This window comes from Arachis ipaensis, chromosome B7, assembly GCF_059453495.1.
Source record: "Arachis ipaensis isolate K30076 ecotype BB chromosome B7, ASM5945349v1, whole genome shotgun sequence".
NCBI lineage: Eukaryota > Viridiplantae > Streptophyta > Magnoliopsida > Fabales > Fabaceae > Arachis > Arachis ipaensis.
In genome coordinates, this window is record NC_142442.1 from 11,857,927 (window position 1) to 11,930,015 (window position 72,089).

Genomic DNA, 72,089 nt, shown 5'->3' on the forward strand with positions numbered 1-72,089 from the left:
AAAATATTGACGAGATGAATGTCCATATTTCTTGTAAGTTTGATAATAATTTTTTTTGCTGGTTTTTCAAAATGATTTAAGGTTTGAAATCTTTTCTTTTTGGAAGTTGAGGCTTCATTTTTAAAACTTGATTTTTGAAAAATATATTTATGTTTATCAACATATCTCAACCCAAATTTTTCAAATAAAGGGTTTTGACTAGCTAGCAATTTATCCAAATTTTCAGAACTTTAAACAAATTTAGCTATGTCTTGATTTAAATCTTTAATCACATTATGCAACCTCTCGTTTTCTTCAATTTGGTCCCATAAATCAATAACCGAAAGCTTTCTTTTAAGTTTTTCATTTTTAGTTTTGAGCCATTTATTTTCTTCAAGTAAATCAACAACATTTTTGGCTTCATTTATTTTTCTTTGAGGTATGCATTTTCAGCTTTTAAAGAATCAGTTTTAGCTTCAAGTTCATGAGATCTATCCAAACCATTTTTAATGTGTCGAGTTAACTCATCAATCATTTGACATATTTCATCATTAGTTAGGATAAGATGGTCTACCTCATCAGTTGGTTCTTGGTTAGCCATAAAGCATGCATGAGTTTCATGTTCAGATTCTTCTTCATCGTTTGAATCATTTTTGAAGTCTTCTCAAGAGGCTATTAGCACATTTTTCTTGTCTTTTCTCATCTTGTCTTTTTTCTTGAGCTTGGGACAGTCATACTTATAGTGGCCAACCTCCTTACAGTGATGATACATTATTTTACTGAGGTCTTTTTTTTATCTTTTGAATTTAATCATTTGCTCATTCCCTTGCTTCTCATGAGCCTCCTTAGCCTTCTAACAAAAAATAAAATTTTGTCATATGATAAATTATCATTGGAATTATTTTTCAATGACTCAACAGTAGATTTCAAGGCCACTTCTTTCTTTTTAGCATCACGGTTCAGGTGGATGGTTTCATATGCAAGGAGTTTTTCTCTCAACTCATCATAAGATATTTGTTTTAGGTTACCACTTTCAGCAATGACTATACCTTTAGTTTCCTACTCTTTGGTAAGACTTCTCAATATTTTTCTTACTAGCATATAGCATCCAAGCTATTGAGGATAGTCATGAATCTCTCGAACATTTCATCAATATTTCTCCTTTCTTCATAGCAAATATCTCTTATTCTTTTCTCATCATATCGATCCTTATTTCCTTCACTTGTTCTGTGCCCTCATGAGTGACTTGAAATTTATTCCAAATCTTTTTTACTGTTTTGCACCTTGATATCTTCCAATACTCCTCAAAACTAATTGAGAAGTGCATCATGTTGATTGCTTTGACATTTAGCTCCACCTTTTTCTTGTCTTTATCATTCCATTCAACTTCTTCTTTAGGTGTCACAACTTCTTCTACACTTGTTTTTGTTAGAATCTGTGAACCGTTCATGATGATCTTCCAGATATTATAGTCAACAGATTGGACAAATATCTGCATTCTTTTCTTTCAGTAGTTATAATTCTTACCGTTGAAGAAGGGAGGTCTGTTGTTGGACTAACCTTCAGTGAGTGTGTAAACTACAATATTAGAACCCATGTTATTGGCCATTTGAATCTTTTTTTCAAGCTGTGAAGCTCTGATACCAATTGAAGATTTGAGAATGACCTAGAAAAGGGGGGTTAAATCTATGACCTCCTTTTTTAACTCCTTTTGCTTCTGACTGGAATAGAAACTTGATTGATGATGCGTTTGTTAAGTTAAAATTTATGAGACAATTTTATTTTGTCTCTTCACGATGCATTCAGGAATAGAACAACTCTTTACTTTTAAATAGCTGTGATATCTGAGAAATATACAATGTAGGAGACACTTTTATTTTGTCTCTTAACAAAATAAATCAGAAGAAGAGTAGATTAGAGAAAATCACACAGCCATGTATTCTGGTTCAGCCAGCATGTGCAATGTGACTTACATCCAGTCTCCTCCACAACAATGGAGAAATTTTCACTATCTTTCACAAAGATTACCAATACCAATTTTTTTAGGATTCAACCCAATCCTATCTGGGACAAACCCAACTTCTACCCAAGCTAGATTTGGCTAGGTTCATTTCCTAGACTTGCAACCACTAAGTGCTCACTCAACTTAGAAAGGAAACTCCCTTGGGATCATGTGTACAAAATAGAAAAACATACAAAAGAATTTTGACATAATTTTTGACTTTTTTTATATCCCTCTTTGTCTTTTCTCTCAATGACTTTTACTGATACTTCACTAAAAGATGAACTCTAAAGAACAAAAATTTAATGTAAAATTCTAAAAGAAAAGAAGGGTAACTTGTAAGTTATGAGAACCCAAACTATGTGCTCACTCTTTGAATCAATCTCTGGTTGTTTATCCCTTTAAAAGAGGAGTAAAACTTTCAAAGTTTAAAACTTGGTTTGAGCAGTTGGCTTTCTTCTTTTTCAAATATCACAGCAGCAGCAGCAGCAGTGCGAAAAATAACAGTAGTGATTAAATCTAACATACAAAAAAATTTTGCTACTTCTCTTTCGTCTTTTTTTATTTTTCTTCAAGAATTTGAGCAATTTATCAATACTTTGCCTTTAAATTTGATTCTTGACCCTTGATTTGTAGCAGAGTTTTATAGCCTCCACTTTCTTCAAATTTTTAATTTGGTGCTTGAGGGAGGATAGCATCTTCAACAAGTTACTTAATAAAGCACAAAAAAAGAAATTATTTTCTGAATCACCTTAAATTGATCGTTGTTTTTTGTTGTCCTAGCCTCTGACTTTCTTCTTCTTTCTCTTTAATTTTTTTATTTTGGTAATCAATTTTTTTTTCTTAATTTGAGTTCTAATCAGAACTACTTTTTTCTAGCTTACTCTTGAAAGTAGTCACGTGAGTAGAGAAGAGAGAAAAGGAAGAATTTATTCAGTTACATTGGCTTGGTTCATATGAAAATGTATTGTTTAGAGATTAGCAACTATTTTCTTGGGCCAAGATTGATTTGAATGAATATTTATGGGCCTGAACCATTTTAGGACTTTGTTAGCTTGTTTTTGGGTGTGATTTGATTTCAATAATCTCCTACATAATAAACAAATTAATCACACACATAATTGAGCTTTTAACTCAATAATAATGTTTAGTCATCTTCACTTAATTTGTTATTATTTCTTTAAATTCAATAAGGTTTGGAGTAAAATGAGAATCAAATAAATTAAATTATAATTAGTTCAGATTGAGAACAAATTGGTTTGGTGCGGATAATTGGATACCCAATATAATAACAACAACGAAGTCTTATCTCATTAGGTGAGATTGGATACCCAAAATAAATAAAAAATTGAAAAAATGATATTTTTTTTTTAAAGTTATGTAAATATGATAAACATATAATATCAACTAATAGGTCAATAATATTCTAACAATAACCAAATACTCTAAATTCACAATTATAATAGAGTTAGATTAATTAGTATAAAAGTTATATATATATATATATATATATATATAATTAGAATTTATATTTTTTTATTTAATAAAAGAGTTATTAAATTGTAAGTTAGTTCGAATTTCGTTCTTCCAAAATCAATACTCAAATTAATTATTATTGAGTATTATTAGATTGGGTCTAATTATACTCAATTACCCATTAATTTCAAAATTAATTTAATTGATTCGGTTCGGACTCACACAAATAATCGAGTTATTTAAACTTATGAACATTTCTAATCATTTCCTTTTTTTATTTTCTCTTTCCTCGTCTCTTTCCAATTTCACTCCATTTTTAAAATTTTAAATTCTGTCATTACCGCACAAAGTATCCATCTCTAATTTTTTTTTTGTCTTTTTACTTTAAAAATAGAATTCATAAGAATAATATTATTATTTTTAAATTAATGCTTTCATTTTTTTGTGTGAATTCTTTATAGTTTATCCTCCATACTCGTTATTTTTTGTTTCACGATAGTGGAAGAAATGTCATTATGAATTCAGGAGAATCTTTTATATTTTTAATATATCAAATTATTTCAATTTTAATCAAATTCATTAAAAATAAGGGATTTGATCTTAATAGATTTACAAATCGAATAATTTTATTTTAGATATATTTCTAACAAAATATTTGCAATGAAAAATAAATTAATTTTAATTTTATTATATTCCAAACATATCTGATGTGATTAGGACCTTCTTAATAATAGCATGACTTTGTAATTTCTATAGAAACTCTTTGAGGAGACCTATCAGAGTCTTCCTTGTCTTTGTTATCTCCCACAAAACTTTGCATATAAAATCACGAAGAGAGAATGTCTATTTCGACTCTTAGATCATTTGTTTAATTTGTGGAAAATTGTATTTTTTTATTATCCAAAAATATTATGACAGGCTTCACATATAAAATAAATTAGACTAATAAACTCCTGCAGCTGATTGTGAAACATTAACTGGTTAACATGTCAGGTGTGAGTGTCATAAGAAAAAAATTTTTAAAAATAAATACTAATAAGTCTCTAATAATTTTTAAAAATAAGATTAATAAATTCGTCCGAAATTTAAAAATTTTTCTTCTTCTTTCATAAATTCTGCTTGATCCCACCATTCCTTCACTCAATAATATTTTTTTTTACCAATCTTTGTTCTTATTTTTTTTAGAAGCTAATTAAGTTTCTCTCACATTTTATTCATATTTCAATAATCTTTCATACAATTTTTATTTTTAGAATTTACAAAAATAAAATATTTTAGTGTAGAGATCCACCACAAGTTGTTGACAGTAAAGATTTAAATAAATATATTTTTCAATCATATTGTTGTCCTATGCTCATTAGTTTCCCATATATATTATATAGCAATTCAATCCTAACAAAAATTTAAATCCGAAATCTCTTCATAAAAAATCAAGATATTTATGACTTTTGCCAATTTTCTTTCTATCGATATTAATCATGATAACAAAATAATACAATCCTACACGAGGCCCACTTCATAAGAAATCATGAATACATATAGACCATAGAGATTTGAGAGGGAACATGAACACTTACTACTTAAGATCTTAAACAGAACCTTTGTTTTATTCCCTAGTCCCTTTAAATAAATAAAAATACAAAAATAAACGTCCTAGTGTTGTAAGTTGAAACAACATATATTGTGACATGGCCCATGGCCACTCAAAACATGTAAAGACTAATTAAGGAGAACGTGCATGACATATTGACATGATTTAGAATTTGAATAACGACGACAATGTAATTTGTCACTTAATACCATCTTGTCATCTCAACACAACCCATAATCAGAAAATAGAAATAGAATCGGGAAACAGCTCACATGTCTCTTAACATTGGAGACATGAATGGATTTCATGTGATCCTAACCCAGCAACCAGCACCAACTACCAATGCAAAAAAATTGAAATGGGCATGGCCATGGCCATGGGCTACCATTCTCAATTACACTTATATTAGAATGTTGGTCGGATCTTCGCTTCTGTGTCCAATTAGACGCTTACTACTAAGTCAAAAATTATAACTACCGTTAATAACCATTCAATTAAAATGTGACATGTGGAACTCTAATTGGTTTTTGACTAGTTGAAGACTTGCATTGTCTATTTTTTCTGTGGTTAAAGTTTAAATACTTAATCTTTCTCTTAACGAAATCAATCTTAATTTTTTAATCTTCTATATAATTGAATGAAGAAAAAATATTACTTAATTTGTGTCTATGATTGTTGCTTCTTGAATGTTCTTAGTGAAAAAAATTTGAAAAAGACTAACAAGATTATTATATACACGGTATACAGTGTGCTATCATCTTGATAGTTGATAATCCATATTTGATGATGATTTTTAGATTGAAAAAAATAGAATTTATTAATTTAATTTGTATTTATTTTTTATAAATGTATATTTTTGTGAATTTTTGTTAATTATACTTAATTGATTGAAATATGTTTTTTAGGTTTTTAGAATTGTCAAATTTATTTCATTTTTATTTCATTCGATACATTGATATATTTGTTTAAATTGTTTAAGGTTTAAAAGACAATAATAACTTAAAAAGATAGAAGAAAAATATGCAAAAATAAAAATTTTATAAAAAAAATAAAGATTTGACAATTCAATCCATTTCTGATGCATTTAAAAGAAAGCATGAAGAAAGGATCAAACATAATTTATCATACACTCATTTTTTTTAGGATTTTAGTCCTTAAATTTTAGAACTTCTCTCTATGATTCAAGAATTTTTTATGAATTTTTCTTTAGTTCTAAGTTTTAGTTTTGTTTAATTGTAGTTTTTAGTTTATAATTTCTTGTTTGCTACTCTAAGTTTTTTAGAATTTTTTTGTTACTTTTTTTTATTTTACTATCTTTTAGTTCTCGGTAGAATTCTCATTTTTCATTAATGAATTTGATGTTTTATGTTTTATTATTGCTTATTTGAGATGTTAGTATTGCTTTCTTGAATTGGGTAGTTATAGATTTTACTAATTCTTGTAACCTATGAAGTTTTATGTTTATGCACTAGAGCGTTTGATAAAATGCTTGAACTATTTATAGAATAAATTTTTATTTTTGGCTTGGGTTGAGAACTTGAGTGAACTTGAGTTATTAATGTCAAAATTAATTGATAATTTAGAGATATAGATTAATTTTATTTTTACTAATGTTAATCTTTTACTAATTTAATTATTTAATTGGTTAAGACTTGTGGATTAGGGTTAATTAAACCTAATTAATTTTTTTCAATTTGTAGAGATTAACGAATAAAATTTGCTCTTTGTAATTATCATGTTGTGGTTAATAACAAAAATAGTAATCTTTAACCCTCAATTCTTACCAAAATCTTTTATAACTTGAATTTATTTTATTTTTTTAATTCATTGTCTTAATTATTTTTAATTTAATCTCTTTACTATTTAATTTTTAATTGTGCTTTTAATTTTTTATTATTTAAATTTTCATCAATTATAATTAAATTCTCTGATCCTCTGATAACTAATAATTATGCACTATATTGTGATTTCAAAAAAGAATGATCCATGATTAAACTTTTAATTATTATTTTAAATATTTGTGACATCTTTTAACTTAATTTTGAGAATGTTAAATTTAGCATTCATCATTAGTCTTCCCCAAAATTTCCTCGCTAAGAACATTCAAGAAACAATGATTATCAACACAAATTAATTATTTTTTTTCTCTATTTAGTTATATGCAAAATTCGAAAATTAGAATAGATTTTATTTAAATTTTAACCACGGTAAAAATAAAATGTTCAATTGGACAAGTCTTCAACAAGTCAAATATCAATGAGAACATTCACATGTCACATTTTGGGTATGTCTAAAATGAGCTCAACACTTATATGATTATTGAATATATCACATTTATATAGACTATTAGATTTTATTAGATTAAAATTAAAGGCTAATATAAAAAAAGAGTATTGATGGACTCTAATAAATACAGAATATTATAATACATAAATAAATACTTTAAATGACAATACTTTAATACCCAATGTATTAAATGATAACAGAATTTTTTATTCTTAAATAATTAAATATAAAATATATAAATACAAAATATTTGAATATTTTTTATTTATTAAAATTAATTATGATACAAATTTTTTTATAATATTAAAAAATTATATTAAAATAATATTTTAAACTGTAATATAAAAATATAAAATAATTAAAATTTTATTTTATATTACTTGATAAATAATTAAATTATTATATTCAAAATTTATTAATTAATTACTTTTATTAAAAATATTATTATATAATATAATTTTTCATAAAAATATTTTTAAAATATAATTTACGTACATATATAGGATTGTATATGTATTATATATAATATTTTAAATAAATTATATTTTAAAATATTTTTATGAAAAATTATATTATATAATAATATCTTTAATAAAAGTAGTTAGTTAATAAATTTTAAATATAATAATCTAATTATTTGTCAAGTAATATAAAATAAAATTTTAATTATTTTATATTTTTATGTTACAATTTAAAATATTATTTTAATATAATTTTTTAATATTATAAAAAAATTTTATATAATAATTAATTTTAATAAATAAAAAATATTTAAATATTTTATATTTATATATTTATATTTAATTATTTAAAAATAAAAGATTTTGTTGCCATTTAAAGTATTACTAGCTGATAGACTGTGTAGTTGCACGGCATTAGAAAGTATTTTTTTTATATTATTTTTGTTCTATAAAAAATATTAAAATGGTGATATACAATATTAACTGGTTATTTGTACTAACAAAAAATATTAATTATAGAATAATTAGAATATTAAATTACAGATAATATATATTTTGAATAAAGATCACAAGTTAAATTATATTGACAATAAATTTATATTATTCAACTTTATTAGATTTTTATATAATTATCTATATTAGAATGATTTTGTTTTTTAAAATGATTCTTTAATATGTAACTAAATATATCATTTTTTAATTTGTCTTTAGATACTAATTGATTTTTTTATGAATAATACGGAATAAATTGAATAAGCATTAGATTGATTATACTTGGGTTTAATAATTGTAAATTATTTAAAGCATTTATTTATGTATTATGATATTTTGTATTTATTAGAGACTATCAATGCTCTTCTTTTATATTAGCCTTTGATGTTAATCTATTAAAATCTAATAATCTATATAAATATGACACATTTAATAAACACATAAGTGGTGAGCTCATTTTAAAAAAAACCTCACATTTCAATTGGACTTTTAATACATAACCATCCATAGTCATAACTAGTGTAGTCACCCCAGACGTGACCTAAAATTATTATTTTACAGTTTTATTAAAATCACATTTATGTAAGCAAAACCAAATTATAGTATGAGCTAGCGAGGTATTAATCCTTTCATATTTTAATTAAGGAAAAGTATAGGGAATCAAGTGTCCATCGGTCAAAAATTGAACAACTCAATTAATAATAATTAATTTTAAATTTTTTTTAAATTTAAAATTTGATTAATTAACATTAATGACATTTTTGAATCAAAACTTACTCTAATTTATTTTCACTTCCATTTATCATTCACCACATAAAAATACAAATCCTAATCCTTATTCCCAATGTCCCACGCTGTCGCGATTTCGTCCTCACGCCGCTAGCGTCGCCACAGCACCGTCTTTGTGCGCCATCGCCGGTCGTCCTTGCATCCTTCTCCGCCACTTCATCTGCCGTTCACACAGGAAAGACAACCACAATCACGCTTCTATTTCACCCTCCTCGTGTTCCATCGCGACTCTCCATTGCTTGCCCGATGCACCCTTGCCGCTCGCGACTCCCCATCGCTCGCCACTCGCACCCCATGACTCTCCATCCGTCGTGACGCAGCCACCACCAGGTTTCTATTCGCGACGCGCGATCAACTATTCCGATCCATGGCGACTCCTCCACTCGTCGCAACACGCCACTGCGAGTCCTCCCACTGTTCATGCAACGTCGTCCAATACGTCGTCGCCGGCAACCCTGCGGCTCTTCTTCTCCTCCTCCTATTTGGCTTTGAATAATTTTTTAACTAGTTTTTTATGTTTCTTTTTTCTACATTTCGGATTATTCTCTTTATTAGTTTTGGATGTTTCTTTTTCCTATGTTTTGTAAGTTTTTTCTTAAGATTTGGATGATTCTTTATCTTATATTTTGGTGCTTTTTGTTTTTTGGAGTTTCGAAGTTTTTTTTTAGAAAAAGAAATTAGTATTTGCGTAATAAATGGTAAAAGGTGAATTAGAATAAGAAGAGACAATTAATAATCATTAATTTTATATCTTTTAAAAAAAATTTAAAATAATCACTAATTAATGACAATTAATGTTATTAATTAGTATAGAATATAATTCAAAAATATTTGTTGACTTATTGTTGGCTAGACCCTCTTGCATAGTTGTCAGAATCGGACCGGACCGGCCGGTTCGACCGGAAATCCAGTAAACTGGACCTAATACCGGTCCGGTCCAAGCTTGTGACCGTTTCAGGCAAAAAATCGGTACAAAACGGTCTAACCCGGTGTGAACCGGTGAAAATCAGACCGGTCCGAGCCAATCGGTCAATATTGAAGGTGAATGTACAATAGACCAGTAATCTGCAACTCCACCATGCTCTATACTCTCCAACGCTGCCAAGTGTCAGCTTGTGATGATTTTTGGAAAATTTCGAACCCCTCCCTCCAGCATAAAAACTGGCATGCTTCTACCACCAAGTTGGAGTGATTCTCATTAACTAGTATACAAATTATAATACATATAGCATTCTTGCTTTTCACTTATATTCAATTTATTTTAATTTCAAAGTCTCTCATTTTTAAATCAATTACATTTTATTTAACTATAAATTTTATTAAATATATACAAATTAAAAAGATAAACAAAAAAATTTAATTAATCACAATTTATTTTTTCTTTTTATGATTATATGATATCTATTAATATTATTGTTTTAATATATTAATTTTTTTTTTGTCTTCATATGAAGTTGATAGTTAAAAATCGTTAGATGATATTTAGTTAAACTATTTAAATCATCTAACGATTCTTAAATATCAACTTCACAAAAAAATAATTTTACGTGACTTTTCACCTATAATAATATAATAAAAAAATGAATATAAACTAATTAATAAAGCATTAAAATTTAAAAATGATAATTATTTTTATAAAAACAAAAATAAAAATACAAATAATAAAAAATAATTAAATTTTATATAATTATTTAATTATACCGAGTTAACCGGTTCGATCAATGACCCATCGATTAAACCAATGATTCAGTGACCCAATAACCTTATCGGTTCTATCACCGGTTCGATCTGATAACTATGCCCTCTTAATTTTCTAGTGGAACTCTTTAATTAAAGTTAGTCAAAAATAAAACCAATATTCCGTATCCAAAAATATTTGGAAGGCAAATGAAAATTAGTACAAAATTATCTTATTTTGAATTCAGTTACACTTTTTTGCATTAATCATTGTTAGAATAATTAGATAATATTAATTTTTGTAAATATCTAATTATAAATATTATTATATACATAAAACTAAAAATATCAAATTAAATAAAATAATTTTGAGTTATTTTTTCCTTAACATTATCGCTCATCTTATATGGTTGGGCCACTATTAATCATGTCGCCGATATTTTCCTAGGTTAAACTGTAGGGTATCTTTCATGAGTATGATCACATTCTTTAAACTAGTTAGTAATTATGGCGTTAAAGATAAAGTTTTTATAAAAGGATTTGCTATTGTATAAGGAAGCAACGTTTGAATTGTGGGGTACGGTAAACCACCCTCTTTAATTAGGTCTTCTTTAATCCCTTTTCATAAATTGCAACACATTCATGAATTTTTATCTTCCTCTTTTGTTGATTTCAACCTTGGAATCTACGTTTTCCAAATCTTGATCAAATTCTTTCATTAGATTGAAAAGAGGAGTTCTAAGTTCAGTAGATTTTGTGATTTGTAGTTATTAATTAATTATTATTAATATTAATATTTTTAATAGTTTAAAATTATATTTAATAATATGATACTTTTCTTTTTTTTTTTTTGGTTAGTTAAATATTAATTATTTTAATAAAAATGCTGATTCTTTAAATTTTTTCTACTATCAATTCATAAGTAGTCTATATATTCAGTGCCAAACTATTATTACTACGTTAATTTCATATTAATTAAAAAACAATTATTACATATGATTGTGATAATTGTGACACTGATTTATTTATTTTAAATCATGAGTCTCCGTTACTCTTAAGCTGTCTAAATTTGAAGGTAGAGTGGAGTAGATAACCATATTAATTCTACTAGAATGACGAATAATTAACTACCTTAGCTTGCTAATCTCACTTTATCTACTCCATGACTTTTATTTCATTCTATTTGGCCTCCTCCTATTTCTACCAAGGGAAATTTATTAAGATAAGAATCATATAGAGTAGTAGTAATTATATTTTAAGAGAAGTGACATAAAACAACCGTATAATATAATAATTAATAACCTTTGCAATTAAAACCAAACAACCCAACATGCTCCCTTTAGTAATGAAAGTTAAAATTTACATATAAAAAATAACAAAAATACTATTTATAAATACATGTGTTAACAATGTATATTTATATTTTAACATATCGATCAGGTGCAGTTAACTTCATATAAAAGTGATAGTTGAGAGCCGTTAGATGATAAGTTAGTCAAACTTATCAAATTATTTAACGACACTTAACTATCAATTTCATGTGAAATTAACTGTACTTAAATTTTCGTTATAATTCATAATTTTGATGACTGATTTTAGTATATATAAAAAATGATTTCTCGAATTAAATATATTTGGAAGCCGCCATGAAGAATTAATTCTAAGGTAGAAATTAGAATGAAGAAATTAAAGTTCACCGAAAATAATAAATAAATAAAATGAAAGCGTTAAGTTAAATTAAGTAGCATTAAAGCTTATATAGTGTGTAAGAGTGGCGTGCAAACACGACTTGATAGACCCAAAAATGAAATAGGTCCACCATTATTGTTTGATACTCAAATACTCTCTTCTTCTTTTCCTTCTCTGGTCTTCTCTCTTTGAATTGAATTATGAAGAAGTTGTGTCGGAATCTTGATCGAGAGGATGGGCTTGAAACTGTGCTTGAAGTCCCAATTCCAGAAGAGATTTTCAGCAGCAAGAACAGGGCATGGCAGAACATGAAGTCATGGATGAAGCCAAACGCTGAACCCACATCATCAGTATTCGGAGGCAAAACTACAGAGATCCAACTATTGTTGGGTGTTATTGGAGCACCATTACTCCCCTTCCCTATAAGCTCTCACAACAACAACCAACCCATCATCTCCTGCAACATCAAACACCATAATAACATTGTAAGAAATGTCCATACCCTACAAACTCCGCGAAGTTTTACTTTTCTGTATCCAATTACGTAATGTCACGTTATTAAAAAAGTAATTACTTTTTATATTTATAGTGTGAATAGAAATCTAAAAAAACAGATGCATATTTGATTCAACGGTTATGTAAAACGCTTTACATACACACAGCAAAATTAAACTCTAATCCTGGACAAACAAACAAGGACAAGATGAAATTTTAAAAACAGAAGTAGTAGGTGAAATTTTTGTGACACTTGGCTAAAAGTGTTGTACTAATTTTATGTGGTTGGTTATGAAGGAGGGTTCAATGGCGAAATATATTGTAAAGCAGTACGTGGCAGCAGTGGGAGGAGAAAGAGCTTTAAACTCGGTAGAAAGCATGTATGCAATGGGTCAGGTGAGGGTAGGGAGCTCGGAGTTCTGGGGAGGGGAAGAAGGTGTTATGAAGAAGAAAAAGAAAAAGAAGAGGACGACAAAGGAGGTGGCTGCGGCGGCGGGGGAGATGGGAGGGTTTGTGGTGTGGCAGAAGAAGCCGGAGTTGTGGTGCTTGGAGCTGGTGGTTTCCGGTTACAAGATAAGTGCCGGCAGTGATGGAAAAGTTGCTTGGAGGCAAACACCTTGGCATCATTCTCATGCCTCTAGAGGGCCCCCACGACCACTTAGGCGTTTAATTCAGGTTGGTGAATTTCTTTTAATAATCTCTTTTTTACTTTGAGAAATTTTGGTGAGAGACACTTATTTAAGCGACCAGTGAGCTCGATCAATCTAAATTAGTTAGAAATTCTACAAAATTAAATGAATAATTTACTCTATTTAATTTTTTTTTTGTTCACTTAAAGGATAGCCACAGAGAACATGTTTGATATTTGATTAGTTGATTTTTTTAAAAATATTATTTGTACACAAAAAAATTAATCATTAAATTAATTATTATGTATTTATGTATATTTATATAGGTGAAAAGTGAAAATTTACGTGGAGTAATTATTTTTATGTAAAGTTAATATTTAAAAATTATTAAATAATTTAATTAACAAATTTGACTAAATTATCATTTATCAATTTTTAACTATAAATTTTACATAAATACGATTGTACGTAAATATTCACTATTTATATATGTTATTTTATATATTTTTACACATGACATGATTGAATATTGCTAGAAATTCATAAATTTTAGAGTAAAGGTTCAATTATAATACGTGCATATTTTTTTTGTCCTTTTTTAAAAAAAAAAAAATTGTGTCTATATACGTACATAATTTGGATTCAAGTAATTTTTTATATGTTGGAAAAATCCTTATCTCTTTATCTAAGTTTTATAGTATCTTTCAAATGAGAAGTTGAGGGGCCACTATACCATGTGCTTACATTAATTAGTGTTGCTTTATTTCGTTGTTTTGCTTTAATTGATTTTATGATTCTGATTTCCTCAAATGTAAACCCGAATTGAAGGTGTTCCCATATGTGACATGAAGCGTTCTCACTTCTCTTTCTCTCTGTTTTTTCTTATAAGAAATCTAGTTTCTTAATTCCTATAACACAAGAAAGCAAGTTTGCATGTTGTTGTTGCCAGCATCCATAACTAAACACTACCTAACTACCGAAGCCTACTCAACCAATGGCTCCGATTTTCAAAAGGAATGAAAAAAGAAGCAAAAGGGAAAGGAATTAGAAAAAAGGACGCTTATTACGTTTCACTGTTTTTTTAATAATTTAAATTAGCCTTTGAACCTCACAAAACTAGTAAGGTCAACATTAAATAAATTTGTGAAAAAAGTCAACAATGTAATAGATAAGTTAATCGGAGGAAATTCCTTCCTTAAAAAGCATGAAGTCAATTCAGTGATGGAATTTTTTTTTTCCTCAAATTCATATACCTGTAATCGCGTGAAGTTAACAATATCTATTGTCACTGTGCATAGTGCATGACAACTATGTTTCCATTCTTTTGAAATGGCATTTTTTCCACCTAACAATAGCGAAAGGTGAATGGATTTAAACTTCAATTGGTGGGTTTGTATTTGGCTGTTATAGCTAAAGTTTGACATACACACATAGCTTAATAAAAGAAATGCCACCTTTTATACTTTATAGACTCTTTCGTTGTTTTGCTAATTTGAAAACCTCAATTCCGTTTATACATGATCCACAAAAATGGGGGCAAAAGAGATGAAAGAAAATTGAGGGCAGCCCACTCTACTTGTTAATATCAAATGCATACACATCACATCACTATGTCCACATCTTGATTATGAATTGAGAAATTCTTAGTGCATTTTTAACCTCCAGAGTTCTATGAAACTAGAAATTAAAAAACATAAATCACTTTTAAAAAAATCAAATCTAACTAAAATGGTTAAAATTATTATTAGTAAAAGTTTTAAACTTTTTGTTTTAATAAAATACATTAGAAATTTAAACTTTATATAAATTTTTCATATTTTTTTAATTAGTAACACTATTTAAGAGAACTAATCATCAGAGATGTTAGTTTTTTTTTTTTTTTACCAAAGATAGAAGACTCGAACCCACAACCTCTTTCTTGTTAAATTTATTATTAATATAATTTTTTCAATAATAACACTGACATTTGTTAACCAAATCCAAAATTAACAAAATAAAAAGTCTACCAATTGACTTCAAACACACTCGTACAAAAATTGGCTACACCTATGAACAAATAAATGTATCTCAAATAAAAGAAATAAATCCTACTTCTGTTATGAATATATCTAATTCCAAACATGAGTTATGCAAGAATCTCTTATACTCTACAAGTTTGAAGTTTATAGATCACTAAATTATAATCGTTGATTGGTTTTGAGTAGGGTATTGATCCAAGATCCACTGCCAATCTTTTCAACAACTCAATATGCATTGGCGAGAAGACAGTGAACAATGAAGAATGTTTCACACTAAAACTAGAAGCAGAGTCAGCATCACTTAAAGCAAGAAGCAGCAGCAATGTAGAAATAATCCAACACACACTATGGGGCCATTTCAGCCAGAGAACAGGCCTTCTTGTTCAATTACAAGACTCCTACTTGCTCAAACTCAAGTCCTCGCCGTCATCCCAATCCGGCGACGCGGCCGTATTCTGGGAAACCAACATGGAGTCCCTAATACAAGACTACAGAGCCGTGGACGGCATCCAAATCGCGCACGCCGGGAAGACATCTGTGTCGTTGTCAAGGTTCGGAGCCGAGGGGCCGAATGATTTTTCTAGGACAAGAATGGAAGAGACATGGAAAATTGAAGAAGTGGATTTTAATATTAAAGGCTTGTCCATGGAATGTTTCTTGCCACCTAGTGATTTGAAGAGAGGTGAACAACATAAAGCAGGGGAAGTGGCTACCACCATTACTACTACTTCTACTACAAGCAACAATAATAATAACAATGCTAATAAGTTGCCATTTAAGATTCGACAAGCTTCTTTTAAGATTAGTGCTTCCAAGGTAGCTGCTGTTAACTTGGATGATTCAAGTGATGAAAGTGAAAGTGATGAGGACGTAATGATCCAAGAGTGAGACACATCTTGTAATGCAAATTAAATTTACTTGTGTTCCTTTTGTAAATACACCATCCCATTTCTATTATGATGGTGCTTGCTTGGTCAAGTTTTTAGGCTAGTTGTAGCAGCACACATATATAGAAGTTATGTAACTTAATTCCTTTTTACTTCTTAATTAATTAATTAGTTATTCTATTCTCATCTAAGGGAAACCTTAAAAACAAAAGGCTATATAAAATCCAGTATTCATGCGAACATTTTTTATATAGATTATTTATAGATAAACTCATGTAGAAATAGTAAATGCATATTAAATAGAGTTGAGTGTAAAAATAATGAGTTATGCTACATGTACACTAAAATCAGCTACTAAAGTTAGCCACCAGTATAAAATACATTGAAAATAAATTAAGTCACATATATATTTATACACAAATACATTAGTGGCTGATTTTAGTGGCTGATTTTAGTGTACAAATAATATTTTTGAAAAAGAATATAATTACTTGGAAGAAATGTATATTAAATCTAACCTGGTTTGTGTACTTATTATTATTATTTTTTGGTTGTCCAGTATCCCCTACTTATTTTATTAAACAATTTATTAGAATACTGAATTTCATCAGTTAGGGAAGAAATGTGGGTCAAACCGTCTTTTCTCTTTCTTTTTTTGGTTTTTGGTATTGATTTTGTAAAAAAATATTAATATTTGGGCCTGTTGGGCTTGCAACTTGTATGGCGTAGGCAATAACGTAAAAATGGAAAGTATAGGGGCACATCTAGAAATTTCGAGAAACATAAGGCGAAAAGAACGTTCTAGAAATGTGAAGACTTTTCTTACCACGCTAAAAACACAAGGCCCCTCCCCTTTCGCATCATCAACCACACTGCGAATCCACATTCTTCTCTGATCTTAACTTTGAAGTCTGAAACAACAAAAATGTCTCTCATTCCCACTTTCTTCGGTCGCCGACCCACCCCATTCGACCCCTCCTCTCTCGATGCCTGGGATCCATTCGAAACCTTCCCGTTCCCTCCCCTTCCCTTGCGCCGCCACCACCACCAGCAGCAGTTATTCCCTGCCGAAGCGTCGTCGTTTTTGCGCGCCAATGTTGACTGGAAGGAGACACCTGCTGCTCACGTGTTCAAGGCGGATGTGCCTGGCTTGAAGAAGGAAGAGGTGAAGGTTGAGATCGAGGACGATAGGGTGCTCCGAATCAGCGGTGAGAGGAACCGCGAGAGCGAGGAGAGGAATGACACGTGGCACCGCGTAGAGCGAAGTAGCGGCAGGTTCGAGAGAAGCTTCAGGCTCCCCGAGAATGCGATGGTTGATCAGGTCAAGGCCGCCATGGAAGACGGTGTTCTCACCGTCACCGTTCCCAAGGTTCAGAACAGGAAGAAGGCTGATGTCAGGTCCGTTCAGATCTCCGGCTGACGTGTAGTTAGAACCCTAGAATTCTGTTGTCAAATTGTGTTTTACTCGAATGCTATTGTCGATTTGTGTATAAGGATGGATTATGCTTACTGTGTGAGTGAATGTAAAACTTTCTGGTGCGTTTTGCCTTGTTGATTTCTGTTTCTTAATTTGGTTGGTTGTGGATTTCTTAGTTCGTACTGCTGCATTTCTCCCAAATGGCCAAATCGCAATTGGGGTTAACAAATTCTACTAGCTTAAGAGGAATTACAGGTTAAGAAAGTTGGAATCTGAGCTAAAGGTGTTTATAATTTACGAAATACGAATTTGTTGAGGTCTTGAGGAGACATGTGACATGTTAGTGTATGTGCGAGAGCTGGACTCAAGTATGTCAATAATTTGATCACAAAGTTGAGATTGGTTCGGAAGAGCCGTTAATTCTTTAAAATCGCATTCAGATAGCTAGATATAACATGCAGGTAGCCGTATATATGTTCTTAATAAAAGAAACAATGATTTATCAATTTATGTTCCACTTGGTGAGGACTTTTATTTTATTACAAGATTTTGATGTTAGAATACCAGATAACTATATACGTAGTTTATGATTATGGTAAGAGCCAAAGTGACTGGAGGATAATATTTGTACGAATGACATTTGAAAACACACACTTTATCTAATCTTTTCAAAGGTGGCACATGATGAATTTGTTAATCATGAAAAGAATTAGATAAAAGTGTGAATCTTCTCTTATAACATGTATTTATAGGGATTAGATTTTAACCATAAAAATTTTATATCACAAAGGATTTTTCATTTTAGTTTATAATAAACACTAATCATTAGGTTTAAAGCTCAATAATAAATAATGATATTTAAAATTTAAAATGAATCACTGAATTATTTTATAGGTTTATAGAAAATTTAGACTTAATATTCAACTTGTTTTTATAAAAAACAAAAGCCAACAACCAATAGAGATCTACCAGAGAAAATTCTAATATTTGATTCATTAAAAAAAAAGGATAGCGATGTTCTACGAGACTACTACTAAGTAGAAGACTAAATTAAAATAACAAGAATAATGGTGTTTAAATAATTAAATACAAAATCTTGAATTGTTAGTATTGATACAATGTTAACCATTTGATACACATCAAGCATTGTGCTTACAAAAACACTGGTGTCCTGCTGTCCTAGACTCCTAGGTGTAACATACATAAGTAATACGTTGTGTCAATGTTATTGGGCGATTTCTCACTTCTGGATCCTTCACGAGTGAGATGATTTTCGTTACGAGCTGTGAATTGGACAAAATTGAAAATTCTTTGAAGAAAGACACGACCCCTGCCCTGCATGGATAGAAGAACAGCTAGCTAGTGGGGTGAGCATGTCAAAATAAAAATATACTCCGTCTGGGCCACACTGCAATATAAATTCGAATTTGATGGCTGTGGTTTGCCTTCAACCTTCAGGAGCAACGACAAAGGTAACATTAAGATACAGCCGTTCCTATTGTAAAATACTAGTATGTATAAATGTTATGGAAAAAGTTTGGTAATAAAAAATTTTCAGTTATAATTAACCAAAATTTTCTATAATTTACTTCATTTATATAACTTAATAATATTCCTCACTCTCTTATCAATCTCTTTATTTTTGGTTGTTCACGGTATTTCTCAATCTTTTTTATTTCTCTTATTAATTTACTTATCATATTCTTATCAGTCTCATTTATTAACTATATTAATTATAATATCATATTTCTAACTATTAGACATTCTTGTAATTACTATTTAATATTTTCTTTTATAATTTGAATATTATAATGTCATATGATTCTCTCTCTCATGCTTAATAAATAGACACAGAAGGAATGGCATCTTTGGAGAGAGGTTCAAATCTTAGATTTAAGAATACAATCATGACTAATAACAATTAAAAACGGTAATAATATTCATTAAATGATTTTAATTGTAATTGATTTTTATTTCCTTTAATTCATTTATTATTATTGCAAGCTTTGACAAATGTGAAAGCTTGGTTTAATAGATTTTTCATTGTTAATTTGGATAATGAATGTTGTTTATTCCCCACAGCTAAAAATCACAATTCTATTTCAATTACAAACACAATTGAAATAGGCCAAAAAAATTTACAAGAAGGAGTTGAAGAATAATTTGAACAACAGGCAAACTTACTCAATGAGATTATTGTCCGTCAATCAATTTTCGAGAATATGAAAAACCACACTAGCTTTGATGAGGTATGGTAATAAATGATTTGATTTTTTTTATGTGCATCTATAATTATACTATACTAACTAAGTTCATACACATAACATTCATAAGTTTATATACATAACATCCATAATTACATACAATTAACATCTAAAAATTAAATTTATGTTTATTAGATATTACATCCATACAAATATTATTTTTTAGTTATTGCATAAATAACTATCAAATTAACATAGATGTTTTTAAATTTTTTCAAAATTGAATTTGAAAAAATGTCAAATTCTTAAATTAATTTATTCAATTGATAAATTTACTCATAACATCCATAAATTCATAGGCATAACATGGATAATTTCATATTAATAATATCCATAATTTTGTACTCATAATATTCATAATTTCATACATATGATGTCTATAATTAATATTACCAAATTTTAAACTATGTATTTTATTGTATTTTTCAAATTATCTCATATGTACACTAATAGGTCATGATTTTAATTATTTTAATATTTTTTATTTAATATTCATATGTATATTTATTTATTGATTTTAATATGACGAGTTAATAATTATTTTTGAAAATTTATTTTTTAATTTTTGTTTATATCTTATTTTTTGTTTTCTAATAGTTTATATGTAAAATAGGAGTTGTGCAATAGAAATTGTTAAAATTTTTAAATTTAACCTTCATAATTTCTGCAAGAAAATTGTATTTTAATGGATAACAATGTGATAGAGGAATTTTAAGGATTTAATTTGAAAGAAACTAAAATTGATTTTAGAAAGAACATTAATGATTCTAAACACGCAGAAAAATGATAGATAATAAAAAAAGTAAATAATAAAAAAATGTATATCACTTATTTAATAAGAGAATGAGAATTTTTATATGACATTTTTATATTATAATTAATCTTTATGTTTTAACTTTGTTATGTAGATATTGTAAGCTGCTGTAAAATGAATTTATTGTCTCTTTATTGTAATTTTTGTTTAAGCAATAAAACATTTTTGATAAAACAATAGTTTAATTTTTGAATAATGAATTTAAAAATTAATTGTTTTAACTAATGTGATGATATATAATTATGTTTAAAACTTTTCGTATGAAAATTAAATTCTAAAAGAATAAAATAAAAGAAGCCTCACCCCATCCACTAATTATGTTTTGGGTACTTACATGAATTTAAAAATAAAATAGTGAAAAGTTATTCCATAAGTGGAAGAATAACTTTGGAGAAACAGAGGTGGAGGAATTCCTTCTTATATATATTCCTCCTACATTTTGCGCGCGCACTCACACTCGATTATCATCACGAACTATCCAGCGTTATTCTCAAGCAGTACCTCACACGAAGAACCAGAAAGAGAGCGTTTGAAGCGATCGATGGCTTGGAGCACCGGAAGTGTCCTAAACCTAACGACGGTGTTCTTTCCGGATGACGTGGACTGGAAGGAGACACCTGCCGCCCACGTGTTCAGAACCGACGTGCCTGGCCTCTCCCGGGATGAAGTCAGGGTCGAGATCGTCAAGGGATGGACGGTCAGAATCTACGGCAAACGGGCACGCGACGCCAGGGAAGGAACCACCGACACGTGGCGCCACGTGGGTCGCTGGAGCGGCAGGTTCGAGCGCACCTTCAAGCTACCTCAGAACGCCTGCGTGGACCAGCTCAGAGCCTCTATGAAACACGGCGTTCTCACTATCACCGTTCCCAAGGTCGAGCCCCTCAGGTCCATTCCTATTGATGATGAAGACTGATACTCCAAACCATAACCATCTTCTCTGCTATTGAATTCAAATGCTTAGTCTTTGCTCCCTAACTTGCTCTGTGTGTGAATTTATATATATATATTCACGAAATTAAACTCAATAATATCCCTCGAATAAAACCTTTGTGCTCCCTGCATGGTTTATGATATTCAATTTCACCATCTCTGGTTTTTTCCCTTCTATTTTGTGTCAAATGAATTAAACTGAAAATTTCTCATATCTAATGGACTAGTTATGGGTTTAACTGTAAGTGTAATGAAAATGATTTATATTAAGAAAAATGTTAGAAGGTTAACAACTTTTATGATTTATAATTATTAATAATAATTTTAATAATATAAAATTAGTGTAAGATTTCATCAAATGATTTATTTTTTTTATTAATTATATACTAGCCAAAATTTAATAAAGTTGCCCATGCTAAATTTTTTCTTGTATTAATAGAGTAACAAATTACCAAAAGCATTTATTAACGAAGGCTTACAAACCACCGCTGGCCCCTTCGTATCCATTACATTCAAAATCAAAACACACAAAACGCAACACGCTTTGTCTTTACATTTGTATATTAATTGAACCAAAGATTTAGCCAGAGATCTGAATAGACTTGATTTCAGGCCTCTTCTCTTCAACCTTAGGGACAGTTATGGTCAGCACGCCATTCTCCATAGCTGCCCTGATCTCATCCATATTAGCATTCTCGGGCAGCCTGAACCTCCTAACGAACTTGCCCGTACTTCTCTCCACGCGGTGCCACCTGTCATCCTTCTGCTCCTGCTCCCTGCTCCTCTCACCACTTATCTGCAGCACCCTCCCGTCCTCAACCTCCACCTTCACTTCTTCCTTCTTCAGCCCCGGAAGATCCACATTGAACACGTGCGCCTCCGGAGTCTCCTTCCAGTCCACCCGGGTGCTTGCTATGGCGCTGGCTTCACGTGCCGACGCTGACGCATTGGGACCCGACATAGCGACCGAGAAAATGTCCTGGAAGGGGTCCCATACGTCCAAAGAGAATGGGTCGAAGATGTTGCTACGTCTTCCACCGAACACGCTTGGGATCATAGACATGCTGGATTTCGGTTTCGAAACTAAGAATCAGAAGGATTTTCTTCTTGTGCGAGTTTGTGTGTGTGATTCTGAGGAGAATGAGAGAAGGCGTCGTGTATATATAGTCATAAAAAGAAGTGTCTAGTATTTTGTGGAATTATCTATGAGCTGGGTTTTATTATGCCTACAATGCCTATGAGTGTTGATGCTTTCGGAGGCAATCACACGTGGATGATAAAAATTGTTGGCGTTGAAAATTTGACCGTTTCATTAGTTATTAATCGAATGATTTAAAAACTGTCATTTACTTTATTGGTCCAAAGCAAAACAAAGCTAACAAAGCTACAGTTAAAATTTTATTCTATTTTATTAAGATTAGTGGTTTTTTTTAATGATTATTACATTCATCATCCTGAAAATAGTAACTTATTTAATTTGTCTTCTCATTTAATTAGATGTATCAAGATAAATTTTACTATATATACTAAAAGAAAAAGATTACCTACTCCATTTTGAGGTAGGGATCATTGGAGACAGTTTGGTTTCTACAAGTTTCTACAACCTGTGTGATTTAATTTGTCGAAAGAAAAATTCCTAAGACTGCAGTAAAATACGTGTTGAAGATAAGCATATATCATGACACAAAATATTATGACACTTGTTTATAAAAAGTGTCATTCAACAGCAATTGTGTTGTAATGGCATGCAGAGTAGAAGCCACGGACTGATTTTTTTCCTTTCATCATTTTTTCATCTTTTAGAAGCAACCCCCCATTCCTTTTCTTTTTCCCCATCATTTTCATCTATTAGAATTGTTTTTGCTGAAGTTTTTTTTAAAACGTTAAACATAAAACATATAAATTGAGAGTTATTTGGTGTTTTGTCATCTAAATTAAAGGTTATGCAAACTGTAATTAAGGTATACGAATTGTAAAGGAAAAATTTTTGCCCTGCAGTGTAGAAAGACAAAGTAGTCAAGAAATTAAAAGATTTCACTTGTTCCGATTTTTCTTACATTCCGAAAATATGAATGAAAAAAAAAATATGGATAAGAATAAAGAGTTAATTTTTAATTAGTTAATATTAATTAATTTTTTATTATAACTTATTTTTTAAAAAAATTAAATATTAAAATTTATAATTAAAATATATATGGTATTTATACATATTTATTTATATTTTATATTTTACTATATATTCTATAAAAATAACTAATTTTAGAAATACACGTAACATAATTATTTAATCAATTATATTACGTGTATACTAAAATTAGCCACTAAAGTAAATATATATTAAAGGATTAACTACCAAGAATGTCCTCAAAATATTTTCGTGCCAACAAAAATGTCCCTGATTTTTGTTATTAACAAAAATATTCTTAAATAATTTAAAAATGTGTCAAAACTGCACATCCGTAAAAACAATGGTGATCTGTTAACATTTTGGTCTAATAGGGTAAACAGAATAGTATATGGGACAAACCAAAAAAGCTAACATGATACCATCTGCAGCAAATTCAAAAATTTAAAAATTTTACGCCAATTTCTTCTCACCCCTTTATGTTCTCTCACATTTCCTCTCACGGTCTCACTCTCACGGAGTCACCCTCTAACCCATTCACCATCTGCAGCACTCGCAGCTGCCGGCAAACCACCACTGCTGTAACTCTATCTCCCTCCCTATCCTCTACCTTTCTTCTTCTCTCACTTTCTCTTACTCACTTTTTCTCTCTTCTTCTCTCACTTCCTCTATCGCGCTCTCCTTCTCTCAACAATGCCAAAAATAGCAAAGTTGACGAAACACCACCATTTGCCGCATTTATTCCGAAGCCTTAGCAGAGATTGCGTTGAAAAGAAACAACCATTTCCTACTTGAGGATTCACCTTCTTACTGCTTTCTCTCTTTGGCCAATGGTCCTTACTCATACTACTCTTCCTTCTCAGTAGGTCCTGGATTGTGTTGCCCTTCCCTGGCTAGCTGTCCTCGCTCACACTGCTCCTCTCTTGCCAGTGGTCCTCGCTCGCGCTACTCCTTTCTTGTTAATAGTCCACCACCATTTTTACTTCTGCTTTATACCTAAGTATTCATTCTTTTAGTTGTTCTTGTTGTATAATTTTTTTATTCAGTTTATAAGTAATTACTGATTAATGATACAGTTGATAATGAATTATCATTTTAATGAAAATTAGAATTTAAATTAGGTTTTTTCCTTTTTAATTTGGGTATGTTTCAATTGATAAAGTTCAATTAGGTTTTGGAAAGAAAGTTCAATTCAAAAGAAGAAAAGTTTATCTGAAGATCAATTCCGATGCTTATCATCTCCCTCTCTTCTCTGAGATATTGAACAATATAAAATTTAAAGTTGTATATGGTCTATTCTTCAATTTGATCTATTTTTCATTTTACTATTGTTAAAATAATTCTAGATGAATTAATTTGTTAGTTACTACTTTTAAGCAATTTTAATTTTCTCTTTTTTCCTACTTTGTGATTTTGAAGAGGACAGTAGGTGTTGATGGTGAGGAGGTGAGAGAAGAAAAGCGAGCGAGGGAGAGTGAGATGAAGTTAGAGATGAAGATATGGAGAGAATAGAGGGGATGGAGTTGCAGTAGTGGTGGTTCGACGGTGGCTCTCACGATAGACAAAGGTGCTTGGGAGTGACTAAGTTAAAGGGTACGAGAGTGAGAGGAAGTATGAGAGAACAGAATAGGGTGGTTCTTGTTTGCCACATTAGACCAAAATGTTAACGGACCACCTGTTTTCATGGATATGCAGTTTTGGCACGTTTTTAAATAATTTAAGGGTGTTTTGTTGATAACAAAAGTTGGGGACATTTTTGTTAGCGTCAGAATAATTCGGCGGCATTCACTACAAGAAAAACGCTGAATACCGTCAGATTTACAGTCGAATTTAGCGTCAGACGTTAGCGGCGAGTTTATTGGGAGATTTGACAATAAATTCGTCGGATAAAAAGGTTATCGTCGGATTTGATTTTTCGACGGTAAATTCACCAGTAATAATTAGAGAGGAAAAACAAGAAAAATTGGCGCCGAGATTACCATGGGATTTACTGTTGGATTTTTCCGCCGGTAAATCGGATGGTAATCTTGCCCTAAATTCGAACTGCGAACCCTCTTCCACCTCATTTTCAAACTACTCTCTCTCTAACCTTCTCCTCTCTCTCTCTCCCCCCAAACCACCTCCGGCAACCCCTTCGCCAACGTCGGCCACTACCAACTGCGTCCAAAGACTGCATGAACTCGATTAGGTGCTCCTTGCGACGCGTTGGTTGCTCTGTCGCCGCCGTTTTTGTCCTCCCGCCACTACTGGTACCGTCGTTGCTCCCTTAATTACCGACCTGTGTCTTTCCTTCCTCCTCCAGGTAGGTTGCCATCATCCCTTTTTTCTATTCCATACCCCTTTTTACTTCATTTTAATTACACAATTTCTAACCCTTTTTTGAACCCTAACCCTAAACCCTAATTTATGGTGCACGCCTATGTTCTTATTTTATTTTGGTTTGGTTCTATTTTTATTAAATTTTAGGGTTTGTTCTGATTTTGTTCTTTTTTTTGTTTATTCTAATTTTTGTTATGATTTTTAGTTTGTTCTTGATTTTTGTTCGGAGTGTTGCTGTGACCTATGAGGGTTGCCTTCTGTGGATGTTGTCGAACTGGACTGTGGTGGTTGGACAACGTGACTGGGTGAGACTGTGACTTTGTGGGACCTCCGCTTTGCCTCCAATTCAAGTAAGACCTCCTCTTTCTCCCTCTGATTGTGACTTCAGTTCCCTCCTCCTTTTATTTTCTCTATTAAGTACTTCAATATTGTTCAATGAATTTGTTGTACACTTGTTCTATGTTACTTTCTTCTTTATTTTGTTATTTGATGTATGAATATAAGAATGATGATTCTGCTGAGTATTGGATTATTAAAATTTAAAATGATTATTGAATCTTCTTTGCCAAATTGAACTGAATTAATTTAGTTGAATTTTACTCTTGTATATCCTATTTTAGACAGATTAAATTTTGCTTTACTATATGAAAAGCATGAAAAGAGATGTAAACTTTTATTCTTTTATACAATGACTTGGGGACATGAGAAATAAAGTCTGATATGAATGTGATTATCCAATTAGGTACCCTATGATCAATAGGGATGGCTTATGCGATTAATATTGTTAGTGGTTTGATGATGGTACTTGATTATTTATTTTGATTGTTTTGATTTTAATGTTTGTTATTGATGTTGTTGAGTATTTTTTTAATTATTTTTCCAAAGCTAGGCTTAAATCCTTAATCTTTGAATGTGACAGATCCACTGCTAAATAAATATATATTAGCTTAGTGGCAACTGTTATACATTTTGGTGACTTTCACCAAATGAGAACAGTGGCCAAAAAGCTTGTATATATGGAGATTTGTTTAATTCGGTAATCCACAACAACCAAGCTTGTATATATGGTCTGAATGATTGAATTTTCGTTGTTGAATTTTTTCTAAACTGAATTGTTGTGGCCTTGAGCTCAATTGATAAATTTTTGTTGTTTTGAATTTTTTTTTTCCGAATTGCAATGTTAAAATTTTGCTATTGCATTGAATTCAATTGTTGTATTTTTGTTGTTATACCTTCTTTTTAACAGAAATAGCGTCAAGTGAACCTTCTCCAAGGACCTCCTCCTCCCACTCCTGATAATGAAGATGGTAATATGGAAGTTTGTGAAACTGATGAAGATTTTTCAATAGATGAAGAATATGATGATTATTAAATGACTTGTTCAGACTTGAGTTAATTAGTTGTTCATTGTAGTAGTTTAGTTGTTTTATTTACTACTTGAATTTATTTTAATGTCGTATAAACTTGTGAGTTGTGAATTTGTGTTTTGATTTGTGAGTTGAGCAGTGAATTTGTGTTATGAGTTGTGACTTTTGACTTGTTATAGTTTATAGGGTAAAGTACTGTTTTGGTCCCAACATTTGGGGTGAATCCTATTTTGGTCCCTAACATTTAAATTGTCCCAATTTTGTCCCAAAAAGGCACCAGTCTAATCCCACCGTCAAATTCCTCAATTACATTTAACGGAGGTGAGACGTGGAACGTTTAACGTGGCACTCAGTGAAGATAATCATTTGGATGAAAAGAATTATAAATTAAATGTAAAAAATGGCAAAATCCTACCCTAAACACTTCGTCCCTTCCATTGCCCCCAAATCTATCGCGTTTTGAAGCAGAAATTAAATGTCATCTTCGAGATTTAATGGCATCCCAGTCTTCTCAATCATCCTGCGGCAATAACCAGGCTCGAAGGAGAAGACCACTTGCTTGTGCGGTGATAGATCAGTGCTAAAAGCTTCTTCAATGCCTGAGAATCCTGGACGAAAATTTTGGGATTGTGTGAATGGTGCACGAAATTACAATCACACTTTTGCAACTCTGCACAACTAACCAGCAAGTGCACCGGGTCGTCCAAGTAATACCTTATATGAGTAAGGGTCGATCCCACGGAGATTGTCGGCTTGAAGCAAGCTATGGTTATCTTGTAACTCTTAGTCAGGATATCAATAATTCTCAGATTTAATTGTAAAAAGTAAAAGAACATGAAATAAATACTTGTTATGCAGTAATGAAGAACATGTTGAGGCTTTGGAGATGCTTTGTCTTCTGAATCTCTGCTTTCCTACTATCTTCTTCTTCATGCACGCAAGGCTCCTTCCATGGCAAGCTTTATGTTGGGCATCACCGTTGTCAATGGCTACTTCCCATCCTCTCAGTGAAAACATTTCAAATGCGCTGTCATCGCACGGCTAATCATCTGTCGGTTCTCGATCATGCTGGAATAGGATCCATTGATCCTTTTGCATCTGTCACACGCCCAACAATCGCGAGTTTGAAGCTCGTCACAGCCATCCCTTCCCAGATCCTACTTAGAATACCACAGACAAGGTTTAGACGTTCCGGATCTCAGAAATGGCCGCCAATAATTCTAGCTTATACCACGAAGACTCTTATCTGAATCATGAGGCTAAGAGATATGCATTCAATCTAAGGTAGAACGGAGGTGGTTGTCAGGCACGCGTTCATAGGTGAGAATGATGATGAGTGTCACGAATCATCACATTCATCAAGTTGAAGTGCGAATGAATATCTTAGAATGGAAGCAAGCGTAATAGAATGGAAAACAGTAGTAATTGCATTAATTCATGAAGAACAGCAGAGCTCCTCACCCCCAACAATGGGGTTTAGAGACTCATGCCATAGAGAACACAACAAGAAACGTGTAAAGTGTCATGAGGTACAATATGAATCACTGAAAGTAGTATTTATAGTAAACTAGTGACCTAGGGTTACAGAAAATGAGTAAGCTAGGGTGTTTATTGTAAAATTCCACTTTCGGGGCCCACTTGGTGTGTTCTTAGGCTGAGTATTGAAGCTTTCATGTGTAGAGACATTTCTTGGAGTTAAACGCCAGCTTTTATGCCAGTTTGGGCGTTTAACTCCAACTTTTGTGCCAGTTCTGGAGTTAAACGCCAGAATTCTTGAGCTGACTTGGAACGGCTGTTTGGGCCATCAAATCTCGGGCAAAGTATGGACTATTATATATTGCTGGAAAGCCCAGGATGTCTACTTTCCAACGCAATTGAAAGCGCGCCAATTGGGTTTTTGTAGCTCCAGAAAATCCACTTTTGAGTGCAGAGAGTTCAGAATCCAACAGCATCTGCAGTCATTTTTCAGCCTCTGAATCAAATTTTTGCTCAGATTCCTCAATTTCAGCCAGAAAATACCTAAAATCACAGAAAAATACACAAACTCATAATAAAGTCCAGAAAAGTGAATTTTAAATAAAAACTAATAAAAATATAATAAAAACTAATTAAAATATACTAAAAATATACTAAAAATAATGTCAAAAAGCGTATAAATTATCCGCTCATCAGTGAACTATCAGGTAATAAACCAAAGTTAGATTACTTCTTATGATGCAAAATATGTGGATTAAAATTTTTAAACATATTCTTGGATTAAAATTCCTGAACATATGATTAAAATCAGGTTGGAGAGGGATGTGATTTCTTTTCTTGGCATAGCCTGAAGGAGAAGACACACAACTAGCAAGACTGAGGAGGAAAAGAAATTTGTTGAAAGAGAAACTTACATCTTCTGAAACAAGATTCATGGTTGTTGTATGTTGCAGTGGGTAGTGTTAGTTGGATGCTAAAGGGCAATAAGGACAGGACAGAGGAGGCTACCATATTTGTGAACTAGTTGAAGAATTATAGTTAGAGAATTTAGGGTGAAGTAGAAAAATTAATGTATTGAAGAACAGTTACTTTGTATAAAAGTGTTTGTAGTCATTATGGATGTATTCGGATTGGAAATAATAAAGTTTACCCTTTCTAAGAAAATGGTTTTGCATAATTTTCATCAAAATATTGAGATTTTCTGTTAAACCAAATGAACAGAAAAAACATATAATCACCTGTATTATAATTTTCAATGTAGCAATATCATTAACAAAACTCATAAACACTTAAAACATTGATTGTAGCAATTTCATCAACAAAATGAAAATTCAAAAAGGTCTTCACAACAAAAGTAGGTCTTAGCCATAAACACAATTTAGGCGACTAACCAAAATCATACTCTAAATGCCACTACAGTTTATGCCAATACCATTACAGACCAAATCTTATAACTAAATTATCCAGAGTCTCAAAAAAACACATAGACAGAAAACGTAAAGAAATCACTTCAAATTCTTTCAACCCCTTGGTGGTGTTTTTGCCATAAACTTTAGCACTTTTTTTGATAGGCTTTGGTGAGTAAGGTTAGAGCTATGGCCTTGAGGTTGAGTGGTGATGGCCTTGGTCCTCTTGGTGGTGGCCTGAGTCTATTAGGTGGATGCCACATTTGGTGACTTCCTCTTTAGGCCCTTGTCCATTGAAACCTTGCTCTTTGGCTTAGTTGATCCAGTGATTGAAGTTGATGGCATGGTCTGGGTTGATCCAACCCTCTTTGCAGTAGTCTGTTTAACCATAGACAACCAAAAACAGGGAAGCATAAGTGAAGATTGATCAACATATCAAGAAATATAGACTTTCATTAAGTGAAGAATTATAGTACATTTTGTGAACCTGCTTCCACCTTATGCTTCTTAGGAAAAGTTCTCTTGTTGTGTCCATTTGCAAAGCAATAAGAACATTTTTGTTGTTGGCCTCCTCGGGACAGTGTTGACAATGGCCCATTACTGACTTCGTCAGCACTCTTGTTCCTACTTTTTTTGGCCTACCAATAGTTTTCTAAACACTGGAGGCACCACATCATCATGGGGATTCTTTTTCCATAAGTTAGAACCATTAACAGGGTAAATAACATGTTCATAGCACCTAACATATGTATCTTTCTTAAAGCAGTCATCAACATAACTATCAACATCAAAACACAACTTCCTAATACAACTCATTACATGTTGACATGGGATACCCATCAATTGATACTTTCTACATGAACACTCACGGTTACTTAAATCTACCACAAGTTTTTTTCTTATTTCCATGGGTATTATAAATCTCATATTTGTCTCTCCCAGTATATATAGCCATTCAATTACTACCTTGGTCAAATTCTTTCTCTATTTTCTTTTTTATTTTGGGTAGAACATTTTCTGTGTATGTGGTTATACTATCCTTGTTATCAGCCTATTTATTCATCAAGTAGACCCTAATATCCTCCAACATAGACACAATTGATTTTTCTCTAACCTCTATAATAATTGAGTTAAAGCACTCATGCACACATTTTAACTAGTGCATCACATTTAGGCAAAACAGAAAACCTGGACTTGCTCCAATATTTTGGTGAAATCTCCATCAGGTGTGTGTAGGATGCAACATCTATTTTCTGAATTTCGTACATCCTTCTTTCCCATTCTTAAACATAGGTTGTCTTTACAGCATACCACATCATCAGCTTCAGTTGGACCTCTAGAAATCTCTTCTTGAAGTTGCTGTATAAGTGTCTTGCACAAAACCTATGATCTACTCCAGGCAGAAACTCATCGAAGGTGGGTATCAATCCCTGTATTTATTATACATCACACTACGTCAACAACTAAATGAGGTAAATTTGTTTATTTAAAAAATAATATGTAAATTAAATAACATACCTTCTGTTGATCACTCATGAAGGGGTAATGTCTGATCTTGTCAACCCCCAAGTCATCACACAAATGATGTAAAAACCATGTCCAGGAGTTCTTGTTGCAGGTGTGCTTGTTATAACAGCTCTTCAACTCTCATGTATTCTCCCTCTTTAGCTTTTCACAATATGCATACCAACTGCATTCATCTTGGCAAACCACCATAACCCTCCTCCCTTCAAACCTCTTCGTTATGGATAGCATAACTAGTAGCACAATCTTTGAATTGATCTCTTGAAACAAACAAAGTTTCAACTTGCCACTTGTATTCACTCATGTTTTTTAGTTGCTTGTGCAGAGGAAAGTTCTTTAAGGGCACATCTTCTTCTTCATCACTTATAGGAAGGCCCAAGAATTCATCATTATCATACCCATCAGTCTCATCCCTGAACCTAACAATCTTTTTCTCTTTTGCTCTGCTATCGTTGGCCTCCACATTAATATGTTCCATTTGAATGTTACCATCAAAATCTCTGCAATCCTTCTTACTATTTATCTCAACATCATATAACCCATCATCACCACCCCAGTCATCATCACTGTCATCAAATACAATGTCTGCAACATTATCTTCAGATTCATTGTCAGTCCATGAGGTATCACTTCCTGAGTCAGCACTTTCAGACTTATAATCTCCATCATCAGAATCATCATCACTCCTATCCACAAATTCATGCTCCCACCCTCAGAATCATCAAACTCCACTTCAGTTATGTTCACTGTCATACTAGTTGTAGTTGCATTCATTTTGGTATGATCACTTTTTTTACTAGGCCCAACACTTGTCCTAGCACCAGGCCCAACAATTGCCTTAGTTCCTTCAGTAGAACCCACTACATCTTTGATGCGTGAGCATCTTCCCTATCTTTTCCTAGTGAATTTGCATTTAATTTGTTGAGTTTAATCAAAAATTAATTATGTTTTAGCCACTATGGATGTTACTTTAATTCGTGTGTAATTCTGTTTATTTTAGGTAGTATTTGGCTGGATTTGATGGAGTTTCCGCAGAAAAAGAGAAGAAAGCGAATGATACTGTCAACCCTGACCTCTCTGCACTCAAACCTGAATAACTCGAGTTACAGAGGTCCAATGAACGTGATTCTAGTGGCGTTGGAAAGATAACTTTCAGAGCTTTCTAACGATATATAATAGTCCATACTTCTTCTCCAACCACGCAGCCCATCACCAAGTTAGGCGTGGATCCTGCGAAGCAACTGGTCCCCATCCATTAATTGAAGACGTGCTGATTGCTATAATTAATTCTGATTTAAACTTTAATTTTTATTTTTAAAAATAGAAAAAGATATTATTTAGTTTTAAAAATTATAATTTAAATAAATTAGGATTAGATATAAAAGGGAATTCCAACAGGATGATTCCAACACAACATTATTCCCATTTACAATTTACAATCCTTATTTTCACTCTGAACCATGAGCAACTAAACCTCCACTGTTAAGGTTAGGAGCTCTGTCTATTGTATGGATTGATTTTATTATTTTTCTATTTTAATTCATGTTTTGATTTATATTTAAGAATTGTTTTCGTTCTTTATTTTATGAATTTGGGTGGAACGGAAGTATGACCCTCTTTCTAATTGAGTTCATGTATAACTTGGAAAAGCTCTTTACTTGAATAACAGTTTGAAAACAATTTCTCCTAAATTCTAATTATTTGGATTTAACGAGATACGTGACATATAATCCTCTTATCTTTGGGTAATTAGGATTTTTGTGGCATACAAACTCGAATTTGATCATGCAGCTTCTAATTGGAATTAACTGACCAAGGAATTGGCAGTTGATGAAAATAAGAGGAGACTAGAAAGGTCTAAGGAATTAGCGTCTAGTCACATATAGTTTGCCATAAATTAAATTCTACATGATTAAAATAGTTAGTAAAAAAAGTTAATTCAAAAAAATAGATAACTCTGAAACATTAATTGCCTTCTCCATATTTTATTCCCAACTTATTTACTTTACTATTTTAATTTCTGTACGATTGTTTAATGCTCTTTGAATATTCAAACACTCTTTTCTGTTTGTCTAACTAAGCCAATCAATCAATCATTGTTGCTTAGTCCTTCAATCCTCGTGGGATCAACCCTCACTCACCTGAGGTATTACTTGGTACGACCCGGTGCACTTGCCGGTTAGTTTGTGAGTTATAAATTACCGCACCAAGTTTTTGGCGCCGTTACCAGAAATTGATTGTAATTAACAACTAATCGTTGTTTGATTACTTAGATTAGATAATTTTTTCTTAAATTTTTTTTAGTATTATTAATTTTTTATTTTTTTATTTCCTTTTCATTCATAACCCTTTTCCTCCTTTTTTTTGTCTTTATTTGTTTTTATTTTATTTTATTTTTCATTTCTTTTTTTCTTTCTTTACGTCCTTTTTTTTCCTTTGCATTTCTTTCTTTTTCGTTAGTACCCCTCCCTCCCCTATTTCGTTTTCTTTTTTTCTTTTATTATTTAATTTTTTTAAAAAATTAATAATATATATATATATATATATAATTAAATTAGTACTAATATTTTTTTTAATTTTTGAAATTAAGTTTGGTGTTCCCTAGTTAGTCGTATTTTAATTTTTTTATTTAATTTGCTTAATAATTTCAAAAATTTTTAGTCTTAATTTTAACAGTAATTTTTGAATTTTAGTGCTTGTTTTATTCAATACTTTTATCTCTTTACACATGATACCTCACTGAAAATTCTCTACACTCTGACGTAGAGATTTTCATCTTTTTTTATTTTCTGTTTTTATGCGCAGGAACAGAGACAAGGAACATCTCTTGGATTTTGATTCTGAACCTAAAAGAACTTTCAAACGGCGTTTACAACAAGCAAGACTTTGCAAGGCTACAGAATCCACTATGAATCACAATAATGCTGTTAATGCTAGTGTGGCAAATCCGAATGGGGATGATCAACAAAGGAGAGTGCTTGGCTCTTACTATGCTCCTACTGCAGATCTTTATGAAAAAAGCATTGTGGTGCCTCCTATAGCTGCGAACAACTTTGAGTTGAAGGCACAATTGGTCACCCTGGTGCAACAAAACTGCCAGTATCATGGTCTTTCTCACGAAGACCCAAATCAATTTATTTTTAATTTTCTGCAGATTTGTGATACTGTGAAGACAAATGGAGTGAACCCAGAGGTGTATAAACTCATGCTCTTCCCTTTTGCTCTGAGGGATGGAGCAAAGCTATGACTGGATTCCCAACCCAAGGAGAGTTTAGATACTTAGGACAAGGTTGTTACTGAGTTTCTTACTAAATTTTTCCCACCAAAGAAGTTGACTAAGCTTAGGGTGGAGGTTCAGACCTTCAAGCAGAAGGATGGTGAAACTCTTTATGAAGCTTGGGAGAGGTACAAGCTACTGATTAGGCAATGTCCTCCGGACATGTTCTCCAAATGGACCCAACTAGATATCTTTTATGAAGGCTTGGGTGAAATATCCAAGATGTGCTTAGATAATTCTGCAGGTGGTTCATTGCACAAGAAGAAGACACCAGAGGAGACTATTGAGCTGATTGAATTGGTTGCTAACAACCAATATTTATACTCATCTAACAGGAATCCTGTGAACTCTGAGGCTCCTTAGAAGAAGGGTGTTATGGAAGTAGAAGCTCTTAATACTCTTCTTGCTCAGAATAAGCTTATGTCTCAGCAAATAAGTCTACTTACTCAACAGATGGGTGGCATGCAAGTCTCAGCTATCAACACCCAAAATTCAACTCAAGAGATCTCTTATGACATGACAGGTAATTTTATGCAAAATAATAATTATGATTATGCTCAATCCTCTTATGAACAGGTCAACTACATGGGGAGTGCTCCTAGAAATCCCAATAATGATCCCTATTCTCAGACCTACAATCAGGGATGGAGAAATCACCCAAAATTTGGGTGGAGAGAGCAACCTCAGAGGCCACAGAATTTTAATAATAATTCTCAGAGCGGCTTCCAACAGAACAATCACAATAACCACCAATTTCAATCTCATCAACAACAACCACCTCCGCAGGCAAATTCTAAATCCCAAGAAGATTCTAATTGGGAGATGATGAGGAGTTTTGTGCAGGAAACCAGAGCATCAATCAAGAATTTGGAGATTCAGATGGGTCAAATAGCCACAAGAGTTAATGAAATTGATCAGAGGACCACTAATAGCCTTCCTGATAACACAATTCCAAATCCAAGAGAGGAATGCAAGGCTATCACCTTAATAGATGGACAAGTGGCAAGTATGGAAGCACAAGCTAATAAAGAGCCAGTTGAAAAAGAAGCTCCAGAGGAGAATAAGGAAGAAGTAGAGCATGTCCCTCCAAAGCGTGCAGATAACCCATTCCCAGACTCTCTTGACACTTATCCTACATTGCTAAAGTTCTTGGAAGTTTTCAGAAAGTTGCAAATCAATATTCCTTTTGCTGAGGTTTTTGAGCAAATGCCTATTTATGTCAAGTTCATGGAGGAGTTGTTGTCAAAGAAGAAGCCTTTAAAGAGAGATGAGACAGTGGTCTTGACTAAAGAATGCAGTGCCATCATTCAGAATAACTTACCAAAGAAGATGTCAGATCCAGGGAGCTTTCAAATTCCATGCACCATTGGGAGCACAACCTTTGAGAAAGCGTTATGTGATCTGGGAGCAAGCATCAATTTAATGCCCTTATCTGTGATGAAGAAGCTGCAAATCCAAGAAGCACAACCCACAAAGATAGCATTACAGATGGCAGACAAATGTATGAAACCTGCATAAGGATTAGTGGAGAATATCTTAGTCAAAGTGGGTAAGTTCTTCCTCCCAACAACTTTTGTGATTCTTGACCCAGGGGAGGATGAGAACGCCTCTATAATTCTAGAAAAACCATTCCTAGCCACTGGAAGAGCTCTGATTGATGTAGAAGTGGGTGAATTAGTGCTTAGAGTGCATAATGAGCAACTGGTCTTTCATGTCTTCAAAGATATACATTCAACAGGTGAAGAAGAGAGGTGCATGTAGACTGAGCTTATTGATCCAAACCTTCAACAACCCCCTGATGACGGACAGCAGAATCTGCAACTCAATCCTCCTTTGGTGACAATCAATAAAATTCCTCCTGACATCAAACCTAAGTTTGGTGTTGGGAATGCATCATCCACCAAGGAGAAGGTTCCCAAAAAGAAGAAAATACCCAGGGAATGGAGAAACAAAAAGATCCCCACTGAAGGTTTCTTCCCAGGAATAAAGGTGGTGTTGACTAGCAATCCGGTGCGAACTTATACAGTAAACAGAATCCTCTCTCTAGAGCATATTGAGCTACTTAATAGAGACACAGGAAAGAAGTTCAAAGTAAGGGGTGAAGAGCTAAGCCCCTATGATCCTCCTCCCTAGAGGAACTGACTGTCAAGCTAGTGCCGGCAAAAAAGCGTTTGTTGGGAGACAACCCAATAATTTCATATCCTTAGTTATTTTTCGTAGTAGTGATTTTCTTATATATTTAATTTTTATTAAATTTTGACTGTTTTTCCTTATTTTACGTGTGTTTTGATCATGCAGCTATTTAGAACAGGAATCGAATATTTCCAATTGAAAAAAAAAATCTAGTATAGTTCACGCCTAACTTGGATTGTACCAAGCTAGGCGCAGGAAGGCTTATGCAATTCAGGAGAGGCCACGCCCAACTTCCCCTACACTAAGTTCGGCGCCAACTTGTGTTCTTTAACTTTTTCCAAACTAACTCATCAATTCCTAAGTCCTAACCCATATCTCATGATTCCACTTTGCTTTATTTCATCCCCCATTTATTCTCTTTCAGAACCCTTTACCCAAAGCCCCCCAACTACCCCCTCATTCGTATCTTTCCCCTCCCTTTATTTCGTACCCTTCCCTCCCCCTCCCACCCCGGCACCCCCCCCCCTCTCCCTCCATTCTCTTATATATATATAACCCCCCTCCCCCCCCCCCCCCCCCCCCTCTTATATATATATATATCTAAATAATATAAAAAATATATATAATAAAAATAAATAAATAAATATATTCACACACAAAAAAAAAATAAATTAAAACTAATTCTCAATTTTTTTGTCCTTTTATTATTTTTCTTTTTTTAATAATTTTTGTTTTTACTCTTCCGTACACTTTTTATGTCCCTTCCTATTTTCAGATTTTCTTTGCTTGAAAACAAGCAAATTTTTAAGTTTGGTGTTATCGCTTTACTTGTGGTTTTTCTGTTTATTTTAATGGCACCAAAGAGAGACGAATCATCTTCACGGAGGAGCACAACCTGAAGAATGAGACGGCCACTAGGATAACTGAGGTGGTTGAGTTCCTTTCATTCTATATTTTCTCCTGTTCTTATTATGTTATGTTCCTGTTTTCTGTTATTTTGTCTTAGTTCCTGCATGATCTTTAGTACTTTCAGTTCTTAGAATTAGTTTCATTCTGTTATTTGTCTCATGTACCGCTCACTGAACTTGAATCTAAGAAGAAAAAGAAAAAGAAGTGATATATTGCATGAGAAATTGAGTTTAACTTTTAGAATAGTCTCATTTATTCAAATGTGGTGGTATTTTCTATGACTCTGAATGCATGATATGAACAGTGCATATTTAAATTTGAATCGAAGAATGTTGATGTACAAGGAACAAGAATTTAGAGAATTATTATGACTTCTCTGAAATAAACAAAAGTTTAATCCTTGAAGCAAAAGAAACAGCATTGAAAAAAAAAGAAGAGATATAAAAGCAAGGTCCAAGGCTCTGAGCATCAATGACTAGGGAGGTCAGACATGATTAAAAGCTCAAAGAGTTGTTTTCCTAGTTACATGCTTGTGGTGTTCTTGTGTCAAGTAATCCTTGAGACAAAATATTTAGAGTCGAGATCAATTGCAATTAGTAGAGTATGCCAAAGGCTTTGAGCACCACTGTCTGGGAGTAACTGAAAGAAAAATCAGAACTTAAAGAGAGTTCCCCAGTTAAGTGCTTGTGGTGTTTCTGTGTCAAGTGAAGCTTGAGACAAAACATTTAAAGTCACGGCTAGGCTCAAGGTGCAAAGCACCAAAGAAAAGAAAAATTGTTGTATTCAAGGGTTAAATTGAGTTACAAAAGATCAGAGAATTCATAATATTATTCGGATTCTAATTCCAAATGACACTGACATCCTTTTTTATTCAAAGGAGAGTGAGATACCAAAAATATTCAAGATTGCAGTTATAAACCCCACTATAAAAAGAGACATGAGTTTAATCGAACTCTTATTCTCATGCAAATTCACATCCTAAGGTAATATTAGTTTGGTTGCTTGAGGACAAGCAACAATTCAAGTTTAGTGTTATGATGCGTGAGCATCTTCTCTATCTTTTCCTACTGAATTTGCATTGAATTTGTTGAGTTTAATCAAGAATTAATTATCTTTTATCCACTATGGATGTTACTTTGAGTCATGTACAATTCTGTTTATTTTAGGTAGCATTTGGCTGGATTTGATGGAGTTTCCGCAGAAAAAGAGAAGAAGGCAAATGATGCTGTCAACCCTGACCTCTCTGCACTCAAACCTGAATAACTCGAGCTACAGAGGTCCAATGAACGTGATTCTAGTGGCGTTGGAAAGCTAACTTTCAGAGCTTTTCAACGATATATAATAGTTCATACTTCTTCTCCAACCACGCAGCCCATCACCAAGTTAGGCGTGGATCCTGCGAAGCAAGTAGTCCCCACCCATCAATTGAAGACGTGTTGATTGCTATAATTAATTCTGATTTAAACTTTAATTTTTATTTTTAAAAATAGGAAAAGATATTATTTAGTTTTAAAAATTATAATTTAAATTAATTAGGATTAGATATAAAAGGGAATTCCAACAGCGTGATTCCAACACAACATTATTCCCATTTACAATTTATAATCCTTATTCTCACTATGAACCATGAGCAACTAAACCTCCACTGTTAAGGTTAGGAGCTCTGTCTATTGTATGGATTGATTTTATTGTTTTTCTATTTTAATTCATGTTTTTATTTACATTTAAGAATTATTTTTGTTCTTTATTTTATGAATTTGGGTGGAACGGAAGTATGACCCTCTTTCTAATTGAGTTCATGTATAACTTGGAAAAGCCCTTTACTTGAACAACAGTTTGAAAACAATTTCTCCTAAATTCTAATTATTTGGATTTAACGGGATACGTGACATATAATCCTCTTATCTTTGGGTAATTAGGATTTTTGTGGCATACAAACTGGAATTTGATCATGCAGCTTCTAATTGGAATTAACTGACCAAGGAATTGGCAGTTGATGAAAATAAGAGGAGACTAGAAAGGTCTAAGGAATTAGGGTCTAGTCACATATAGTTTGCCATAAATTAAATTCTACATGATTAAAATAGTTAGTAAGAAAAGTTAATCCGGAAGAATAGATAACTCTAAAACCTTAATTGCCTTCTCCATATTTTATTCCCAACTTATTTACTTTACTATTTTAATTTCTGTATGATTGTTTAATGCTCTTTGAATATTCAAACACTCTTTTCTATTTGTCTAACTAAGCCAATCAATCAATCATTGTTGCTTAGTCCTTCAATTCTCGTGGTATCGACCCTCACTCACCTGAGGTATTACTTGGTATGATCCAATGCACTTGCTAATTAATTTGTGGGTTATAAATTACCGCACCAATCTTGCACCTCAATTTCCTCAATGATACAGGATTTAGTTAAAGTACAAGCCTTGTGCACCACAAACAGCTCCATAAAATTCTCTCTCGTCCCAATTATGGCCATGTCCAAAGCATCATTGTCAGTTTTAAGCATTTTCAACCCATCCACTATACCTTCCATAAGAGAATTATACCACATTGCAACTATGTCTTGCTTTATGTAACCCTGGTTAGTTACTATATCAATAGCCTCAATCAAACTCCTCCACTTATCTTCATCGCAATAGTCAACAATAGTAGTCTTTCCACCCACATAATGCAAGGGTTCTCCATCAAACTCAAATTTCTCACTGTAGTATATTTTCAAACTAAAATGACTCATTATAAAAATTAACCTGTAACATGTACCAAAATACAGCAACAACAGACATCAACAAAAATTGAAAACAAAATCAACAATAAACCACATACACAAATAAAGTCCATTTCACACAATATTAGGGCAAGAAAGAAAAAAAACATGCATCTACTACAGAGTTTGGGAACCCTAGAAAATAACGAGACACTAACAAGACACCAACACACATCAAAGGAACACAGACACAGAATAAAAACTTCAACACCATGTCCGGTGGACGAAGCAAGTGATAAAGAGTACTAAGGTTCCAATGTAGCTATTGTTGACCTCGTTTCCACCTCAACCTCACAATCTCGACCAAAAAGCGGCATACTTTTTCTATGTTTTTTTATTGATTTTTGATGAATGATCGTTAGGGCTTGATGTCGTATGAGAGGAGGAAGAAAAAGTGTTTCATATTTGAAGTGTTGGTAATTTAGTGTGTGTATCATAGGCTTAACTATCAAATAACAAGATATTCTACATCATCACCTCCATTAAGTGTAACTGAGAAATTTGACGGTGGGATCAGATTGGTTCCCTTTTAAACATTTTGGGATAAAATTAGGACAATTTAAACGTTAGGAACCAAAATAAGATTCACCCTAAATGTTGGGAGACAAAAATAGTACTTTACCCTAATTTATATTAGCCATGGATAATTTAGTTTATTTGGAATTTATTTCATTATTTGTGAAATTAATTTTTTGTTATCAGATTTTTTTTTATATTTTTTATATTTTACAAATCACGTTTACGTTCTTTCTTACGATTCAACGACTTATGATTTTATACTAGCTTTCCAAATCGAGGTAAAAACTATAAGTTTACTACCTTGCTATTAGCTTATGAGCATATTTTAATACATGAGGATTAACAATTTTTTTAAAAGATTTAAAATTTAAATTTACCGTTAAATAAATCCGCCGGTAACTATTAATTTAATTATTAATTAATAATATATTACCACCGAATTTACCAGGAAAAACTTCGACAGTAAAAATTACCAATGAAAATTTTTCGACGATAATTAGTGGCAGACAAAAAAATTCGCTGCTAAACATATTACCGACGGATTTTTTTGGTAAATCTGCCAGTAAATTCGATGGCATTCAATATTTTTTTTGTAGTCGTTTTTGGTAGTTACCCAATATTAAAATACAAAAGTATACATTAAAATGAGTTAAACTATATATGTATTTATACATAAATATATTGTGCTTAATTTTAGTGTGTAAATAGCATTTTTGTTGTTTAAGAATAGATATAGCATTTAAAATACAATTAAAATCATAAAATGAACAACAATAATATACCTCCCAACGTTTGATGAATCGAATTGTCAATAAATCTAACAAGAGGATCACTAATGATCTTTTCTTAATGTTTCCTAACAGAACCTACCGTTTTGGTTCAAATGACAAAATGAAATTAACCAAAGCGTCCAAGTAAGTATACGAAGAACCACCATGATTCCAAGAAACTCTAGCCTTTTCCTTCAAATCCAAAACCCTCTCTCTAATCTGCGACCCTTCCTTATTATTCCCTTCAATCAAACCCCTAATCATCTTCACTACCTCCTCTCTCTTCACTTCTCCCTCAAACTGCACCCCAATCTTCCAAACACTACTCACATACCTTGCATTCACCTTCTGATCCGTAAAAAACGGCATGCAAATCATGGGAACACCTTCACAAATGCTCTCCAACGTTGAGTTCCAACCGCAATGTGTCCAAAACGCACCAACAGCCTTGTGAGCAAGAACTTCTTGTTGTGGTGCCCATTTCACAATGTACCCTCTTCCTTCAAGATTGTCAATGAATCCGGCTGGAAATGGCGGATCTAGACACTCTTTGCCATCGTCAATAACCATTCCCTTTCGGATCACCCATAGAAATGGGTGCATGCTGGAGGCTAATCCCCAAGCTATCTCCATGAATTTTGCGGCAGTTATCGCGGCGAGGCTGCCAAAACTCACGTAAATGACGGAATTTGGTTTGTGTCTATCTAGCCAGGAAATGCAGCTTTGGTCCTGAGTTAACAACGAGGACGAAGATGAGGACGAAGACGAGGACGAGGATGAATATTTGTGGAAAGGGCCTATTGGGAAAAATGGGATTTGAAATTCTTGGCGGAGATATGATAATGGTGATGATTCTAAGTCCTCGAAGGAGTTCCAAATCACTCCACAAGATGCTTTGGTACCTTCAACGAGGTTGGATAATTCTTTGTAGTATTTTTCAGGTTCTTTGGTGTCGATCAATGGCAAATCTTTTACTTTCAGTGGTGGAATCTCTGTCACTGTTTCTTCCAATTGAGAATCTAGTAAATTTATCAAAATTTAAGACAGAATGGTCAAATCATGTTAAAAGAAACAATTAATAATAAAAGGTTGTAACTAATTAGTTGTATTTGACTATTTGTAGATGAGAAAAGTAAATAAATGAAATAAAATAGGAGAACATAATATCAATAATAATGTTTTCGAAATAAATTAATAAATCAGCAATTAATAAAAAAATATATGTTAAAATATAAAGTAATAATATATATTAAAAATAAATTAAATAATAAATATATTTATGCATAAATATATAATAATTAATTTTATGTATATATAGTATTTTTGACATAATATTTGTTAATATTTGATTATCCAAAATTGTTCCATATCAATTTTAATTGAACTGGTGGATCGATTTTAATTGAATTAATAAAGCAGTTTAATTTGAATTAAAGTGAGTAATATTAATTATATGATTAATAAATTTATTATTTTTAGTCAATATTTTATTAATATTCTAAATATTAAGTATTAACTTTCAAATGCTCTAAAATATTAACTAATATTAATAAAAATTATTTAGTCCTAATATTTTTTTAAAAAAATGCTAAGTCCAACATAAACAGACTCAACCGAATTTCGATTAGTTCGATATATTTTTCACTCGGTGGAATTAACACAACCCATTTACACATGTCTGGCATGTCATGCTATTATGACAAAGTGTGACGTATAGAACGGTCCATCCTGCTGCTAAATTAATTCCAAATTTATTTATTTTAGCACTTAAGTTGATTCAGACGCTAATTATTGGTCTCAAAGGAATCAACAGAACAAGCAAAACTTTTCAATCACAAGTTCACAACTACCCTAATAATTGCATCGTGCCATTATGGAAGCGGTCCACAACTTCACGTGGTTCAATTCATAAGTTCTAGGAGTTACCAGGAAAAATGTTAGAGTGAAAATGTTAATAGTTTTGTTCATGTGTTTTAAAAATATTTGTAAATATGTACAAATACAAAAAAAAAAAATTATGCATTTAATATTTTTTTCCAACGATACTCACACTACTTGTTCATAAAACTTAAATATATAGAAAAAATTAATAGGTCATCACAAGTTTAATATTATTTTATTTCTATGATAATAATAAAGTTAAAATTGAAAAACATATTTTAACGCTAAAATAATATGGAGAAATACTATGTTAGTCAAAATAATTATTTTCGAAAGTTAAGCCGATTCGAAACGTTGATAAAGTTCGAAATGGAAGCAGAGACCAAAAGAGATACACGTGCGCAAGCATTAAGTGAAAATTGTTTGGCACAGATTCGATGAAAATGATAAATCGAGCAGTTACTCAAATGAAGAATCAAGCAATTACTCGAATGAAGATCAAATGCCTTCTTTGAGTTAAGGATTTATTAGTAACGCTCTTGGGTAAAAGAGCGGGAACGGTTACCCAAAATTTCGCACACAAGGGGCATCGTTTCATTAACGATCAGTTATGAAAATGGGTTATAAATATTAGAAAGTATTAAAAAATCGTAGTTGGAACTTTTCTTCAGAAATACACTCAAGCACATTCATATTCCAGCGAATTCTTGAGTCTACATTCGAGTTTGATTTCTGTAGGTTCCTTTCAAGTCTTTATGTTTTCAATTTACAATTTCTCAGCAAACTTTACTTTTCTTGTTGAATTTATTACCTTTCAATGTTTAATTTTTTTGCTCAATTTATGTTCCAGTATCTTTAATTTTCATGTCAAAAGTCCTTTGATTCAATCAAAGACATTTTTATCGCTTTATTTAAATTCATTGCAAACCTCTTTTATTTTCGATTTCGGCCAGTTTATCTTTTGAAAATCTTATTTTACACCTTTTGAACCTTTTATTTTTCTAAATGCTCGTCTAATTCGAGAACCTTTGATGCACTTATAGAAAAACTGGTACTTACAAAAGAGGAATATGTTTCACTTCTAGACCATTAGAATCGAACCACCATCGATTTGCTAAAAATCGACAAAACAACTACATACCTAACAAATATTATGATTTTGGACTAATATTTAATCAGTAATAATTTATATCCATATTTATAAAAATTTACACATATAAAATATATTATATTTATATTTATTAAAATTTATACACATAAATTAGCATAGTTTACACACATAAATCAGTAAAATTTATTTATTGAAGACAATTTAATATGTATGTTAGTTAAATACCGATTAAAATTACTAAAAACTATTAGTTCTCAAGGTTGTGTGATGGAGAATATATATTTTAGTGCATATAAAGATCCAAAGTAATAAGATTTAGATTCAAATCTCATTATCTTCATGCTTAAAAAAGAAAAAATCACAACCCCCTAAGCTATATTCATAAAATAAATTTGTTTAAAAATATAATATGATAAACTTATATATGTCTATTATTGAATAATAATAATAAGTGGTAAAAAACGTACCTTGTGCGGGGATGTAGCCCCTCTCTATTAGAAGTGGAAATAAGACAAAAGGAAGAAATGAAGATGCTCCACTAGTTCTCAAGGCAATCCTTGGAAGCTCAAAAGTGTTGGAAACAGCTTGAGTGAAATAAAATAGACCATCTGAGATCAAGCATGCAACATGCTCCTCATTATCTCTTGCATCGGATATTACCTTAGCCAACATGTCCCTCAAAGGTGTGACACACCTGATGTTGAGAAGAATAATAAGGTGCAAGAGATTCAAAGAAGAGGAATCATCACTTTGGGTAGTGATTCCATCTTGGATTGGGCAGAAGGTGAAGTGAGGGTAGTTGAGGGGGTTTGGAGAGTTGAAGGTTGTGTGGATAATGGTTATGGGGAAACCCTTTGAATAGAGAATGTTTGCAAGATGAAGCATAGGGTTTATGTGGCCTTGGAAGGGCAAAGGGAGAAGCACCAATCTCACACCCTTCCTTTGCTTCTCCATTCTCATCACTCAACTCTTCTTCGATCACTACTTTTCAGTTTTCAGTTTTCACTACCGTTCGGTTTTTAAAATTGAGTTGGGGTTTTGTCGAAGTACCCTGAAAAAGTAGGTCACATGCCTCGAGGGTGCAGTACTTCCACGTGAGTAGAATCATAAACTATGGTGTTTGTCTGAAAAGTGGAGTAGTCCTCTTTTGACTGGGAGGGAATTCTAGAATAAGAGAATGGTGATCAACATCGATTCTATCCTTTTTTTTTTTGGTGTCACGTGTTTTACAATCACTAATTTATTATTTATTTTCACTAAAGTTCAGACAGATGGTAAAATCAAAAGTTTGAAAAATCGGCGTTAGACCGTTGAACCGGCCAACAATCAGTCAGTCGAACTGAATTGTGAACGGCCAGGTTTTTGGGTTTTTTCAGAAACAGCGCCGTTTTTATTCTGAAAACCTAACCATTACCTAACCCTTTACTCCACAGTCCACAAACGCGCAGCTCCCATTCCTAGCACTCCCTCGAGCTTCTCCAGTTCTCCTTCCTCTCATCGTCATCGAAACCACCGACTTAACTTCCGTCCAACCACCGCTGTTGTCGCAATTTTGAGCTCGAAGTCACTGGCGTAACTTCCGTCCAGCCACCGCTGTTGGAGCTTCGAAAATCGAAACCACCATCGCGCAGCCACTTCCTGCCAGCGCCAGCTCTGTTCCACCGCGTCAGCCACTACCTTGCCAGCTATTGTCCTCGCCAGCTCTGCTCTGTTCGAAAGCAAGTGTGGATCTTGGTAGATGCCACATGTAGTGAAGTGGCTAGGAATACTCTCGACAACTCACAAATGATAGAAATCTCCTGTCATCGAACAACTATAGAAATTACGGAGCACTCCTGCTTTGGAGCAGATGCTACCCAAGCGTGAAGTAAAACAACCTAGGAAAGCTTCCTAAGTGGAAAAAAGAAGTAAAGAAAGAGATGTTGACGTCTAGGCTCCTTTCGATGATGATGTTAATGTCCTTGAGCAAGCGTTTGGTTGATGTCTCAATGAGACATGGACATGGTGACACGTCTGCTGTTTGGTTTGGTGAGACACAGATTTTCGAAGGACACGGATGGACATAGAGACACCAAATTTGTGTATCTCTAATTTGGTGAGACACAACTTGTGGGACACTAATTTTTTACTCTTTTACCCTTATTCAATTTTTAAATTTCTAAAATGTGTCCTCCTATCTCCGTGAACCTTTCTTTTTCCTCTTCCTCTTTCAGATTTTACAACCACCTCTTTCTTTCTCATTGGTGACAATCCTCCTCCTTCTGCCTTCTTCAACCATCACCAATGGAAACTCAACTGTCGTCTCTTTCTCTCTCTTTGACGTTGCCGTCTGATTTACCATTCGCCGCCGCATTACTCTGCCAATTTATGGACGCGCATTCCTCTCCGTTCTGCCTTATTGTCGCTGTCGAGGCTGCCTCACCGCACTCCCCTTCCAAATTCGTCCTATCTCTCCTCCACACTTTCCATATCCAAATTTCACCTTTCAGATATGCTCTGTTTCTCTCTCTTTCTCTCGATTTGTCTCTTCTGGTAAATTCTGGACTTTGGTTTTCAGTTTTTTTTTTCAAAAAAAAAAATTATATATTTAATATTTGAATGATAATTTAAGATGATATCGAAAGGAATCAAAAATACTAAAAGAAATAAAAATTCAATGGTGATGACATGCAATGTTTGGGGTAATGGGTGTGCAGTGGTGGTAGAACTTGTGGTTGAATGAAGGATAATTTAATTTTTTTAAATATTTGTATATTTTATTTATTATTTTTGCCAAACACAATACATAGACACATATATTTTATGTTTATGTCTCATTCTATATGTCAACCAAATCGAGTACGAGTGAAGATGGATGATGATATCTGCAAAAAATTTTGTTATTTAAGTTAACAAAAATTTTAGACAAATTTTAGTAGATTAGAACCGAAAAATAACTAAGTTTGAGAAATACTTATATAAAGATTATCTTTCTGTAACTTATCCACTTATAATGATAATTAATTACTTTCCTTTTGTTAGGAAGGTGGTTGTAATCATTATTGGTAAAGAAGAATTGTAAGAATGAGTTGAAATTCATCTTATTTTTAACAAGTGGGATTGAGTTTATTCTGTTGACTAGTCTCTATAAGATCAAACGTGCTATGTGATGTAGACTTGAACTCTTATTCTGTGGTAGTGGATTTGGGCCTTAGTTATTAAGGTTTGGCTCTAATAATAGACCAAAGTATAAACAAGTAGAATGTAAAATACAAATTTTATTATCCATAAATAATAACAGAACAAATTCATATAAAATAAAAACAAATTCATATAAAATAAAATAAAGTGTAACGAAATTAGATAATACAAAAATTCACTCATAACCACCTCATTATCATCCCTAACACAATGGGAAAGATGACAAATGATGTTATTATAAATTCCTTCAGACGATAATTATATTTTATCTTTAAACGTTTTTATTAAGTAAGAAATATTGCACTCTTTGTTAATTAGATTTTAATTCTTTATCTATTATATTTTGTATCAATAATTTGGATTTAAAATTTATAATTTAAATTTTAAACTAATTCAAAATGCACTTCCCTTCTTATTTTCTCCTGAATTATCATTCGCCAATAATTTTTGGTCATAAAGGAATAAACAGAGCAGAGCAGGACAAAACTTTTCAATCACAAGTTCACAAGTCACAACTACCCTAATTGCATCGTGCCATTATGGAAGCGGTCCACAACTTCACGTGGTTCAATTCACAAGATCTAGGCCTTACCAGGAAAGTTAGAGTGAAAATCTTGCTGATATGTATTTTAAAAATATTTGTAAATATATATAAAAGTAAAAGATTTATAAAATTTCAATTTTTATGAATTTGTATTAAGTCTTTACAAGGGGTCTTTACAGTACTTGTTCGTGAAACTTAAATATAAAAACAATGACAAAAATTTATAGGTCATCTCAAGTTTCTAAGATAATAAAGTTAAAATTGAAAAACACATTTGAAGTCTAAAAGTTTGTTGGAAACTCAGGTACAATGAAATTGATAGTTGGGAGCCGTAGATGATTTGACTGATTTGACTAAATTTTCATTTAACGGCTCTCAACTATCAACTTCATGTGAAGTCGACTGTACCTGAGTTTTTACATCTCTAAATTAATAAGATTTAGATTCAAAATAGTAATAATTAAATGGTAAAACGTACCTTGTATAGGGATGTAGCCTCTCTCTATTAGAAGTGGAAATAACAGAAAAGGAACAAAAGAAGATATTCCACTGGTTCTTAACACAATCCTTGGAAGCTCAAAAGTGTTGGAAACAGCTTGAGTGAAATAAAAAAGAGCATCTGAGATCAAGCATGCAACAATCTCCTTATTATCTCTTGCATCTGATATTACCTTAGCCAACATGTCCCTAAATGGTGTGACACACCTAATGTTGAGTAGAATAATAAGATGCAAGAGATCCAAAGAGGAGGAATCAGTGATGCCATCTTGGATTGGGCAGAAGGTGAAGTGAGGGTAGTTGAGGGGGTTTGGAGGGTTGAAAGTTGTGTGGATAATGGTTATGGAGAAACCCTTTGAATAGAGAATGTTTGCAAGCTGAAGCATAGGGTTTATGTGGCCTTGAAAGGGCAAAGGGAGAAGCACCAATCTCACACCCTTCCTTTGCTTCTCCATTCTCATCGCTCAACTCTTCTTCGATCTCTACTTTTGTTTTTAATGGATCGGTGTTTTGTTTATTACTTTATTATATATTATAGTGTTGTGTACCTCCACGTGAGAAAAGTCGTAAACTATGTTGTTTGTGAAATATGGAGTTGTCCTCTCTTGACTGGGAAATTTAGAGAGATTCCATCATTTTTTTTTTGTGTCACATGTTTTACAATCATTAATTTAACTTTTGTTTCCATGATTAATTTTCTTAACATTATTTGGTAAATCTCTAATATCTAAGTGTTCTTTAAAATTCAGTCTTTAATCTGTTTTTATTATTATTTAATTAATATAAATATTCATTTTTATGTATTAAATATTTAAAAAATTAAAAAAATTTATTTTTTTTTAAAGCGAAATAAAAGATCATATTTAAAGAATATCTAAAGAATATCTAATTGCACTGAACCTTTAAAAAAATTGGAATTCAAGTTAGCACATCCTCATGAAAGACTAACACATATAATGCCTTATGACTTATCAACATAAAACACATGAATCTTCAAGTTATATTTTCTAATGATAATATGATATATACATGCATTATAATTAAATAACGTAAAAAGTTTTTTAAAAAATAAATTAAGAAAAGTCATATTAACATTGTTAGAATATCAATTAATTTTTGTTAAAATTATTTAACATATCTAAATATTTATTATAAGATATTACGTTTTTATTATTTCAATTCTCTTAGCACCTATAAAGTATAAATACTCTTTTATATTCTATCATTCTACACAATGCAACTTGAATAGATACAATTTTTTTTTCTATTATTTTCTTACTTTTCTAACAATCATGATAACCATTTTGATAATATTCAAGTGCTAATAAAATTTGTTGGTCTTTATATTTGTGAGAGATATAATTATTTATGTTATTTTTTTTTATTCACTTAAATTTAAAAAAAATAGTTTTATGATAATATTGTTATATTTATTAATTCAACCAATTGTAATAGGGAAGAACACAAAAAAATGTGCATCATCTTTGTCTAGGGGTATACGCGGATCGGAGCGGATCGGATCGGATATGGCCAAAAAATCGATCAAATTCGCATAATTTTCATCGAATCGGATCAGATATGATATCCGCGTTTTTTAGTGTCAGATCCGATCCGCAAATGTGTGGATCGCATCGGATATCGGATATCGGATATATCCACATAATTGAACCTTCTCTTTTTAATCATATTTTTATGTAAAAAATTCAATAAAAATATTTCTTTCACAGTTTTAAACTTATTTATTCTTAAAATATTTTTAATCAAACTTTTTTTAAATAACAAAAATAAAATAATACAATATATGAATAATAATTACTAACTAAAACATACAAACAAATAAATATAATACCAAACATATATATATTTATTTATTTTTAATTATTATTGTGCGAATTTACGGATCCACAGATTAGATATGCAGATGTAGAGTAGATATCCGCGATCCGATCCGTAAAGAGTGCAGATCTATCCGATCCGATCAATATGCAGATCGGATCGTATCCGCAATTTTCATATCGAAAACGGATATTTATCGCGAAACTGCAGATACTGATCCATGAACACCCTATCTTTGCCTTTGTATGATGATGAGCAGCATCAAAATAAAAGGATTGGCCCTAATAATTAAAAGGAAATTACGCGTGGTCCAACTATTCATCAAAGCACGCAGTAGTTTCTCGAATTGAATTTTAATAATATACAATTTACTTTTCAATAAAACGACCTGACGAGACTCTTTGTCGCCATTTTCTAGAGAGGCAAGAACAGTAGTATTTTGAAATTTCAATCTTTGTCCTCTGTTATACATTGTAGTTCATTCAAATTTTAATGCTTAAATTTGTTGATTAATCAACGAAGTTCCGCCTCCACCCCATTATAAATAACAACGTGTCTATTTTCATCTATTTATTTATTAAATAATAATAATAAATATAAAATTAATAAAAATAGCAAGTATTTTACATTCTAACAAAGAATTTTTGAGTTTAAGTTCTAAAAATAAGCAAAAAATAATAATTTTATGAATATTATATATTAAAAAAGTATATCAAACTAATTTATTTTTAAACACCTTTTTATTAAATAAAAAATATTATATTCTTTGTTGAAACGTATCTTAATTTTTTATTTGATATATTTTATATCAATAATTTATATTAAAAAATATAACATACTAATTAAATTAATCTCTTTTTATAAGATTACTAAAAATAGAAGTGTAAATTCTGCTAATTTATTTATTACCTCTAATAACAGATTATTATACAAAGATAACTACGTTTAAGGATGGTAAAACGAGAGGTGAACCCGTCGGGCCGACATGCTAAATTCGCTAAAAAAAGCGGCTTGGGCTAAGATTTGGAGTCAACCTAATTTAAAAAATCCGCCAAACCTGCACCGCCAAATTGGCGGGTTTTGGCGGGGAGGGATGGGCCGATCCGACGGGCCGAAGATTTTTATTTTTTATTTTTTTATTAAATAAAAGAGTGATTAGTATTATAAAATTAATAATTATAGAATTTCAAACATTTTTTTTGTTTTTGTTTTTGTTCTTCTCTTAGTTATTAACTTTATTTATTTTATTTTATAATTTTGTATATTTGTTTAAATTATGTGATTTATTTTTTAAAATAAATATAGTTCTATTGACAAATATTATTTTGAACAATTTTATTGAAGTTAAAAATTAAAAAAAAAGATAATAAAAAAATTATATTATAATTTGACTAATTTTTATTTGTATTTAATTTTTTAATTATTATTTTTTAGTTAATTTTAATAAATTTTATTGTTCAAAAAAAAAAGTCAAACGAACTAGCTCATCGACCTGCCAATCTGCCATAAAACGAAGCGGACTAACATTTTAAACCCATCTTAATTGATGGGGTAGGACAATTCGCCCCATTTATGAGGTGGACCTAAACGGAACAGGACGAGTTGGGGCGGGCCGGCCCACTTTGCCACCCCTTACTACTCTTGTTAATTTTTTAAAAGTGCATTGACATTTACCATACCACGCCCTTTCAAATTTTTATTACAAGCTAGGATTAGTTTAGTGAGTTTTAGGATTCAAATAAATCATCGTCATGTAACCCTCCAAAGTAATAAAAACTCGTATATATTTATCTTGTAAAATTAATAGTTAAAAACAGGTAAATAATTTAATATATTTAATTAAATTATTATTTAATAATTTTTAATTATTAACTTTAACTGCATGTAAATTTAAACTCCAAAAAAAAAATATTCTTCACATATCCCCGTAAGTATTTTATATATAAATCTGTTTAAATGTATAACATGATAAACTTATATATGCCTATTGAAGAATAAAAATAAGAAAAGAAGAAGAATAATTGGTGGTAAAAGGTACCTTGTAGGGGTATGTAGCCTCTCTCTATTAGAAGTGGAAATAACAGAAAAGGAACAAAGGAAGATATTCCACTGGTTCTTAACACAATCCTTGGAAGCTCTAATGTGTTGGAAACAGCTTGAGTGAAATAAAATAGAGCATCTGAGATCAAGCATGCAACAGGCTCCTTATTATCTCTTGCATCTGATATTACCTTAGCCAACATGTCCCTAAAAGGTGTGACACACCTAATGTTGAGAAGAATAACAAGGTGCAAGAGATCCAAAGAAGAGGAATCAGTGATGCCATCTTGGATTGAGAAGAAGGTGAAGTGAGGGTAGTTGAGAGGGTTTGGGGAGTTGAAGGTTGTGTGGATAATGGTTATGGAGAAACCCTTTGAATAGAGAATGTTTGCAAGCTGAAGCATAGGGTTTATGTGGCCTTGAAGGGGCAAAGGGAGAAGCACTAACCTCACACCCTTCTTTTGCTTATTCTCCATGCTTTCACCTTTTCTTCACTCTTTGAGTGCCTTAACTTGTCCTCCATCTTTATTGCATTAATTGACTCTTTTGTCGGTTCAGGGATAAGAATGGACGTAGTGCATTTTGATATTAGTTTATATAAGTTTTTTTTTTTATATTATATAATTAATCATACATAAATATTTAATGATTATTTATATTAAAATTTGTTAATAATTTTAATATTCTGTTTTATATTTTTTTAGTAATTATTATTATTATTATAATAATATAATTCTTTTTATATTTTATTAGTTAATTCTAGTGTCAATTTGAATATATTTCTTTTAAATTATTTAAAAAAGTATTATATAATTAATTATATGTAAATTAATATTTAATAATTAATTACATTAAAATTTACCAATAATTCTAATATTTATTTTATATTTTTAGTAATTATTATTATTTTTTATATTTTTGTGAATTAATAATTTTAATATTTTATTTTATATCCTTTTAAAATTAACTTCGATTATTTTTTATATTTCTATGTTATATATGGTTTTCGTTTTATCATTTATGAGTTTTAAATGTTAGAGCTAAGTATATTGACGAGGTGTATGTGTTCTAGTACTAATTTATAATGTTGATATTATTTTTAAAAAATATTACATATTAAATAGTTAAATTTATTAATATGTAATAATTAATTATAATAAAATTTTTCAATAATTATAATATTTAATATTATATTTTTTAAATAATTACTTTGATTTTTTTATATTTTTATAAATATTATATATATTTTATAAATAATTTTTTATTCGTTTTTATACAATGTTTTGAATATAATATATTTTTATTTCTATCTATTAAATTTATCTAAATTATTAGAGAATTATTGTTAATATGTTAGTTTTAATAATATATTAATATTTTCTAATACTCAAATTAATATCTGTAGTACCTATTATTTTACCATGACTATGGTGACCACAAAAGGTTGTCAATTGATTGTGGACATTTGGTTTGAGTAAAAAAATTTTGACTTTGAGTTACTATGGATTAAACATAGTAAAAAGGCTAATGGTTAGGATAAATATTCTAAACAGGAATTTGGGGGAAATAAATTTTACATGCTAGAAAATTAAGGAAAAAATAGATGTTAGCACATCATCAATAGATGCTGAGGTATTACATGAATTAGGATTTCGGGGGTTTAGAAAGATCGATCATTAAAGTAATCATTAGATATTCACATCACGTTGTCTGTGATCCACTGGGAGAAGAGAAAAAGTGAGAAACCGATGAAAAACCGGCATTGAGATTGCAAGAAGATGCCGAAGAGTTAACTGTCAATGGTATTCGTTGTCGGAAAAGATAGATGTCGGAGGCAGGCTAGCAGCGATTGGCAAAGACAGAGCAACTTGTGATCAGGTAAGAGAATTTTATCGATAATGTGTTTTTGATGAGTTTAGAAAATTCTAAATTAATATTTGTGATGACTAAACATTATTAATTATAGTAATTATAAAATTATTAAATTGATTTTCATTTAACATATATTAATCAATAATTTGTGATGCAGGTTTATTATTGGGTCGAAAAATAAAAGAAACATTGCAAGCCCAAAATCAAGATCTACATTCAGCCTGGTTGAAAGATTTCTATATTATATGGCTGAATTGATTATTATGTTGCTTGGGCCAAATTGATCCATTATTGTTACAAGCCCAAGTTAATCATTTTTTGCTATACACCCAATGCATGATCCGAAAACAATTAATCAGGAAAACAAATGTTGTTATTGCTTTATGCCTTCAACGGGTCACACACTTTACCATGTGATGGAATTCAAATTTCATTAGAGTGAAGTTAATAAATGCATTGGAACTATGAGAGAGAAAGTTTCATTGATTTGATTGATGGCCTTAATGAAAGGCACGCTACCAAGAAACAAAAGGGAAGTGGACATTTAATTTATCTTGTCTAAATTCTTTAGTTAATGTTCATACCTTCCTTTCTTCTCTCTCTGCTTCTAACCTTCGGTCATAACACAGAGAAACCATGGAAGCTAAGCATAGCCACCGAAGAGAAAAAGAAGCACGCTACAAGACCATCAAAATGATGGTACGAAAAAGAAAACATAAAGTATGCTGTGGCTGAGATTCTTATCACTTGTAGTAAGATTTTGTGATGAGATCTTGGCTTCTCCATACCAAAAATGGTTGAAGAAGATTCGGCCAGCAAGGAGAAGATCCTTGGAGGGATGGCTTGTCACTGCTTTTGGGTTCACACATCACAGAAGGTAGCTAGGGTGGCTACGTGAGGGAGGAAGCAAAAGTGGAGCAGAAGAAGCCATCATCATCATGAAGCATCAAGGGCCAGAAATCCATCTTTGAGAGCAAGCCAAGGATGGAGCGCTCGGATTGATGAAAAGTGATGATCAAGGAAGGACTAGAGGTAATTGCATGTTGGGTTTTGCATGGGTTATCTCTTCTCTCTCACTGACCGAATCGGTTTTGTTCATGGAGAAGAAGAAGTTGGCTTGGTTTTTTAGCTTCAAAGGTGGAGGCTTCCCTCTTCTATAAAAAGAGAGAACAACCACGGTTTGGAGTAAGGAGAAAGTGTGAGAGTGCAAGGCACAGAGTTCTTAGAGCAACCTGAGCTAACAGATTTTTCTTCTCCTTCAATGTATTCTGTTTTGTAATTTTCTGTTTAATTTTGTCATGCCTTGAGTCTCATGGAAAAAGAAAAACAGTGAGCTTTGTATGAAAAAGTCATAGAGCGGAAAAAGGCAGATAGTGCAAAATTAAAAGAAAAAAGCCATAGATGTCCTTAGAGTTTCTTTGTTCATCTATGTTGTGTTTCATGATTCTGTGGAAATCTCCTTGTAAGTTGGGTTAGCACTTTACAGTCTGTAATCAAGAAGATTATAGTGAAATTCCATCATGGTTGTGATGGAGACTGGATGTAGGCTGCACTGCACTTAGCAGCTGAACCAGGATATATCTGGGTGTAATTTTCTCTCTTCTCTACTCCATTTCTGTTTCTACTGCATAGGAGCTAAAACTGAAAAAATATCTCGTGCCAAGTGACGAGACAAAAAATAAAAGTCTCGTACCAGGTGACGAGACAAAAATAAAAGTCTCGTGGCTAGGGACGAGACAAAAATAAAAAAGTCTCCTGAAGTTATTTCAAAGACCAGCAAGTGTTACTGAGCAAAAAAGGGGGCTAAGATTCAACCCCCCTTCTTTTAGCCACTGGAAACCATCAATTGGTATCAGAGCCAGGTCTCAAAGAGATCAAGCTTTGAAGCTTGGAGAAAAGATCCAGATAGCAGAAAGCAGTGGCTCTAATCTGGTGTCCTACAACCTTACAGAAGGACAGTCCAGCAACAGACCGCCTTTTTTCAATGGGAAAAACTATACCTATTGGAAAGAGAGAATGAAGATCTTTGTGCAAGCAGTAGACTACAGACTCTGGAAGATCATCCTGGAAGGTCCTCAATTTCCAACTAACACAAGTGCTGAAGGAGTAGTCACTCTTAAACCAGAAGCAAGCTGGACCGAGGAAGATAGAAAGAAGGTGGAGCTAAATGCCAAGGCTGTCAACTTGCTCAACTGTGCTATCAGCTTCGAGGAATACCGATGGATATCACGATGCACAACGACAAAGGAAATCTGGGACAAACTGCAAATCACTCATGAAGGAACCACCATTGTAAAGAAGACTCAGACAGATATGTTGAACAGAGAATATGAAATGTTTGCAATGAAGGAAGGAGAGTCCATTGATGAACTGTTTGAACGATTCAACATCATCATTGTTGGCTTAGATGCTCTGGGAATTACGTATCCTGATTCTGTGCTTGTGAGGAGAGTGTTGAGATGTCTCACAAAAGAGTGGGAAACAAAAGCTTTAATTATTTCTAAGAGCAGTAGCTTAGATTCCATGACATGTGATGATTTGAGAGGAAACCTTCTTGCTTTTGAAAACACTTATTTGAAAAAAGATTCAAAAAAGAAAGGAATTGCTTTTTCTTCTGTAACTAACCCTCTGGATGATGAATCCAGTGATAACTCTTCTGAAAATGAGTTTGTGTTGTTTGCCAAAAAATTCAGGAAAATGATAAAGCTCAAAGGCAAAGGCAGCAGCTCAAGAAAAATGAAGAAAGACCTTAGCAAAGTAACTTGTTACAACTGCAAGGAAATGGGGCATTTCAAATCTGATTGTCCCAAGTTGAAGAAGGAGGAGAAGCCAAAAAGAGGAATGAAGAAGGGACTGATGGCTTCATGGGAAGATTTGGAAAATGACTCAGATGATGATGATGAGGAATCCGAGACCAAGTTACAACCATGTCTCATGGCAGATCACATAGACCAGGTAGTCTTTCATAACCCTAACACTGAAGATCTTCATCTTATGATAGACCACCTTTCTGAAAAAATAAGATGCTTCTTGCTGGAAAATCAAGAACTTGAACAACAAATCACCATTCTTAAAGCTGAAAACAATTTTCTTAAAGAAAAAGTAAGGGAGGCCGAAACTGCTTGTGATCTTGTTGAGGAAAATAAGCGGTTAAAAGCCCAACTTAGGAGCTGTGAAAGTGATCATTCGGTTGTTGCATATGTTGATTGTTTTAGAAGGAATGAAGAGTTGCTTAAAGATGTCAAAAGGCTTAAAGAAGACTTAGCCAAGTTCACACAAAGTTCTGAAAATCTGAATCAAATCTTGGCTAGCCAAAAACCTCTTTATGATAAAGCTGGCATGGGGTTTTATAAATCTGTTGAAAAATCTCATTTTGAGAATATTGCCTCATCTTCCAATGATACAAGATTTCAAAACCCAAGAAGCTTTAACAAAATAGCAACTCCACGATTTTGTAGATTATGTAACCGAAATAGACACTTTTCCATACAATGTTTTTTTGGTGAAAGGATGATAGGTGATAAAGTTTACAAGGTTGTTTTTTATTATAATGGCTTAGGACATAAGAGATGGTTTAACGTGAAAGGATCCAAGAAAATTTGGATACCTAAGGTCACTTGAGCTTGTTTTGTAGGTGTGCCTAGCATCCAAACGGAAGGAGAATATGTGGTATATGGACAGCAGATGCTCTAGGCATATGACCGGAAAGACAACCTTCTTCATAAAGCTTGATGAATATGATGGAGGACTTGTCACTTTCGGTGATGATGCAAAAGGAAAAATAGTGGCTGTTGGGAAAGTTGGTAAAAATTTTTCATCTTGTATAAATGATGTCCTCCTTGTAAATGGTCTGAAACATAATTTACTTAGTGTTAGCCAATTGTGTGATTTAGGTTTTGAAGTTATTTTTAGGAAGTTTGTATGTTTGGTTGTTTGTGAGAAAACTGGGGATATTTTATTTGAAGCTAAAAGATGCAATAATGTGTATGGATTGACTCTTGAGGACTTGAAAGAACAAAATGTGACATGTTTTACATCTCTTGAATCTGAAAAATGGCTATGACATAGAAAGTTGGGTCATGCAAGCATGTACCAAATTTCTAAGCTAGTCAAGAAAATTTTGGTTAGAGGAATTCCAAATATCAAATTTGATAAGGATCTCACTTGTGATGCTTGCCAATTGGGCAAACAAGTGAACTCTTCTTTTAAACCTAAAGATGGAATCTCAACCAAAAGGCCATTAGAGATGTTACACATTGATCTTTTTGGTCCAACAAGAACTCAAAGTTTAGGAGGTAAACACTATGGTCTTGTGGTGGTAGATGATTACTCTAGATTTGGTTGGGTACTTTTCCTTGTTCATAAAAATGATACTTTTCATGCTTTCTCCACTCTTTGCAAGAAAATTCAAAATGAAAAAGATTTAAAAATTGCCCATTTGAGAAGTGATCACGGAAGAGAATTTGAAAATCAAGATTTTGAAAAATTTTGTGATGACTTAGGAATTTCTCATAACTTTTCATGCCCTATAACACCTCAACAAAATGGGGTGGTTGAGAGAAGGAATAGAAGCCTTCAAGAAATGACTAGGGCCATGCTTTGTGAGAATGAGATCCCTAAATTTTTATGGACTGAAGCTGTGAATACGGCCTATTACATTTTGAATAGGACAATCATTAGAAAAGGGTTGAAGAAAACCCCTTATGAGCTATGGAAAGGAACCCCTCCAAATCTTAAGTACTTTCATGTTTTTGGATGCAAATGCTTTGTACTTAACAATAGAGAAAACCTTGGAAAATTTGATCTAAAATCCTATGAAGGAATGTTTGTTGGATATTCCACCACAAGCAAGGCCTATAGAGTTTATCTCAAAGAGCATAGGACCATAGAGGAATCCATACATGTTACTTTTTGTGATTCTAATTTAATTCCCAGTGTTGTGATAGATAATGATTCAGATGGTGAAGAAGTTGGAACAAGTAAAGAAAATCCCAAATCTGCTCAAAATGAAGAATCTGCCAGTCCAGTTTTGTCTCGTCAGATTGAAGGAGACATTTCTATTTTGTCTCCTGAGCAGACACGAGAAATTGAAACAGTGAGACCATCAGAAACTCATCAAATCTCAACACCACTCTGGAAGCCTAGAGAATGGAAGTCTATGAGGGGTTATCCTCATGACTTTATAATTGGTGATCCCTCTCAAGGTGTAACAACAAGATCCTCAACCAAAAAGCAATCCGAACCAAGCAATTTTGCCCTCTTGTCACAAATGGAGCCCAACAATGTCAAACAAGCTCTTGAAGATCCATCATGGGTCAAAGCCATGCAATAAGAGCTTGCTTAATTCGACAAGAATGAGGTTTGGACATTAGTACCCCATCCAGATGGTAAGAAAGTTACGGGTACCAAGTGGGTATTTAAAAATAAACTTGGTGAGGATGGACAAGTTGTTCGTAACAAGGCTAGATTAGTGGCCCAAGGTTACGATCAAGAAGAGGGTATAGATTTTGATGAGTCTTTTGCTCCGGTAGCTAGAATGGAAGCAATTAGATTGCTTCTTGCCTATGCTGCCTATAAAGGTTTCAAAATGTTTCAAATGGATGTTAAATGTGTTTTCCTTAATGGCTTTATTGATAGAGAAGTGTATCTGGCACAACCCCCCGGTTTTGAAGATAAAGAGTTTCCAAATCATGTTTTCAAACTATCTAAGGCTCTTTATGGTCTTGGACAAGCTTCAAGAGCTTGGTATGAAAGGCTTAGTGCCTTCTTGTTGGAAAATCAATTTCAAAGGGGTACAACCGACACTACTTTATTTATTAAAGCATCTAATGATGATATACTCCTTGTTCAAGTTTATGTTGATGACATTGTATTTGGATCGGCCAATGTATCCTTGTGTGAAGAGTTTGGAAAACTCATGACTAGTGAGTTTGAGATGAGTTTAATAGGAGAGCTAACTTTCTTTCTAGGCCTCCAAATTAAACAAACTCCTAGTGGTACATTTATTCACCAAGGAAAGTATGCAAAAGAACTTATCAAAAAGTTTGGCCTAGAAAATTCCAAACCAATGGGTACACCAATGCATCCTAACACAAAACTTGAAAAGGATGATAATGGCCAAGATGTGGATGAAACAAGGTATAGAGGAATGATAGGTTCACTCATGTACCTTACTTCTTCTAGACCGGATATTGTTCAAAGTGTGGTGTATGCTCAAGGTTTCAATCTCACCCAAAAGAATCCCATCTTTCAGCTGTTAAACGCATCATTAGATACATTAAAGGAATTAGTGATTATGGCTTGTGGTATCCTAAATCTGATGACTTTTGTGCAGTAGGGTTTTGGGATGTAGATTATGCGGGAGATAGAGTGGATAGACGGAGTACATCCGACATGTATTGCTTCCTTGGAAGTTCACTTAACATGTGGTCAAGCAAAAAGCAAGCCACAGTGGCTCTATCCACGGCTGAAACTGAATATATTTCTGCATCTGCTTGTTGTTCACAATTAATTTGGTTAAAAACACAGTTGGAAGATTACAAATTAAAGATCAATAGTATACCCTTATTTTGTGATAATATGAGTGCTATAAACATTTCAAAAAACCCTGTTCTGCACTCAAAAACCAAGCACATTGAGATAAAATATCATTTCATTAGAGAACATGTGCAAAAGGGTACTATTGATATTCAATTTGTAAAATCTGAAGACCAACTTGCTGATATTTTTACAAAACCCCTCTGTGAAGATAGATTCTGCACATTGAGAAAAAGTTTGGGAATGTTTAATTTAAGTTCTATTGATAATTTGTGAAATATTGATTCTGCTCAGTTTTGTCTCGTAGGAATGGACGAGATAAAAATAAAAGTGTTGGAAGGGCTGTGATTAAGGGGGAGACAGCGCCAAAATTAATTCTCATGGGCCCCACCAAATTTCCTTGACCCCATTCTGACCGTTTTGTTAGTTCCTCATTTTTTTTTGAAAATCACAATCTTTTTGTTGTCTCATCAAATCTTATTGGAAGAGGATAATGTCAAATCAAATCTTTCCTTTCAGCTAATCCCTTGATTCAAGGAAGCCACCTTTTCAGTTTATTTCAAATAAATGGAAACCCCTTGGTTAATAACCACGCCCTTTTTTATGATCATTAACTCCCTCCACTATCTCTTTCCAATCAGCATTTAATGCCTCTCTAACCTCCCTCCACTCACCCCACCCTTCGGCCTTCTCTTCAACCTCCATCTCCATCCATTTTCACTACCATGAAAAAGAAAACTGCTCCCCGAAAAAGCGAATGCATTCTCTTCTCTCAAAAACTGTCCACTCCACAATCTCATACTCACATTCATATCCACTCTACATCATCATCTTCTCTCTCACCTCCCTCAAAGCAAATCGACACCATGAGAAGGAAGGTTATTGCCACGAAAACCTCTTCAAGGAAGAAGAAAGAGAGAGTTCCCGTGGAGGAAGAGGAAGAGTCTCACACATCACCCATTCATCTCCACCACCATCTCCACAGAAGAAAGCCACACCCGGGAAGAGTGGCTAGAAGTATAAAGGATTTGCTCTGCACAACACCAAGGAACCTGCTAACCTGGAATCTTTGGACTTCAAGAACAAATTCAACAAGACACACTCTCACTATGACCCTACCCGGTTCAATTCCTGCGCTTCATATGAATTCCATAAAGAAGTCCTTGAGAAGCGTCATCTCTGTGCAACCTACCTTGTCAACTTGGATTCTCTCACCAGCAAAGGCATCAATATGTCTCCTCTTTTTGAATTGCTTCAATGGACTCCTCTGCTTCACATACAAAAGCCAGTTTACCCAGGTTTAGTTCGAGAGTTCTACGCCAACATGAGACTCATAGACGGTACCATACATTCATATGTGAAGAGAGTTCACATCACTCTTGATACTGTCACTATTGGAACGACCTTGGGATACAAGGAGGAAGGGCCGCGAGCATACATGGCCGAAAGGTGGGACTCACAAGTCGGCGTCACCTATAAGGTTGTTCTTCAACACATCTGTGAGAATCTCTCTGGTTTGGATGGCACTACTCCTACACACAAGGCTCTCGGACCAACCAACTCCTTGCTTCACAGGATCATCACACATATTCTGACTCCTCAAAGCGGCTCTCACAATAGAGTAACACTTTCTGATTCTCTAATCATCTTTGCACTTATTACATCTACTCCAATTTCTTTTGGTTATCTTATGATCCGTCATATGTGGGATTCGGTAAAGAGCACCAAAAAGGCAAATCTGCCCTATGGTATGTTCTTAACTAGCATCTTTGAATTTTTTAAAATTGACCTTCTGAATGAGGCTGTAGAGAACAAAGTGTCAATGATAAAAGGAGGCTACGCTGTTAAAAGGGGAAAGAAATCTGTGGCTTCTGATGATGATTTTGAAAGTCGGCCGGAATCCTCCAAGGCAACCAAATCTATCAGAGACATTCTCACTGAATTTTCAAACATGTCAGAACTCATGGTACAATTTCATAAGTCGGCACGCAAACTAGCCTATGAAAATGAGTCAGCTTGGAAGAAATGCAAAGATAGGGTCGGTTTGATGCTGGAAAGCCTTGAGAATGAAGTGGGTAGTGAGACAGGGGCTAAAGAATCTGATTTTCATCTCTCTGATGATTAAACTTCTGTTTAATGTTTGATATTGGCACACTTAGGCTCAATTTGATACTCTGTTTTGGCTTGTTACTGTTAAGTACTATAAATCTGTGATACTCTGTGGACACTTTTGGAAATATTTTGGATATTTTACTTGCTATGTCATACTCTTTTTACAGGTGCCCCTTGATGCTAAAAGGGGAGGAATAATTCTGAAAATTAAAACTGGAAAACAGGGGATGAAATTCTTTTGAGAATTCATGATCACCCTTGTTGAAATGATACACTTGATGCTTGTTAATAATGCAATTGCTTTGTCCTGTGAATGCTGCTGTTGCTTGATGTCTCTCTTAGTAAAAAGCTTAGTTGATTATAATTGTGATACATTTATCTTGGTATAATGATTACTGTCTTTTAACTTATTTTTGCCAGTTCCTTTAATTTGAGAAATATGAAGCATACTATTGTCTGAGATGATTATGCTTGATGAGAAAAATTTTCTTGCTATGGTTAACTTGCTCTGATTTATACATTGAGAAATTTTTCTTCAAAAAGCAGCTTCAGGAAACTTCAAAATTTGTTTGCATCAATTGTTTTGAGTTTGAGCAGAAAATCAATTTATGATAACAAATGAGTTTTGATTATCAATCCAACTCTGCTCATAAATAAAGCATTCAACATTTCAAAATTAATATGTTGAATAACATTGTTACTTTAAGCTTGATAAAAATTTGTTACAGGAAAGAGCTTCCCTTGGTAAAAATGGCATGTATTAAGGGGGAGCCATGTGACAATTTGAAAGGGGGAGAAATTCAAATATTCAAAGGGAGTACTCTATACTCTAATCTTTAATTTCTTTCCATTTCAATTTTAATAATGTTTGTCATCAAGGGGGAGATTGATGAGTTTGGAAAACTCTAAATTAATATTTGTGATGACTAAACATTATTAATTATATTAATTACAAAATTATTAAATTAATTTTCATTTAACATATGTTAATCAATAATTTTGTGATGCAGGTTTATTATTAGGCCGAAAAATAAAAGAAACGTTACAAGCCCAAAATCAAGATCTACATTCAGCCTGGTTGAAAGATTCCTATATTATATGGCTGAATTGATTATTATGTTGCTTGGGCCAAATTGATCCATTATTGTTACAAGTCTAAGTTAATCATTTTTTGCTATACACCCAATGCATGATCCGAAAACAATTAATCAGGAAAGCAAATGTTGTTATTGCTTTATGCCTTCAACGGATCACACACTTCATTCACCATGTGATTGAATTTAAATTTCATTAGAGTGAAGTTAATAAATGCATTGGAACTATGAGAGAGAAAGTTTCATTGATTTGATTGATGACCTTAATGAAAGGCACGCTACCAAGAAACAAAAGGGAAGTGGACATTTAATTTATCTTGTCTAAATCCTTTAGTTAATGTTCATACCTTCCCTTCTTCTCTCTCTGCTTCTAACCTTCGGTCATAACACAGAGAAACCATGGAAGCTAAGCATAGCCACCGAAGAGAAAAAGAAGCACGCTACAAGACCATCAAAATGATGGCACGAAAAAGAAAACATAAAGTATGCTGTGGCTGAGATTCTTATCACTTGTAGTAAGATTTTGTGATGAGATCTTGGCTTCTCCATACCAAAAATGGTTGAAGAAGATTCGGCCAGCAAGGAAAAGATCCTTGGAGGGATGGCTTGTCACTGCTTTTGGGTTCACACATCACAGAAGGTAGCTAGGGTGGCAACGTGAGGGAGGAAGCAAAAGTGGAGCAGAAGAAACCATCATCATCATGAAGCATCAAGGGCCAGAAATCTATCTTGGAGAGCAAGCCAAGGATGGAGCGCCCGGATTGATGAAAAGTGATGACCAAGGAAGGACTAGAGGTAATTGCATGTTGGGTTTTGCATGGGTTATCTCTTCTCTCTCTCTGGCCGAACCGGTTTTGTTCATGGAGAAGAAGAAGTTGGCTTGGTTTTTTAGCTTCAAAGGTGGAGGCTTCCCTCTTCTATAAAAAGAGAGAATAGCCATGGTTTGGAGTAAGGAGAAAGTGTGAGAGTTCAAGGCACAGAGTTCTCAGAGCTACCTGAGCTAACAAATTTTTTTTCTCCTTCAATGTATTCTGTTTTGTAATTTTCTGTTTAATTTTGTCATGTCTTGAGTCTCATGGAAAAAGGCAAACAGTGAGGTTTGTATGAAAAATCCATAGAGCGGAAAAAGGCAGAGAGTGCAAAATTAAAAGAAAAAAGCCATAGATGTCCTTAGAGTTCCTTTGTTCATCTATGTTGTGTTTCATGATTCTGTGGGAATTCCCTTGTAAGTTGGGTTAGCACTTTACAGTCTGTAATAAAAAAGATTATAGTGAAATTCCATCATGGTTGTGATGGACAGGCTGCACTGCACTTAGCAGCTGAACCAGGATATATCTGGGTGTAATTTTCTCTCTTCTCTACTCCATTTCTGTTTCTACTGCACAGGAGCTAAAACTGGAAAAATATCTCGTGCCAAGTGACGAGACAAAAAATAAAAGTCTCGTGCCAAATGACGAGACAAAAATAAAAGTTTCGTGGCTAGGGACGAGACAAAAATCAAAAAAGTCTCCTGAAGTTATTTCAAAGACCAGCAAGTGTTACTGAGCAAAAAAGGGGGCTAAGATTCAACGCCTCATTCTCTTAGCCACTGGAAACCATCAGTTTTTTATTTATATCTGTACCTGGCTCTGTGCATTTTCTGTCAAAAGAATTTCAGTATATATACATGGTATGCCAATAGAAAAAGTTCCAAGCTGATGTGTTTAGATGCATTTGTTCGTGTCAATTAGATTAATTTTTTGCCTGGTATAGTTTTCAATAGATACTGTTTTGAGATATTTGTGCCTGAAAACAATGAAAAGAAGATGCCTTTTACCGTATGCCCTGACTTAAACCAATATTTACGTTTAATTTATTTAATCACTGTAACTATAAACTTACTAATTTCTTAAAGTTCAAAATTTGTTGGCGGGGTAAGTAGTGTACCAAAAATGTGGTAATTTAGAAGTTGAAACTAGATCATTTGTATGGATTTATTTCCATAGTAATTGAGCCTAAGGTCTCCAAGCGTGGCATATATTTGGTTCTCTAATGCCTAGTTGATGCAATTACTTGGACTTTTATGGACATTTTGTTATTGTAAAAACTATGTAGGAGATATAGGAGATATTAAAGAACTGAAATAACTAATACATAGTTAATGCAAATACTTGAAATTTTGTGGACATTTTATCGTTGTGAAAGCTATGTAGGAGATATTAAGGAATTGAAATAACAAAGTAGCCTTGTTGCCGGCACGGACCCAGTAAGAGCCATGGGGGCACTTGCCCCCACTGAATTTTCATTTTTTTAAAATAATTATATATAATGAATCTCTATTTTAAATTTTAAATGACCCCTTATAACACCTTAACTTTTAGCACCTCATGATCGTACTAAAAGTTTAGGCATTGCTTACCTCTAACTCTTTTTATTTAATACTATCTTTATTTAATATTGAACCTTCGCAAATATGAATTGAAATTCTAATCAAGAAAACAAAGATCTTTACTTTAAAACTCTTAATTACAAATATATATATATATATATATATATATATATATATATATATATATATATATAGACTTATTCCAAGATTCTCAAATACAAGCCCTACCCCTCTGAAATTCAAAGACAATAAATGGCAAGGAGAAAACCCAAGACTACACCAAATACAGGAGATACAAATACGTATGTACATAAAGCTCTGATGTTCAGTCGCGGCTCCGCGTCAAGGATTCCTAAACTTGTTGCTGAAAAGGAAATCTGTAGGGGGTGAGAACGTCGTCTTCGCATGTTCTCAGTAGGGATAGCGAATGCCGTAAAAATATACAAAATAATATACAAATAGTTAATTCATAACCCGAAAACAGTTTTCTTTATTAAACCCTTGAAATCCTTCTGAAGTCTTACCTAAAGCCGTGTAAAACCCTTTTTTAAATCACATTACTTGAACAAAATCTCCGTCACATTAACAATTCCTCATTTCTTAACAACATTCTTCAATTATCGCAATATCTAAATAAGCCAGTATCGCAAATAATATACTTAAACCCAATCCACAAACATCAGCTCCCACCACATTATTAAGTCCACAGCACAAGTAAAATGTCCAATCAAGTATACAAGCAAGTCACCAAGACAACAGCACAATTACAAATAAACAAGATAAACAACCACAATCAAATGAAAATGTGCAAACAATATGATGCATGCCTTTCCTATGCAGGCCATGAGCTCACCCGTCGGTTGTCTACCTGCAACTCGACGTTACTCGGAGTGAACCCCGAATATGGTTTCTTACTGTGTCAGTCAGGCACAATTATCATCATGGGCGAACCCATGTCAGTTAGGATATTTTGATATCACGGTAGAAACGGGCTATCAGTTAGGCGAACATTCCCGCATTAGCAATCTCAGGCTATCAGTTAGGCGGACACTTTCGCATTAGCAACCATAGGCTATCAGTCAGGCGGACATTCCCCCATTAGTAACCTTAGACTATCAGTTAGGCGGACATTTCCGCATTAGCACTTTGGCACAAGACCTATTTAACATACACTTTTCAAGTATCTATCTTATTCATTCTTTCTCATTCTTTTCCTCTTAAGAATCTATTTCCTTCACTAGTTCTCATTTCCTTTCTTTTTATTAAGCCTCCACATCACTAATTACATACCCACACCTCCGCATCACCTACATTATTAAACATACCTCTGCATCACCGCTTAATTACACATACCTCCGCATCACCAAATAATCAATTATACCTCCGCATCACCACCTATTCACTCATCTATTATAATCTTAAATCGATTAGTTTCTAAATAATCAAACTTCGTAACGTTTAATAAAAACTCTTTTTCTTAATAAATCGAACTCAAATTATAACTTAAAACAAAAATATTTTCTCAATAGAACAAACTTAAAACATAGTACTTTTCTTGATAATTCGAAAATAAACTATTATGAACCCTAAATCCAGCTTTCTTTTAAATAATGCTTTAAGCAAAGCCTCGAAATTTTGTAAAAACTTGTGCAGCATTTCCTCTAAAATTCGGGCTCTACCACCCTTCAAGGGTTCCAACCAAACCAATTCTCAACCTTTCTAAATGTCAAATAATTTCTCAGTAATTAAAATATTTTCTTTGAAGTTAAGCCACTTTCCATTTTAATAAAATTCAGCTCCTTTTCAATTCTTTTGCTATTGAATCAAACTAATATTTTCTCAAACTCTTTCCAACGATTTCAAACCTAAGTCACTCCTTAGTATAAATTTATAACTCAAACTTTGAATACAAAACATTTTTCTCAATATGAGAAAATACGTAAACCAAATATTTTTCTAACATAGAGTTATTTCTCAAAATAAGCTTGTAAATCAGGTTTCCAAAATAAAATCACTTTTTTGTATTTTTTTTTTGCAAGTATTCGGACAGAACCTCCTTTTAAAAATAGACTTCATTACCCTCACGACTCCCTCACTTCCATCATTCCTTAACTTATCTCAATCCAAACCAGTAGTTAATTCAGAATCAATCAAATTAATTACCAAAATCAATCAAAATCACAGCCAATCATTCACAGTAAAGAAATCTAATCTCAATAATATTATAATTACTAACATATTTGCAATTATTTACTATACTTTTGGGCATTCTTAAATTAAAAACTGTTAATTTTAAAATAAAATCTCCTACCTCTGTATGAAATCAAAATCAACGAAAGCTCCAAAGAAGCTTTCTGACCGAACTGCTTAAGAAGAAAGCGTCAGAAATTGTCTGTATCTCTTAGAACTCCAATTAATCGAACTTAAGAGAAAGAGGAGCTACATCACCGTCAACTTTTACCGAATGAAAGTAATACCAACATGTAGAGGAGGAAGATACAAACACTTTTACTGAATTAGATTTTTTATTAGAGTTACAAATTATAAAAAATCGAAGCCAAAATCTCGGAGGTTCCATGGAAATCTGTCTCTCACCCATGGTCATTTCTCTTTCTTTTCTCCAAAGAAAATAGTTCGGTCTTGCTTGGAAGAAGAAAAGTTAATGAAGGAAGAATGATTAATTGGTATTAATAAGGTGACACATGAGGGTTTATGTGTCATGATTATATATAAATATGTATATATGCTTACAAGTTAAGTTTCTTTTCTTTCTTTGTTCCCAAATGGCTTCGGCCAAATGAAATAATAATAATTTTTTATTTTTTTTAAAATTTTTTATTATAATAAAAATTATTTAAAAATTTTAATAAAATTTAAATTCAAAGTATCATAAAATTTAATTTAATTATTTTAAAAAAAAATTTTAAATAAAATAATAAATTATGAATAATTCATTATTTAATTTTTCAAAAATTCGGAGTGTTATACCCTTATAACTAAACTAAATTCAATTGGCTAAAGTTTTAAATTTATTTTTTTATTTTTTATTATTTTGACTATTATTTAACCTAATTAAATTTAATTTTTGTATCATCACTTTTTTATTCCCTTAAACTCTTTTTTTATTTTTATATTTTTAATATTTTTTTCTATTCCTTGTCTAGTAGTCATCTTCTGTTCATCAAAAAGTAAATTTTAAATTCTCCATTTTTTTGAGTAAATAGCCAAATTGGTCCCCGAAAGATAGCCCATTCTTCAAACGAGTCCCCGTAAGAAAAAGATAATAAAATTTGTCCCCGAAAAATTTAAAATTGGTAAAGTTAGTCCTTCCGTCAGTTGGATGATGACGTGTCACGTTAAGTGCCACGTGGCATATGATGACGTGGAGGGCTAATGCCACGTGTCACAATATGATTGGTTGACATGTCAGATCGGTGACACATGGCATGCCACGTGTCAGGTCAGTGACACGTGGCATGCCACGTGGCACTTGACATGTAAAAAAGTTATTTATAATCAAAATAGTCCTTGAAAGTTCAGACGTAAGTCATATTCATCCCTAAAATTTTAAAAATTAATCAAATTAGTCCTTATATATATATATTTTTTTTTTCTTGATAATATTAAATTTAAAATATTTTTTGATACTACTAATTTTAATAGAAATGTAATTGACAATAAAAAAAATTAGTAATTGTATCTTTTCTTCTTAAAAATTTGTTCAATAAAATTATCTCTCTCCTCTAATTCTTGTCAAAATCTCTCTTATTCTTTTCTATTCTAAAACCTTTTTCTTACATTATTACATTTTGCTATTTTCAATTATAAATTTTAATTATAAATTATAGAACCTGTTTCTCTTTTTGATATTTTCAATTATAAATTTTAATTCAAACAATTATAGTTTAGGTATTAATCTAATATTTCTCTTCATGACTTTATATATTTTATTTTATTCTCAATTTATTCATCTTTATTACTTATTTTTTATCTTTTGTTCTATTATATGTACCTGTGTTGCATATAAAATTTTAAAATAAATAAATTAATTTACTAATTTAGAATATATTTTTTATTTTTAAAAATAATAAAGATAAAATATTTTAATTACAATACATAATTAAATAGATGAACAAAATCTTTTATTTAACATTATATCAAAATTAAATTAAAAAATATAACAAATTTAATTATTTTAAAAAGAAAGAAAGAAAAAAATTGTAAATTAAGGTTATATTATTTTATATAAACATACTTTTATATACATATTTTATTTTTTTATTATTTATATATAATTCTAATTTTAAATTATAAAGACTAGTGTGTCATTAGTTGCTAATGTGCCAATTGAGTTAGTCTTTTATTATTAAATGTGTATAAAAAATTAGTTAAGATAACAAATTATCGATAATTTAATTAAAATGTTTTAAGTTCAAATTTTAGAAATAAAAAATATTTTTGATAAATTATATATAATGAATAGTATTTTAAGAATAAAACTGTTCATTAAATTTTTTTAATTTT

At 32.3% G+C, this 72,089-nt stretch overlaps 5 protein-coding genes across 7 annotated transcripts; 3 read left to right on the forward strand and 2 right to left on the reverse strand.

Moving 5' to 3' along the window:
• The first annotated feature begins 12,498 nt into the window (after positions 1–12,498).
• LOC107609555 (uncharacterized) lies at positions 12,499–16,682 on the forward strand. Its single transcript, XM_016311556.3, has 3 exons — positions 12,499–12,927; positions 13,235–13,612; positions 15,771–16,682. The coding sequence occupies exons 1-3, from the start codon at positions 12,643–12,645 to the stop codon at positions 16,470–16,472; spliced, it is 1,365 nt and encodes a 454-aa protein (XP_016167042.1). The 5' UTR covers positions 12,499–12,642; the 3' UTR covers positions 16,473–16,682.
• A 577-nt stretch (positions 16,683–17,259) lies between these two features.
• Positions 17,260–18,026, forward strand: LOC107609603 (17.3 kDa class I heat shock protein). Its single transcript, XM_016311613.3, has one exon. It carries the CDS (start codon positions 17,397–17,399, stop codon positions 17,889–17,891), a length of 495 nt encoding a protein of 164 aa, XP_016167099.1. The 5' UTR covers positions 17,260–17,396; the 3' UTR covers positions 17,892–18,026.
• Positions 18,027–21,507: 3,481 nt separating this feature from the next.
• On the forward strand, positions 21,508–21,882 carry LOC107606612 (18.3 kDa class I heat shock protein). Its single transcript, XM_016308652.1, has one exon. It carries the CDS (start codon positions 21,508–21,510, stop codon positions 21,880–21,882), a length of 375 nt encoding a protein of 124 aa, XP_016164138.1.
• A 430-nt stretch (positions 21,883–22,312) lies between these two features.
• Positions 22,313–23,239, reverse strand: LOC107609746 (18.2 kDa class I heat shock protein). Its single transcript, XM_016311763.3, has one exon. The coding sequence runs from the start codon at positions 22,960–22,962 to the stop codon at positions 22,480–22,482; it is 483 nt and encodes a 160-aa protein (XP_016167249.1). The 5' UTR covers positions 22,963–23,239; the 3' UTR covers positions 22,313–22,479.
• A 19,174-nt stretch (positions 23,240–42,413) lies between these two features.
• LOC107609426 (UDP-glycosyltransferase 76B1) lies at positions 42,414–54,128 on the reverse strand. Of its 3 annotated transcripts, none has more exons than XM_016311408.3 (2): positions 53,581–54,128; positions 42,414–43,511 (listed from the first exon to the last, which is right to left on the reverse strand). In XM_016311408.3, exons 1-2 carry the CDS (start codon positions 54,056–54,058, stop codon positions 42,589–42,591), a joined length of 1,401 nt encoding a protein of 466 aa, XP_016166894.1. In that variant the 5' UTR covers positions 54,059–54,128; the 3' UTR covers positions 42,414–42,588. The 3 variants fall into 3 exon arrangements, with proteins under 3 accessions (XP_016166894.1, XP_088349491.1, XP_016166891.1); XM_088493365.1 differs by lacking the exon at positions 53,581–54,128 and adding an exon at positions 49,687–50,516; XM_016311405.3 differs by lacking the exon at positions 53,581–54,128 and adding an exon at positions 45,952–49,679.
• Positions 54,129–72,089: the final 17,961 nt, after the last annotated feature.

Coding starts and splice junctions, on each gene's coding strand:
- LOC107609555 (XM_016311556.3), top strand. CDS start 12,643: ATGAAGAAGTTGTGTCGGAATCTTGATCGAGAGGATGGGCTTGAAACT. Junction 12,928..13,234: donor TCAAACACCATAATAACATT/GTAAGAAATGTC, acceptor TTGGTTATGAAG/GAGGGTTCAATGGCGAAATA. Junction 13,613..15,770: donor CACTTAGGCGTTTAATTCAG/GTTGGTGAATTT, acceptor GGTTTTGAGTAG/GGTATTGATCCAAGATCCAC.
- LOC107609603 (XM_016311613.3), top strand. CDS start 17,397: ATGTCTCTCATTCCCACTTTCTTCGGTCGCCGACCCACCCCATTCGAC.
- LOC107609746 (XM_016311763.3), bottom strand. CDS start 22,962: ATGTCTATGATCCCAAGCGTGTTCGGTGGAAGACGTAGCAACATCTTC.
- LOC107606612 (XM_016308652.1), top strand. CDS start 21,508: ATGGCTTGGAGCACCGGAAGTGTCCTAAACCTAACGACGGTGTTCTTT.
- LOC107609426 (XM_016311405.3), bottom strand. CDS start 46,444: ATGAGAATGGAGAAGCAAAGGAAGGGTGTGAGATTGGTGCTTCTCCCT. Junction 43,512..45,951: donor GGGCTACATCCCCGCACAAG/GTACGTTTTTTA, acceptor TAAATTTACTAG/ATTCTCAATTGGAAGAAACA.